The sequence below is a fragment of the Oncorhynchus gorbuscha genome, linkage group LG02, assembly GCF_021184085.1.
Source record: "Oncorhynchus gorbuscha isolate QuinsamMale2020 ecotype Even-year linkage group LG02, OgorEven_v1.0, whole genome shotgun sequence".
Classification (NCBI taxonomy): Eukaryota; Metazoa; Chordata; class Actinopteri; order Salmoniformes; family Salmonidae; genus Oncorhynchus; species Oncorhynchus gorbuscha.
The window spans coordinates 5264273-5336361 of NC_060174.1; the positions used below are offsets into that span (position 1 = coordinate 5264273).

A 72089-nucleotide genomic window follows, 5' to 3' on the forward strand; every position below is an offset into this window, starting at 1 on the left:
CAGTGGCTTGGAAAAACTCCTTATAGGGCAGGAGAAGAACCAGGCCAGCCCTCGTCTGTCTGTGCCAAGTGGAGATTTAAAGAGTACATTAGCCCAAAGGCCTGCATATTGGCGATATTGATCTGGTATTGATGTCGACCCTTGAGCTGGGAGTACATGTGGCCCTTAAGGCCAGATAGTAAACCCAGACGTTCAAATGTTCATAGACGACCAGCAGGGTCAAATAATAACCATACAGATTAGAGTGTGTCAAAGTTTAACGCCTCAGAAAGCTGTACAGATGCATCTTTCAGTATTCTTGTAATAAAACGTCAGCTTGTGAATATTTCCTGAAATCTTTCCCGGACTAGCTATCTTGGTTTTCTGATTACTTGATATTTTATATTAGTCAATGTCAGTTGTCTTTTCACAACCAGGCATTCTGAAATCCAACGGGTCCGAGAAGGAGCACGGCCGGATGAATCACGGCAGGGATCCACAGCAGCAGGCAGGACAGCAAAACTAGATCAGCAGCACGGCCAGGTGAACTGAGAACAGCTAGGAATCGTCAGGCCAGGTAGTGCTGAGGCATGGTCCGAGGGCTCGTGTCCTCCGGGAGGGGAGATAGAGAGAGCGAAGAGGTACTTGAGAGAGCATGCCTCAGAACACACAGTACAACTTCCCTGTTCTGACTTCTCCTAGCTGCTTTTCTTAAAGTATCATTTTGTTGAGCCACATCTTACGTTTTTTTACATTGTCTATGAGGAAGTGTTATTGGTTACTACGGTAACGTTCAAGCATCTTTTTTATAACATACATATATTTAACCTGCATTCTCCAGTTCTACCAATATTTATTTACCTTTATTTAACCAGGCAAGTCAGTTAAGAACAAAATTATTATTTTCAATAACAGCCTAGAAACAGTGGGTTAACTGCCTTGTTCAGGGGCAGAACGACAGATTTGTACCTTGTCAGCTCGGGGGATTTGAACCTGCAACCTTCCAGTTACTAGTCCAACACTCTAACCACTAGGCTACCTGCTGGTTACTAGTCCAACACTCTAACCACTAGGCTACCTGCTGGTTACTAGTCCAACACTCTGGTTACTAGTCCAACACTCTAACCACTAGGCTACCTGCTGGTTACTAGTCCAACACTCTGGTTACTAGTCCAACACTCTAACCACTAGGCTACTTGCTGGTTACTAGTCCAACACTCTAACCACTAGGCTACCTGCTGGTTACTAGTCCAACACTCTAACCACTAGGCTACCTGCTGGTTACTAGTCCAACACTCTAACCACTAGGCTACCTGCTGGTTACTAGTCCAACACTCTAACCACTAGGCTACCTGCTGGTTACTAGTCCAACACTCTAAACACTAAGCAACCTTCTGGTTACTAGTCCAACACTCTAAACACTAGGCTACCTGTCCAACACTCTGGTTACTAGTCCAACACTCTAACCACTAGGCAACCTTCTGGTTACTAGTCCAACACTCTAAACACTAGGCTACCTGCTGGTTACTAGTCCAACACTCTAACCACTAAGCAACCTTCCGGTTACTAGTCCAACACTCTAACCACTAGGCTACCTGCTGGTTACTAGTCCAACACTCTAACCACTAAGCAACCTTCCGGTTACTAGTCCAACACTCTAACCACTAGGCTACCTGCTGGTTACTAGTCCAACACTCTAACCACTAGGCTACCTGCTGGTTACTAGTCCAACACTCTAACCACTAGGCTACCTGCTGGTTACTAGTCCAACACTCTAACCACTAGGCTACCTGCTGGTTACTAGTCCAACACTCTAACCACTAGGCTACCTGCTGGTTACTAGTCCAACACTCTAACCACTAGGCAACCTTCCGGTTACTAGTCCAACACTCTAACCACTAGGCTACCTGCTGGTTACTAGTCCAACACTCTAACCACTAGGCAACCTTCTGGTTACTAGTCCAACACTCTAACCACTAGGCTACCTGCTGGTTACTAGTCCAACACTCTAACCACTAAGCAACCTTCCGGTTACTAGTCCAACACTCTAAACACTAGGCTACCCTGCCACCCCTGTGTACCTAGTTAGTTAGTTATCTATCCCTGCTGTCTAACCCGACCAGAATATGACCAGAATGAAGCTTCTCTCACATTCCAATGTTGAAGAACGTTAGGTGATATACATATATTGGACGCTAGATGGCAGTAACTCGTGATACGTGAGCTATTCAAGACCGTACATGGCAGACTTTTGACTAGTTGGGCCAATCACGTGAAAGTAGCTCTCCATTTTCAATGTATGATACTGACATTATTAATGAAACCAATTAAACCAATGTTGAAGTATAAAACATTTTATTTTCTGAAATGACACTCAGTGTTGCATGCCAAATATAATCATATGTAAGCTACTGTGAAAGTTATTCATGAAATTAAAATAACTTGTGGAATAAAACAGGCACAAAACAATGTCTGAATGGGATTTTAACTTTCAGACGCACACACACTAACTTGCTCATCCAATGGGTTTTGAGTAGGTGATGAGAGGGGACTCGAGGAATCAAGGGAAATCGCAATTGAGATTCTCCCACTCTGTCCGGGCCATATCCACACGTCACTTCACATACAGTATGTGCATAAATGAAACTCAAATTTATACAAATATTCCATTGCTCTAAATTGAATATTTTCCCAGGAGTAAATGACGGGTTGGTTGCTTAGCAATGAAATCAATGCATGCACAACTGTGGGTCAAAACAGACAAGGTTGGCTTAGATGGTTAACAACATGTAAACTATAGTTGCACAATGAGGACTTGTTGTCTCTCAAATACATCGTTACAGTTGTTGGTTAGCCCGCTAGCTAGCAAATATTAGTCAAATTAGCATAGATGTAACATCACCTCAAAACAAGACATGGTATCAAGAACAAGATCAAAACGAGCCACTTACATGGCAGTTTATTTTCATTGTTGCCAGCTATCTGGCCATCACAACACACGTCCTTCTGCCTCTTAGAAGGGGGTGCGTGTTTTGTGTGTGTGTGTGTGTGTGTGTGTGTGTGTGTGTGTGTGTGTGTGTGTGTGTGTGTGTGTGTGTGTGTGTGTGTGTGTGTGTGTGTGTGTGTGTGTGTGTGTGTGTGTGTGTGTGTGTGTGTGTGTGTGTGTGACGTTGTCAGTTAACCAGTCTATGTGAGCATAAAGAAAGCAAGGAATGTGACAAGAGAGAGAGCTATAGAAAAACAGAGATCTAGATATAGAATAACTAGAATGGGAATTCCCATTCAAGTCAACTGTTAACGCTATGGATCAGTATGTATATAGGCTACTACCTCACAATACGGCTGGACAATCTGTACATGATACGTCACAATAATACTGAGCTAAATCGTAACACCTAAATTCAAAGCAGACGTGGCTTAACAAGCTCATTCACGGTGATTGTTCCAATGCCGGTGCGTTTGTTTAATTTGTTTGTGAAGAGGCCCGAGGTGCTCGTCAGATTCAGTGCAAACGTCTGCAGGTGTAAACAAACAACACATCTAGAACTCTAGAGGAGGGATGGCTGCCTCTTCAGACAGACGCCGGTTGGCCGAGTGCCAGTCTGTTTGGGCTGTCATGACAACTCCTTGTCACTCACTTTTGTCCTGACAAACTCCTTGATCTAAAACACACACAAAAAAAAATTGTTTAGCTTGACAACGACAGCAATAGAGTTGTCAGGAGCTCGAACAGATCTGGGACCAGGATAAGGCTCTGCTGTCCTACACTGGCGGATGGGGCAGATTGTCCATCGTGTGGCCGTGATTCAACTCGTCCTCCGTCGTCACTTGTCCCGGAGCAGGTAAAACAACATGGCCTTCAGGTAATGTCCACAGGCGCAGGTCGCAGACACCAACCAATGGGAGCGGAAGCTGGGGTCCGTGTTCACCACACACTTTGTGATATCAGCCTATGACAGGAGAGAGAGAGAGAGAGGGTGAATGTCAGCCTATGACAGGAGAGAGAGAGAGGGTGAATGTCAGCCTATGACAGGAGAGAGAGAGAGAGAGAGACACAGAGAGAGAGAGAGAGAGAGAGAGAGAGACAGAGAGAGAGAGAGAGAGAGAGAGAGAGAGAGAGAGAGAGAGAGAGAGAGAGGGTGAATGTCAGCCTATGACAGAGAGAGAGAGAGAGAGAGAGAGAGAGAGAGAGAGAGAGAGAGAGAGAGAGAGAGAGAGAGAGAGAGAGAGAGAGAGAGAGAGAGAGAGAGAGAGAGAGAGAGAGAGGGTGAATGTCAGCCTATGACTGGAGAGAGAGAGAGAGAGGGTGAATGTCAGCCTATGACAGGAGAGAGAGAGAGAGGGTGAATGTCAGCCTATGAGAGGAGAGAGAGAGAGAGGGTGAATGTCAGCCTATGACAGGAGAGAGAGAGAGAGGGTGAATGTCAGCCTATGAGAGGAGAGAGAGAGAGAGGGTGAATGTCAGCCTATGACAGGAGAGAGAGAGGGTGAATGTCAGCCTATGAGAGGAGAGAGAGAGGGTGAATATCAGCCTATGAGAGGAGAGAGAGAGGGTGAATGTCAGCCTATGACAGGAGAGAGAGAGGGTGAATATCAGCCTATGAGAGGAGAGAGAGAGGGTGAATGTCAGCCTATGAGAGGAGTGAGAGTGGGTGAATGTCAGCCTATGAGAGGAGAGAGAGTGGGTGAATGTCAGCCTATGACAGGAGAGAGAGTGGGTGAATGTCAGCCTATGAGAGGAGAGAGAGTGGGTGAATGTCAGCCTATGAGAGGAGAGAGAGTGGGTGAATGTCAGCCTATGAGAGGAGAGAGAGAGTGGGTGAATGTCAGCCTATGAGAGGAGAGAGAGAGGGTGAATGTCAGCCTATGAGAGGAGAGAGACAGCATCACTCAGACACGGCACGTCCCAATTCTTCAACCTTCTCCCAAAGTGTGCAACTGCATACTTCCAATCATGGATAATACCAATGGAGGATACTCCCTCCAGCCAATGATTACAGTAATCAATACTTTTAAATCCATGAGGGGACATGTGTGCAAGGAGGGTGGAGAGTCACAGACATGGGACCTCTGAGCAGAAGGCTGGGCACTTCACAGGTCACAGGTCTGACTTCACAGGTCAAAGTTTCACAGGCAGTTGAGAGATGCCTTATATACCAGTCAATTTCCTTTACACAGGGAGGGATTATTTAACAGTCCGTCTATAACCAATGAATTCCAGATAAATGACCTGTCACGACTTCTGCCGAAGTCGTTGCCTCTCCTTGTTCGGGCGGTGCTCGGCGTTCGACGTCACCGGTCTTCTAGCCATCATTGATCCTTTTTTCATTTTCCATTGGTTTTGTCTTGTCTTCCCACACACCTGTTTTCTATTCCATTCATTACCTGTTGTGTATTTTACCCTCTGTTTCCCCTCATGTCTTTGTCAGAGATTGCTTTGTTGTCAGTGTAGTGTGATTGTTTGTATAGGTGCGCGTCGGGTCTTCGTACCCATGTTTTGTTTGTTTGTACATTTATTGTTATGGATCATACTCTTGAACTTTATTAAAAGACTTCATATTTAAACTCCATTTGACTCTCCTGCGCCTGACTTCCCTGCCATCTATTACAGCTATGCGTGACATGACCTGCATTTATTAACAGGACGATATTATATTACAGAAATGTGTTTGAGACATGCCGCTCTTCTCAAATAAATATTATCTGGACTAGAGGTTCAAAAAAAAAAACATGTTTACATTGACCACATCCAGAAAAAAAGTAGAAGGAAATATGGAGAACGTGTAAGTACACAAGGACCAATCAAACAAAACACTGTAATCTTAACAACGCATATTTCAAAATAACACTTGTGACAATTTAGTCAAAAGGTTTTGACTGGCAATAATAAATAAAAACAACATGATAAGGAGAAGAAGAAGAAGGAGAAGAAGGAGAAGGAGAAGGAGAAGGAGACAGGAGACGGAGAAGGAGAAGGAGAAGGAGAAGGAGAAGGAGAAGGAGAAGGAGGAGAAGAAGGAGAAGGAGAAGGAGGAGAAGAAGGAGAAGAAGGAGACGGAGAAGGAGAAGAAGGAGAAGAAGAAGGAGGAGAAGGAGAAGGAGAAGGAGAAGGAGGAGACGGAGACGGAGAAGGAGGAGGAGAAGGAGAAGCAGAAGAAGGAGAAGGAGAAGAAGGAGAAGGAGAAGGAGAAGGATGAGAAGGAGGAGGAGAAGGATGAGAAGGAGGAGAAGAAGAAGGAGAAGGAGAATGAGAAGGAGAAGGAGAAGCAGAGGAAAAGGAGGAGAAGGAGAAGGAGAAGGAGAAGGAGAAGGAGAAGCAGAGAAAAAGGAGACGGAGACGGAGAAGGAGAAGGAGACGGAGAAGGAGGAGAAGGAGAAGGAGGAGAAGAAGAAGGAGAAGAAGAAGAAGGAGAAGGAGACGGAGAAGGAGAAGAAGAAGGAGAGAAGAAGGAGAAGGAGAAGGAGAAGGAGAAGAAGAAGGAGAGTCCTTAATAAGACAGAAGAAGAATACATTGAGACTGAATAAGTAGGCTACATCAACACACAGTTCTACTATCTGATAACAGCAGCCGTTTCCTTCTCAATGTTGTGGTACGGGTTTTTATCAGCAGCGTTTACTGACCCTTTTAGGGTTTTTTAGTAAATCGGTCAGTGCCTAAGCATTTCTGTGAAATGTACAGTAGGGCAACTGCACGTTACATAACCAAGACAACTAAGACTAGAATTGGGATAAATTTGCACGTAATTATACAAGGTTGTAGTTGGTTACATAACACATTGTGTTCCATATTAATCTGATAAAACAGGTCAAGATGTCTTGAGAAACCAGAGGACTTTAAATACTACGTAGATATGGGACCTTGAGGGATATATACTACGTAGATCTGGGACCTTGAGGACTATATTGTTATGCAGGTGAGTGAGGACCCAAAAGCGACTTAACAGAAACTGAGTTTATTAATGTCCAAACAGGAAAACATAAATTCTCAATCTTTACAGGAGATGTCCAAACAGGGAAAACATAAATCCTCTAGTTGTAGAGGAGAATTGCAGGACTAGCGGCAACAGACTGCAGGTCCCTTCGGGTAGGCGCGGGCCGTAGCGGACAGAGACACCTGCTCACACGCAGCATCTGATGAAGAGGCAGAACACGACAGGACGGAACAAGGGCAAAGCAAACAAGAATCCGACAAGGACAGAAGCAGAAACAGAGAGAGAAATAGAGACCTAATCAGTGGGCAAAAGAGTTGGCCAGGTGTGAGAGAGTAAATGAGGTCGTTAGGAGAATGAGGAACAGCTGGGAGCAGGAACGGAACGATAGAGAGAGAGAGAGAGAGAGAGAGAGATAGAGAGAGAGAAAGAAACCTAATACGACCAGCAGGGGGAAACGAAGAGAAGAGAAAGCACAGGGACAAGACATGACAATACATGACATATATACTATGTAGATCTGGGACCTTGAGGGATATATACTATGTAGATCTGGGACCCTGAGGGATATATACTACGTAGATCTGGGACCTTTAGGACTATATACTACGTAGATCTGGGACCCTAAGGGATATATACTATGTAGATCTGGGACCTTGAGGGATATATACTACGTAGATCTGGGACCTTGAGGGATATATACTACGTAGAGGGTTTGAGGGATATATACTACGTAGATCTGGGACCTTGAGGGATATATACTACGTAGATCTGGGACCTTGAGGGATATATACTACGTAGATCTGGGTTTGAGGGATATATACTACGTAGATCTGGGACCCTGAGGGATATATACTACGTAGAGGGTTTGAGGACTATATACTACGTAGATCTGGGACCCTGAGGGATATATACTACGTAGATCTGGGACCTTTAGGACTATATACTACGTAGATCTGGGACCCTAAGGGATATATACTATGTAGATCTGGGACCTTGAGGGATATATACTACGTAGATCTGGGACCTTGAGGGATATATACTACGTAGATCTGGGACCCTGATGGATATATACTACGTAGATCTGGGACCCTGAGGGATATATACTACGTAGATCTGGGACCTTGAGGGATATATACTAAGTAGATCTGGGACCCTGAGGGATATATACTACGTAGATCTGGGACCTTGAGGGATATATACTACGTAGATCTGGGACCTTGAGGGATATATACTACGTAGATCTGGGACCCTGATGGATATATACTACGTAGTGGGTTTGAGAAGTTAGCAAGGTACCTTTGGTCAACTCCAAGTCCAACTCGGGATAAGCGGTCATACAATAGTGGCTCGCCTTTTAGCCAGTTACATTTCAATGGCAACGAATCCTTCAGAACTAACGTGGTCCAGGGCAGGCTAACTCAGGGCTAACTCTGTTTATCCTGTATCCAGAACTAACCTGGTCCAGGGCAGGCTAACTCAGGAAGGTTTATCCTGTATCCTAACTCAGGGCTAACTCAGGGCTAACTCTGTTTATCCTGCATTCAGAACTAACCTGCTCCAGGACAGGCTAACTCAGGGCTAACTCTGTTTATCCTGTATCTAGAACTAACCTGATATGGCGCAGGTTAACTCAGGGCTAACTCTGTTTATCCTGTATCCAGAACTAACCTGGTCCAGGGCAGGCTAACTCAGGGCTAACTCTGTTTATCCTGTATCCAGAACTAACCTGGTCCAGGGCAGGCTAACTCAGGGCTAACTCTGTTTATCCTGTATCCAGAACTAACCTGGTCCAGGGCAGGCTAACTCAGGGCTAACTCTGTTTATCCTGTATCCAGAACTAACCTGGTCCAGGGCAGGCTAACTCAGGGCTAACTCTGTTTATCCTGTATCCAGAACTAACCTGGTCCAGGGTAGGCTAACTCAGGGCTAACTCTGCTTATCCTGCATTCAGAACTAACCTGGTCCAGGGCAGGCTAACTCAGGGCTAACTCTACTTATCCAGAATGAAATGTCTGAGCTACAAGTTGAGGGCCAATGAAATCAGATCCCCTCCCCCTTGCATTTTCATTATCCACTTAATTTGCACAGTAAAACGTTTGTATGATGTTATCAAATCAAATGTATTTATATAGCCCTTCTTACCTCAGTTGACACTGTATATCTCAGTGTTGTACAGAAACCCAGCCTAAACCCCCAAACAGGAAGCAATGCAGGTGTTGAAGCACGTTGGCTAGGAAAAACTCCCTAGAAAGGCTAGAACCTAGGAAGAAACCTTGAGAGGAAACAGGTTCTGAGGGGTGGGCCAGTCCTCTACTGGCTGTTATAAAAATATTTTATCGATAGAAGTGGGGGGGGAAGGTGTTGTGTGCAGTGATAAGCACATCAAAGAAACAGGGATATCTAGTCAGTTGAACAACTGAATGCATCTTCCGCATTTAACCCAACCCCTCTGAATCAGAGAGGTGTGCAGGACTGCCTTGATCAATATCCACGGCACCTGTGGAACGCAGGGTTAACTGCCTTGTTCAGGGGCAGAACGCCAGATTTTTTTTTACCTTGTCAGCTCAGGGATTCAAACCAGCAACCTTTCGGTTATTGGCCCAACTCTCTAACCACTAGGCTACCTACCGGCATTAACAGTTACCCAACGGCATTAATGAAACTTAATAAAATAAAGACGACCCTTCTAAGAGCCTATTTCACACCATCGTCTGGTGAATTTGCAAGATCACTTTTCTTTCATTTGGATTTCTGCACAAATGTAAATGTGGCGCTGTCTTGTCCCATAATATTGATGTTTCAGCATCGCCTCATTGAATAGTTTTGGGGGTCGACTAGCACTCGTAGTTACAAGCCTGCTAGAGTTAGCCGACAGGCGGAAGAGCAATATCCACGGTCGTAGCAACAGATGAAGCCTAAACTGGAATGTGAAGCTAACCTGAAGCTAGTTCATTTCAGAAAAGCCTGGGTTCATCTAGCTACGTACATAGTATACCCTTCTGGTTTCAACTGGAACCTGCAGAGATGAGGAATGGGATTAGGTCACATAGACCTCGTTCATTATCTGGCATGTTTAACCTCCAATGGGCCATTCCAAGGTTTGTGTCCCAAATGAAACCCTATGGGTCCTGATCGAATGTAGTGCACTACATAGGGAATATGGTGCCGTTTTGGACAAAACCCCCAGCCCTGCCGTAGAGGGATTCTTGGTTGATTTTTAAGCTTTGCCAACAGAGCAGGACTCCCAGATCTAGGCCACGGCTCTTTGCCAGGCCTCCTCTCTCCTCTCTGCTCTGAGTATCAGTTGAGCACCACCCTTTTTCCTCTTTACAGATTTATATCAGATGTTCTCTAGAGCAAGACTATATCGAGACATTTTTTGGAGTTTCTTAAAAGTAGTGGCTCAATTAAATTCAACTTCATTTCTGGATGTTTATTTTTTAATTTTTTATATATCTATGACAGACACCTTATACTTTGAGGTGAAATCTGCCAGTTTGCAAAAACAGTGGCATGTCTCTATGTACAGAGCAGGGAGGTTTGTTTTTGCACAGTCTTGATTGTGTTGTGTTCAGGCTCTTGTTTGCCTCAGTTTCATTTAGCTATTCTCTCAGTGAACACGTTCAGGACACGTTCAGGACACGTTCAGGACACGTTCAGGACACGTTCAGGACACGTTCAGGACAGACCTGATAGGTGGGTACAGCATTGGGAAACACATACAGCTGTCAGCATTCAAAAATAGTTCTATGAGTGCAGACACAGGCATTCTTACTTCTTTCTTACTGTCAACTATGACTGTCTTTGTACTGAGTCTGTCATCTATTATCAACTATACTAAACGAACCGGGGACTTAGTCAATCACTGAACCACAGGCCGGTTACATGAGTGGTCAAAGCTGAGCAACGCAACTTCTCTTTCTGTTTCCTAACTTGTTCTTGCCCTTATACATACTATATGTTCTGAGTAGTATCCATACAGTACTACTGACAGGGTTCTGAGTAGTATCCATACAGTACTACTGACAGGGTTCTGAGTAGTATCCATACAGTACTACTGACAGGGTTCTGAGTAGTATCCATAGTATCCATACAGTACTACTGACAGGGTTCTGAGTAGTATCCATACAGTACTACTGACAGGGTTCTGAGTAGTATCCATACAGTACTACTGACAGGGTTCTGAGTAGTATCCATACAGTACTACTGACAGGGTTCTGAGTAGTATCCATACAGTACTACTGACAGGGTTCTGAGTAGTATCCATACAGTACTACTGACAGGGTTCTGACTAGTATCCATAGTATCCATGTAGTACTACTGACAGGGTTCTGAGTAGTATCCATACAGTACTACTGACAGGGTTCTGAGTAGTATCCATAGTATCCATACAGTACTACTGACAGGGTTCTGAGTAGTATCCATAGTATCCATACAGTACTACTGACAGGGTTCTGACTAGTATCCATAGTATCCATGTAGTACTACTGACAGGGTTCTGAGTAGTATCCATACAGTACTACTGACAGGGTTCTGACTAGTATCCATAGTATCCATGTAGTACTACTGACAGGGTTCTGAGTAGTATCCATACAGTACTACTGACAGGGTTCTGACTAGTATCCATAGTATCCATACAGTACTACTGACAGGGTTCTGAGTAGTATCCATACAGTACTACTGACAGGGTTCTGAGTAGTATACATACAGTACTACTGACAGGGTTCTGACTAGTATCGATACAGTACTACTGACAGGGTTCTGAGTAGTATCCATACAGTACTACTGACAGGGTTCTGAGTAGTATCCATAGTATCCATGTAGTACTACTGACAGGGCCTGCTGTAGACCCACATTATATGAAAAGGTAAACATTCCCACAAGGCAGTGCGGTCTGAGCCGCCTTCCCTGCTGCAGAGACATAAACCACAGAGACAGTGAAACCCATATAAACACACCCAATATCAAGTCAGCCACACTGAGGGTGCCAGTGGTAGGCTTGATTACCAAGGACGACAAGACGGCCTACCGGGAGGCGGCGAGGTGATTTGATTTGATTTGACCCATATTTTTCTATCTGACTGCGGTTGACTGATGGGCTTTTCATTCGAGCAATCCGATGTCTATGGGTGAGTATATAACCCTAACAGGGCAGGGGACCTCTAACGTTCTATCGATGATATTTCTACGTGTTTCTACGGCAGTGAGGACGAGTGTTCCTTTTTACCCAGCCTCCTCTCCTCTTCATCCAGGAGACCAGGCTCTTGCGGACAAACTCCCCCATGCAGTCTACGATGGTGTGGACCATGGCTGGGTGACCATGCCTCACGCAGTCCACCGCCAGGGCACCGGCTACCGCATACAGGGACACCACCTTCCCCCACGTTATACCTGAGGAGAGATGCAGACGACAGACTCAGACACTATTTTAATTTTACCTTTATTTAACCAGGCAAGTCAGTTAAGAACACATTCTTATTTTCAATGACGGCCTGGGAACAGTGGGTTAACTGCCTGCAGAACGACAGATTTGTACCTTGTCAGCTCGGGGGTGTGAACTCGCAACCTTCCGGTTACTAGTCCAACGCTCTAACCACTAGGCTACGCTGCCGCTACGCTAGAACCTCCTGAAGCAAACACATAAACACAGAGTACGACTAACAGACACTCTCTCTTCCAATACTGACTACAAGGAATCTACAGACATGCTCATATAGTTATCGCGCTTCCAACACATTTCTATAAATGTTTAAAAACATTTTTTTTTAAAGGTACACCTTTTAATTGACCATTTCCTTTAAGCTTCTTACACAACGGATAATGTAAAATGATTAATGCTTAATACTGGGACTATATAGCAATGACGTGAGATAATGGCTTGGGTTCATACATGATCATGCTGCCTGATGGATGTATGACAGAGCATTATCACTAAGCAATGCATTTCTGAGCTGTCTGTCTGTCTGTCTGTCTGTCTGTCTGTCTGTCTGTCTGTCTGTCTGTCTGTCTGTCTGTCTGCCTGTCTGTCTGTCTGTCTGTCTGTCTGTCTGTCTGTCTGTCTGTCTGTCTGTCTGTCTGTCTGTCTGTCTGAGCTATCTGTCTGCCTGCCTGCCTGTCTGTCTGTCTGTCTGTCTGTCTGTCTGTCTGTCTGTCTGTCTGTCTGTCTGTCTGTCTGTCTGTCTGTCTGTCTGTCTGTCTGTCTGTCTGTCTGTCTGTCTGTCTGTCTGTCTGTCTGTCTGTCTGTCTGAGCTATCTGTCTGCCTGTCTGTCTGAGCTCCCTCCCTGTCTGCCTGTCTGTCTGAGCTCCCTGTCTGTCTGCGCTCCCTCCCTGTCTGCCTGTCTGTCTGAGCTCCCTGTCTGTCTGTCTGTCTGTCTGTCTGAGCTCCCTGTCTGTCTGCGCTCCCTCCCTCCCTCCCTGTCTGTCTGAGCTCCCTGTCTGTCTGCGCTCCCTCCCTCCCTCCCTGTCTGTCTGAGCTCTTTCCCTGTCTGCCTGTCTGTCTGAGCTCCCTGTCTGTCTGCGCTCCCTCCCTGTCTGTCTGTCTGTCTGTCTGTCTGTCTGTCTGTCTGTCTGTCTGTCTGTCTGTCTGTCTGTCTGTCTGTCTGTCTGTCTGTCTGTCTGAGTCTGTCTGTCTGTCTGTCTGTCTGTCTGTCTGTCTGTCTGTCTGTCTGTCTGTCTGTCTGTCTGTCTGTCTGTCTGTCTGTCTGTCTGTCTGTCTGTCTGTCTGAGCTCCCTCCCTGTCTGCCTGTCTGTCTGAGCTCCCTGTCTGTCTGCGCTCCCTCCCTGTCTGTCTGTCTGTCTGTCTGAGCTCCCTGTCTGTCTGAGCTCCCTGTCTGTCTGTCTGTCTGTCTGTCTGTCTGTCTGTCTGTCTGTCTGTCTGTCTGTCTGTCTGTCTGTCTGTCTGTCTGTCTGTCTGTCTGTCTGAGCTCCCTGTCTGTCTGAGCTCCCTGTCTGTCTGCCTGTCTGTCTGAGCTCCCTCCCTGTCTGCCTGTCTGTCTGAGCTCCCTGTCTGTCTGCGCTCCCTCCCTGTCTGCCTGTCTGTCTGAGCTCCCTGTCTGTCTGTCTGTCTGTCTGAGCTCCCTGTCTGTCTGCGCTCCCTCCCTCCCTCCCTGTCTGTCTGAGCTCCCTGTCTGTCTGTCTGTCTGTCTGTCTGTCTGTCTGTCTGTCTGTCTGTCTGTCTGTCTGTCTGTCTGTCTGTCTGTCTGTCTGTCTGTCTGTCTGTCTGTCTGTCTGAGCTCCCTGTCTGTCTGCGCTCCCTCCCTCCCTACCTGTCTGTCTGAGCTCCTTCCCTGTCTGCCTGTCTGTCTGAGCTCCCTGTCTGAGCTCCCTGTCTGTCTGTCTGTCTGTCTGTCTGTCTGTCTGTCTGTCTGTCTGTCTGTCTGTCTGTCTGTCTGTCTGTCTGTCTGTCTGTCTGTCTGTCTGTCTGTCTGTCTGAGCTCCCTGTCTGTCTGCCTGCCTGTCTGTCTGTCTGTCTGTCTGTCTGTCTGTCTGTCTGTCTGTCTGTCTGTCTGTCTGTCTGTCTGTCTGTCTGTCTGTCTGTCTGTCTGTCTGAGCTCCCTCCCTGTCTGCCTGTCTGTCTGAGCTCCCTGTCTGTCTGAGCTCCCTGTCTGTCTGCGCTCCCTCCCTGTCTGCCTGTCTGTCTGAGCTCCCTGTCTGTCTGCCTGTCTGTCTGAGCTCCCTGTCTGTCTCTGTTTGAGCTCCCTGTCTGTCTGCCTGTCTGTCTGAGCTCCCTGTCTGTCTCTGTTTGAGCTCCCTGTCTGTCTGAGAGACCGGAGTGTGTTTGAAGAGCTGACTGCATCTATGCCAGGAACTCCTTCAGTGAAGGGGGGCAGAGAGAGAGAGAAGAGGAGAAAGAGAGGAGGTAGAGAGAGAGTGAAAGACACAGAGTGAGAGGTAAGAGAGACAGAGAGAGAGAAGGGGGAGAGAGAGAGGGAGAGGCAGAAAGAGAGGGGGGAGAGAGGGAGAGAGGGAGGCAGAAAGAGAGAGGGGGAGAGAGAGAGAGAGAGAGAGAGAGAGAGAGAGAGAGAGAGAGAGAGAGAGAGAGAGAGAGAGAGAGAGAAGAGAGAGAGAGGGGGGAGCAAGAGAGAGAGAGACAGAGAGAGAGAGAGAGAGGGGAGAGAGAGAGAGAGAGAGAGAGAGAGAGAGAGAGAGAGAGAGAGAGAGAGAGAGAGAGAGAGAGAGAGAGAGGGACAGAGAGAGAGAGAGAGAGAGAGACAGAGAGAGACAGAGAGAGAGAGAGAGAGAGAGAGAGAGAGAGAGAGAGAGAGAGAGAGAGAGACAGAGACAGAGAGAGAGAGAGAGAGAGAGACACAGAGAGAGACAGAGAGAGACAGAGAGAGAGAGAGAGTTATGCAACTCGAAGCAGCAGCCAGACATTCAGCAGACATGCCTAACTGCCCGTGAAAAAGACCCCACCAATACACCAGAAACAGCCAGGCCATCTCTAAAAAGGCTTACATTATTACTTACTAGCTCAGACATTTATCAAACTTGAAGCATTTGTTTTTAGTAAGGATTGTATCTTGTACGCTACCATTTATGGTAAGGTGTTCTGGCTATGAGGACTGAATAGTTCCAGGCACAGTCTAATTCCTTTGTCCAAATAAGCAAATTTTATTCTAAGTAACATAAAATGATTTCTCACATTTTTATCATCCAAACAAATAGTTCTAGGGATTTTGTTCTGAAAATGTAATATAATCAACTGAAAATGTAATGGACTCTGTGTGTTATATAAGGTTTATGTCCAACGTCAAGGATTCAACAGTCTGACAGAATGGGACAATGTCAACACGACTATACTACACTTAGTATATAGCTATAGATACCATAGACACTGTAGTCTCTTGTGATAGTTACAATCTATGTTGATCTCAAAACAAAAGAAAGACATTACAACAAAGACCCCTGTCTAAGAGTGTGAGGTTTCTCCTGTCTTACACCTGGTCAAATAACTCTCTCCGGGGTAAGTACTGTATGTAAATCAAATCAAATCAAATTTATTTATATAGCCCTTCGTACATCAGCTGATATCTCAAAGTGCTGTACAGAAACCCAGCCTAAAACCGGACTACAGCTGGGATACAGGCCAAACGGACCTCTTTGGGGGTTCTGGTCAAAAGTACTGCATTGTATAGGGAATATGATGCCATTTGGGACAGCCATACATTATCTCTGTTACCCTGTGGTTTTAGTAAAGACTAGTCTACTGTGAGTGACAACAGGACTAGGACAACTCAACTCGGTCAACTCAACTAGGTCAACAGCAGGACTAGGTCAACAGCAGGACTAGGTCAACCGCAGGATGAGGTCAACAACAGGACTAGGTCAACAACAGGACTAGGTCAACAGCAGGACTAGGTCAACAGCAGGACTAGGTCAACAACAGGACTAGGTCAACAGCAGGACTAGGTCAACAACAGGACTAGGTCAACAACAGGACTAGGTCAACAACAGGACTAGGTCAACAGCAGGACTAGGTCAACAACAGGACTAGGTCAACAGCAGAGTAACAACATGACTAGGTCAACAACAGGACTAGGTCAATAGCAAGACTAGGTCAACAACAGGACTAGGTCAACAACAGGACTAGGTAAACAGGAAGACTAGGTCACCAACAAGACTAGGTCAACAGCAGAGTAACAGGACTAGGTCAACAACAGGAATAGGTCAACAAAAGGAATAGGTCAACAACAGGACTAGGTCAACAGCAGGACTAGGTCAACAGCAGGACTAGGTAAACAAAAGGACTAGGTCAACGACAGAGTGACAACAGGACTAGGTCAACGACAGGACTAGGTCAACAACAGGACTTGGTCAACAACAGCACTAGGTCAACAACAGGACTATGTCAACAACAGGACTAGGTCAACAGCAGGACTAGGTCAACAGCAGAGTAACAACAGGACTAGTTCAACAACAGGACTAGGTCAACAACAGGACTAGGTCAACAGCAGAGTAACAACAGGACTAGGTCAACAACAGGACTAGGTCAACAACAGGACTAGGTCAACAGCAGAGTCACAACAGGACTAGGTCAACAACAGGACTAGGTCAACAACAGGACTATGTCAACAGCAGAGTAACAACAGGACTAGGTCAACAGCAGGACTAGGTCAACAACAGGACTATGTCAACAGCAGGACTAGGTCAACAGCAGGACTAGGTCAACTGCAGGATGAGGTCAACAGCAGGACTAGGTCAACAACAGGACTAGGTCAACAGCAGGACTAGGTCAACAGCAGGACTAGGTCAACAACAGGACTAGGTCAACAGCAGGACTAGGTCAACAGCAGGACTAGGTCAACAACAGGACTAGGTCAACAACAGGACTAGGTCAACCGCAGGACTAGGTCAACAACAGGACTAGGTCAACAACAGGACTAGGTCAACAACAGGACTAGGTCAACAGCAGGACTAGGTCAACAACAGGACTAGGTCAACAACAGGACTAGGTCAACAGCAGGACTAGGTCAACAACAGGACTAGGTCAACAACAGGACTAGGTCAACAGCAGAGTAACAACAGGACTAGGTCAACAACAGGACTAGGTCAACAACAGGACTAGGTCAACAGCAGAGTCACAACAGGACTAGGTCAACAACAGGACTAGGTCAACAGCAGGACTAGGTCAACAGCAGAGTCACAACAGGACTAGGTCAACAACAGAGTAACAACATGACTAGGTCAACAGCAGGACTAGGTCAACAACAGGACTAGGTCAACAACAGGACTAGGTCAACAACAGGACTAGGTCAACAGCAGAGTAACAACAGGACTAGGTCAACAACAGGACTAGGTCAACAACAGGACTAGGTCAACGGCAGAGTCACAACAGGACTAGGTCAACAACAGGACTAGGTCAACAGCAGGACTAGGTCAACAGCAGAGTCACAACAGGACTAGGTCAACAACAGGACTAGGTCAACAACAGGACTAGGTCAACAACAGGACTATATCAACAGCAGAGTAACAACAGGACTAGGTCAACGGCAGGACTAGGTCAACAACAGGACTATGTCAACAACAGGACTAGGTCAACAACAGGACTATGTCAACAACAGGACTAGGTCAACAGCAGGACTAGGTCAACAACAGGACTCGGTCAACAACAGGACTATGTCAACAACAGGACTAGGTCAACAGCAGGACTAGGTCAACAACAAGACTATGTCAACAACAGTACTAGGTCAACAGCAGGACTAGGTCAACAACAAGACTAGGTCAACAACAGGACTATGTCAAAAACAGGACTAGGTCAACAGCAGGACTAGGTCAACAACAGGACTTGGTCAACAACAGGACTAGGTCAAAAACAGGACTAGGTCTACAACAGGACTAGGTCAACAACAGGACTAGGTCAACAACAGAGTGACAACAGGACTAGGTCAACAACAGGACTAGGTCAACAACAGGACTTGGTCAACAACAGCACTAGGTCAACAACAGGACTATGTCAACAACAGGACTAGGTCAACAGCAGAGTAACAACATGACTAGGTCAACGACAGGACTAGGTCAACAACAGGACTATGTCAACAACAGGACGAGGTCAACAGCAGAGTAACAACAGGACTAGTTCAACAACAGGACTAGGTCAACAACAGGACTAGGTCAACAACAGGACTAGGTCAACAGCAGGACTAGGTCAACAGCAGAGTCACAACAGGACTAGGTCAACAACAGGACTAGGTCAACAACAGGACTAGGTCAACAACAGGACTATGTCATGTCAACAGCAGAGTAACAACAGGACTAGGTCAACAGCAGGACTAGGTCAACAACAGGACTATGTCAACAACAGGACTAGGTCAACAACAGGACTAGGTCAACAACAGGACTATGTCAACAACAGGACGAGGTCAACAGCAGAGTAACAATAGGACTAGTTCAACAACAGGACTAGGTCAACAACAGGACTAGGTCAACAACAGGACTAGGTCAACAGCAGAGTAACAACAGGACTAGGTCAACAACAGGACTAGGTCAACAGCAGAGTCACAACAGGACTAGGTCAACAACAGGACTATGTCAAGAACAGGACTAGGTCAACAACAGGACTAGGTCAACAACAGGACTAGGTCAACAGCAGGACTTGGTCAACAACAGGACTCGGTCAACAACAGGACTATGTCAACAACAGGACTAGGTCAACAGCAGGACTAGGTCAACAACAAGACTAGGTCAACAACAGGACTATGTCAAAAACAGGACTAGGTCAACAGCAGGACTCGGTCAACAACAGGACTAGGTCAACAACAGGACTAGGTCAACAACAGGACTAGGTCAACAGCAGAGTAACAACAGGACTTGGTCAACAACAGGACTAGGTCAACAACAGGACTAGGTCAACAACAGGACTAGGTTAACAAAAGGACTAGGTCAACAACAGGACTAGGTCAACAGCAGAGTAACAACATGACTAGGTCAACAACAGGACTAGGTCAATAGCAAGACTAGGTCAACAACAGGACTAGGTCAACAACAGGACTAGGTAAACAGGAAGACTAGGTCACCAACAAGACTAGGTCAACAGCAGAGTAACAGGACTAGGTCAACAACAGGAATAGGTCAACAAAAGGAATAGGTCAACAACAGGACTAGGTCAACAGCAGGACTAGGTCAACAGCAGGACTAGGTAAACAAAAGGACTAGGTCAACGACAGAGTGACAACAGGACTAGGTCAACGACAGGACTAGGTCAACAACAGGACTTGGTCAACAACAGCACTAGGTCAACAACAGGACTATGTCAACAACAGGACTAGGTCAACAGCAGGACTAGGTCAACAGCAGAGTAACAACAGGACTAGTTCAACAACAGGACTAGGTCAACAACAGGACTAGGTCAACAACAGGACTAGGTCAACAGCAGAGTAACAACAGGACTAGGTCAACAACAGGACTAGGTCAACAACAGGACTAGGTCAACAGCAGAGTCACAACAGGACTAGGTCAACAACAGGACTAGGTCAACAACAGGACTATGTCAACAGCAGAGTAACAACAGGACTAGGTCAACAGCAGGACTAGGTCAACAACAGGACTATGTCAACAGCAGGACTAGGTCAACAGCAGGACTAGGTCAACTGCAGGATGAGGTCAACAGCAGGACTAGGTCAACAACAGGACTAGGTCAACAGCAGGACTAGGTCAACAGCAGGACTAGGTCAACAACAGGACTATGTCAACAGCAGGACTAGGTCAACAGCAGGACTAGGTCAACAACAGGACTAGGTCAACAACAGGACTAGGTCAACAGCAGGACTAGGTCAACCGCAGGACTAGGTCAACAACAGGACTAGGTCAACAACAGGACTAGGTCAACAACAGGACTAGGTCAACAGCAGGACTAGGTCAACAACAGGACTAGGTCAACAACAGGACTAGGTCAACAGCAGGACTAGGTCAACAACAGGACTAGGTCAACAACAGGACTAGGTCAACAGCAGAGTAACAACAGGACTAGGTCAACAACAGGACTAGGTCAACAACAGGACTAGGTCAACAGCAGAGTCACAACAGGACTAGGTCAACAGCAGGACTAGGTCAACAGCAGGACTAGGTCAACAGCAGAGTCACAACAGGACTAGGTCAACAACAGAGTAACAACATGACTAGGTCAACAGCAGGACTAGGTCAACAACAGGACTAGGTCAACAACAGGACTAGGTCAACAACAGGACTAGGTCAACAGCAGAGTAACAACAGGACTAGGTCAACAACAGGACTAGGTCAACAACAGGACTAGGTCAACAGCAGAGTCACAACAGGACTAGGTCAACAACAGGACTAGGTCAACAGCAGGACTAGGTCAACAGCAGAGTCACAACAGGACTAGGTCAACAACAGGACTAGGTCAACAACAGGACTAGGTCAACAACAGGACTATATCAACAGCAGAGTAACAACAGGACTAGGTCAACGGCAGGACTAGGTCAACAACAGGACTATGTCAACAACAGGACTAGGTCAACAACAGGACTATGTCAACAACAGGACTAGGTCAACAGCAGGACTAGGTCAACAACAGGACTCGGTCAACAACAGGACTATGTCAACAACAGGACTAGGTCAACAGCAGGACTAGGTCAACAACAAGACTATGTCAACAACAGTACTAGGTCAACAGCAGGACTAGGTCAACAACAAGACTAGGTCAACAACAGGACTATGTCAAAAACAGGACTAGGTCAACAGCAGGACTAGGTCAACAACAGGACTTGGTCAACAACAGGACTAGGTCAAAAACAGGACTAGGTCTACAACAGGACTAGGTCAACAACAGGACTAGGTCAACAACAGAGTGACAACAGGACTAGGTCAACAACAGGACTAGGTCAACAACAGGACTTGGTCAACAACAGCACTAGGTCAACAACAGGACTATGTCAACAACAGGACTAGGTCAACAGCAGAGTAACAACAGGACTAGGTCAACAACAGGACTAGGTCAACAACAGGACTATGTCAACAACAGGACGAGGTCAACAGCAGAGTAACAACAGGACTAGTTCAACAACAGGACTAGGTCAACAACAGGACTAGGTCAACAACAGGACTAGGTCAACAGCAGGACTAGGTCAACAGCAGAGTCACAACAGGACTAGGTCAACAACAGGACTAGGTCAACAACAGGACTAGGTCAACAACAGGACTATGTCATGTCAACAGCAGAGTAACAACAGGACTAGGTCAACAGCAGGACTAGGTCAACAACAGGACTATGTCAACAACAGGACTAGGTCAACAACAGGACTAGGTCAACAACAGGACTATGTCAACAACAGGACGAGGTCAACAGCAGAGTAACAATAGGACTAGTTCAACAACAGGACTAGGTCAACAACAGGACTAGGTCAACAACAGGACTAGGTCAACAGCAGAGTAACAACAGGACTAGGTCAACAACAGGACTAGGTCAACAGCAGAGTCACAACAGGACTAGGTCAACAACAGGACTATGTCAAGAACAGGACTAGGTCAACAACAGGACTAGGTCAACAACAGGACTAGGTCAACAGCAGGACTTGGTCAACAACAGGACTCGGTCAACAACAGGACTATGTCAACAACAGGACTAGGTCAACAGCAGGACTAGGTCAACAACAAGACTAGGTCAACAACAGGACTATGTCAAAAACAGGACTAGGTCAACAGCAGGACTCGGTCAACAACAGGACTAGGTCAACAACAGGACTAGGTCAACAACAGGACTAGGTCAACAGCAGAGTAACAACAGGACTTGGTCAACAACAGGACTAGGTCAACAACAGGACTAGGTCAACAACAGGACTAGGTTAACAAAAGGACTAGGTCAACAACAGGACTAGGTCAACAGCAGAGTAACAACAGGAGAAATCCCTAAGAAAGGCTCTGCAGCTTCTCTTGCTACTAACAGGATGCCCAGTACACAGATATGATCTCATTTCACCATCCTGTTGTCGCCACTTACTGTACGTCTGTCTGCTTAAAACCACAGTTATGGTTCTAAGTAGAATACTTTAGCCATTTCAAACAGTAAATTCAGTTAAGATCATGGCCTGGGTTGCATCCCAAACGGCTCCTCGTTCCCTATAGGCTGGTCTAAAGTAGTGCACTATAAAGGGAATAGGGGGCAATTTGGAACAAAAAACTGATGTTTGCCCTTGAGTTGCCACTCCTTAAAGGGATATTTTTACATTTTGGCAACTATGCCCCTTTATTATACTTACCATTTTTAAGCCCTTTTTTTCTAATACGCTAGCTGTTCTGGTAGACTTTAGTAAGTTAGTTAGTTAGTTAGTTAGTTAGTTAGTTAGTTAGTTAGTTAGTTAGTTAGTTAGTTAGTTAGTTAGTTAGTTAGTTAGTTAGTTAGTTAGTTAGTAATGGCTCCAGAAACTACCGTCAACGTCCTGCAAACTGCACACAGCCATGAGTTCATCGGACTCTTGGTAAGTCGGAAGGGGGGAAAAAGTGCTTAATTGCCCAAATGTCAAATTATCCCTTTAATTGCCTTTTGTTGCAGAGTTACTGTTACTGTAGCAGGGTGGAGATTGTAGGGAATTACTCTGGAGAAGGCTGATTAAATTGTGGAGTAAACTCCCTGGGCTAGGTGGGGCCTAACAGAACAGTCTGTCATTTGTAATTACCTCTGGCATGTGCATTTTCTAACCCAATATGGGCCAGCCTAGAGTTGGCTCCTGGACGAATGAGTGTTCAGGCTTCTAGAGACGCTTTGTACAGAGTCTCAATCTGTCCTCTATAGGCTCATGGCTGAGTCTCAATCTCTCCTCTACAGGCTCATGGCTGAGTCTCAATCTGTCCTCTATAGGCTCATGGCTGAGTCTCAATCTCTCCTCTACAGGCTCATGGATGAGTCTCAATCTGTCCTCTATAGGCTCATGGCTGAGTCTCAATCTGTCCTCTACAGGCTCATGACTGAGTCTCAATCTGTCCTCTATAGGCTCATGGCTGCGTCTCAATCTGTCCTCTACAGGCTCATGGCTTAGTCTCAATCTCTCCTCTACAGGCTCATGGCTTAGTCTCAATCTGTCCTCTACAGGCTCATGGCTGAGTCTCAATCTGTCCTCTACAGGCTCATATGGCTGAGTCTCAATCTGTCCTCTACAGGCTCATGGCTGAGGTCCTCTATAGGCTCATGGCTGAGTCTCAATCTGTCCTCTATAGGCTCATGGCTGAGTCTCAATCTGTCCTCTCATGGCTGAGGCTCATGGCTGAGTCTCAATCTGTCTCAGGCTCATGGCTGAGTCCTCTACAGGCTCATGGCTGAGTCTCAATCTGTCCTCTACAGGCTCATGGCTGAGTCTCAATCTCTCCTCTACAGGCTCATGGCTGAGTCTCAATCTGTCCTCTACAGGCTCAGGCTCTCAATCTCTCCTCTACAGGCTCATGGCTGAGTCTCAATCTGTCCTCTACAGGCTCATGGCTGAGTCTCAATCTGTCCTCTATAGGCTCATGGCTGAGTCTCAATCTGTCCTCTACAGGCTCATGGCTGAGTCTCAATCTGTCTTCTACAGGCTCATGGCTGAGTCTCAATCTGTCCTCTACAGGCTCATGGAGTCTCAATCTGTCCTCTGTCTCAATCTCTCCTCTACAGGCTCAGTCTCAATCTGTCCTCTACAGGCTCATGGCTTAGTCTCAATCTCTCCTCTACAGGCTCATGGCTGAGTCTCATTCTGTCCTCTACAGGCTCATGGCTGAGTCTCAATCTGTCCTCTACAGGCTCATGGCTGAGTCTCAATCTGTCCTCTACAGGCTCATGGCTGAGTCTCAATCTGTCCTCTATAGGCTCATGGCTGAGCCTCAATATGTCCTCTACAGGCTCATGGCTGAGTCTCAATCTCTCCTCTACAGGCTCATGGCTGAGTCTCAATCTGTCCTCTACAGGCTCATGGCTGAGTCTCAATATGTCCTCTACAGGCTCATGGCTGACTCTCAATCTGTCCTCTACAGGCTCATGGCTGAGTCTCAATCTGTCCTCTACAGGCTCATGGCTGAGTCTCAATCTCTCCTCTACAGGCTCATGGCTGAGTCTCAATCTGTCCTCTACAGGCTCATGGCTGAGTCTCCATCTGTCCTCTACAGGCTCATTACTGAGTCTCAATCTGTCCTCTACAGGCTCCAGGTTGCTCAGAGTCTGTTTACGTGGTAAAATCCCCTGAAGCTTTAATGAAGTGGTCTATTTCTCCGTTCTCCCACAGAGGTATGCTTTGTCCCCTGTCAGTAAATCGTTTTAAAGAGAAGAGAAGAAGAGAAGGTGAAAGAAAGGTAACACACCACACCGAGAGCTGGTCTTCCTTGAAGTGAATGAAGCAAAGTGCTCCCGAAGTTGAAATATCTTCATTGTGTTTGATAATGAACCCACTAGTTCCTCTTTTTCTAAACAAAGCACACCGCTAAAAGACCCCCCAACATCCTCTGTGTTTCCTTACTTCCCTTTTTTCATAAATATCTGTGCTAATATTTAGCACGATACAAGAACTCTGCACCGACATTGCCACCGGCACTCCAGATACGTTATAATCGGAGTAATGTCGTCCAAACATTAAAATATATGTCACGGTACTACGCCGAACCGAGCCAAGCCAAATCAAGTTGAGCTGGCCTGGTTATGAATCCACCATATCGTAGATAGTAGATGGAAACATACTGCTCACATCCGAGTAAACGCAGTTCATGTAAAATGGGCAATTGTTTGTTTGCCCCAAGCTTGTTGTCAGAGAGGGTTAGTCCTACTGGTGTGGTAATGAATAGTTATTGACCTACCGGTGGAGAAGATCTCTGCAGCCACAGCCAGGAAGGCGTCAGACACCACGCTCTCAGACGCAACGGTGATGTTCAGCTGACGAGCTACGTTACGGTAGATGTTGGGCCGCAGGTACTCCAACTCATCACCTAGGGAACAACAGAACAGGTAGTGAGCCAATCGGGAACTCCAACTCATCACCTAGGGAACCACAGAACAGGTAGTGAGCCAATCGGGAACTCCAACTCATCACCTAAGGAACCACAGAACAGGTAGTGAGCCAATCGGGAACTCCAACTCATCACCTAGGGAACCACAGAACAGGTAGTGAGCCAATCGGGAACTCCAACTCATCACCTAGGGAACCACAGAACAGGTAGTGAGCCAATCGGGAACTCCAACTCATCACCTAGGGAACCACAGAACAGGTAGTGAGCCAATCGGGAACTCCAACTCATCACCTAGGGAACCACAGAACAGGTAGTGAGCCAATCGGGAACTCCAACTCATCACCTAGGGAATCACAGAACAGGTGGTGAGCCAATCGGGTAATATAACTCATCACCTAGGGAACCACAGAACAGGTAGTGAGCCAATCAAGTAATATAACTCATCACCTAGGGAACAACAGAACAGGTAGTGAGCCAATCGGGAAAGTTAGGAGATATCTAATCAATGGAAGATGGAATTAAAAGTTCAAGGAGAAGGATAGGCAACAATGACCAAAAGCCAACAGGTCGTCTGCTTTATATTCTAAATGGAGTTGTTGTTGTTGTGTGTAACTGCAGGATGAGAAAGCTCATATTCTCCAGCCTAATGTTAGCTAGCATGACTAGCTTCTCTCGTGTTGATGCAGTCAAGATAGGTACTACGTAATCATATTTGATGATAAATAACCTAGCTATGTGTCACGACTCCGACCGAAGGACACTCCCCTTCCCGTTCGGGTGGCGCTCGGCGGTCGTCGCCGGCCTACTAGCTGCCACTGAAGGTGGCTCCCCTTCCCGTTCGGGTGGCGCTCGGCGGTCGTCGCCGGCCTACTAGCTGCCACTGAAGGTGGCTCCCCTTCCCGTTCGGGTGGCGCTCGGCGGTCGTCGCCGGCCTACTAGCTGCCACTGATTATTTCCTCCCCCTCCTGATGTGTTTACTGAGTGCACCGGTTTTGAGTTGGGTATAATTAGTGAGGCTTTATTAGTCAGCCGGCCCGCCTGGTTCCTTGTGCGGGATTCATTATTGTGTCCGTCTGTTTGGTGCACTTGTGTGCACGTCTATGGGTTTTGTGTTTTCCCATTTTGTGGTTTTTCCTGGACAGTTTAAGTCCCCCTGTTTGGGGGCATTTGTGTGTTCATTACGCCCTGTGTTTTCGTGGGGTTGGCTTATGTTCACCGTTTCTCTGTGCATTAAAATAGCACTACCCTGAACTCTCTGCTTCCTGCGCCTGACTCCTCACCCACTACACTCAGACCGTTACACTATGGCAGCTAATAGTCAGCGTGGTCACTTTTGCCTCTCTCTCCCTCCTCTCCAGCATTATAATCTCTGGCTAATAAAGTACACAAACGGATCAGACCGGGTCTGGATCAGACCAGGTCTATATGGAACGGGTTCAATCAAATCAAATGTATTTATAAAGCCTTTCTTACATCAGCTGATATCTCAAAGTGCTGTACAGAAACCCAGTCTAAAACCCCAAACAGCGAGCAATGCAGGTGTAGAAACGGTGGCTAGGAAAAACTCCCTAGAAAGGCCAAAACCTAGGAAGAAACCTAGAGAGGAACCAGGCTGTGAGGGGTGGCCAGTCCTCTTCTGGCTGTGCCGGGTGGAGATTATAACAGAACATGGCCAAGATGTTCAAATGTTCAAAGATGACCAGCAGGGTAAAATAATGATGGGTTAAGTTGTTCATTCAGAACGGGTCTCAGATCAGGTCCGGTATGAAAGCCCCAGGTCCATTTCAGAGCGGGTCCACATTGTTTTGACCCGTGAAGACCTCTAGTAGTGAGCCAGTGAGGTGGTTTCCCAGTCTGGTCTGAGGTGTGTTTGTGCTGTAAAAGCCTCAAAGAATGAGGAATCAGAATGCTATTTTAATAGGATCTCTTTCTATAGACCACTCCTATGGTAATTCGTCAACCATATGAAGTTGACAAGACCGTACAAACAGATCTCGACCCCACGCTAGTGACTTCCCTGTTCACTAGTGCTGTAGGTACTAGTTCAGGCACCAACTCTTTCAGTAAGTTATCTTCCTTAACACTAGTATCATTTCTGCTATTAGCTGCAGCAGGTCAGCTGCACCTGATCCAGGGGCTCTGGTCAAAAGTAGTGCACTAAATAGGGAATAGTGCTCTGGTCAAAAGTAGTGCACTAAATAGGGAATAGGGTGCCAATAGGGCTCTGGTCAAAAGTAGTGCACTAAATAGGGAATAGTGCTCTGGTCAAAAGTAGTGCACTAAATAGGGAATAGGGTGCCAATAGGGCTCTGGTCAAAAGTAGTGCACTAAATAGGGAATAGGGCTCTGATCAAAAGTAGTGTACTAAATAGGGAATAGGGTGCCAATAGGGCTCTGGTCAAAAGTAGTGCACTAAATAGGGAATAGGGCTCTAGTCAAAAGTAGTGCACTAAATAGGGAATAGGGTGCCAATAGGGCTCTGGTCAAAAGTAGTGCACTAAATAGGGAATATGGCTCTGATCAAAAGTAGTGTACTAAATAGGGAATAGGGTGCCAATAGGGCTCTGGTCAAAAGTAGTGCACTAAATAGGGAATAGGGCTCTGGTCAAAAGTAGTGCACTATATAGGGAATAGGGTGCCATTTGGACATGGATTCAGACACAATTATAATATCTGCTCCATGTTAAGAAGGTATTTATTTAGAGGAAGTTCCTGCTGCTAAGTAACAGTGGTCTAGATTTTTTTTTTTTATGTTACCTTTATTTAACAAGGCAAGTCAGTTAAGAACAAATTCTTATTTTCAATGATGGCCTGGGAACAGTGGGTTAACTGCCTGTTCAGGGGCAGAACAACATATTTGTACCTTGTCAGCTCGGGGGTTTGAACTGTGCAACCTTCCGGTTACTAGTCCAACGGTCTAACCACTAGGCTGCCCTGATCATGTGATGTAAGCTACTGTGTGTGGGCTTCAGACAAGGAATTCAGTGTGTCTATATCTTTCAGAAGAGTGTACACTTCTCTTCATCAACGCGGATACAGATAATATAGGTGGGGGCATAATAGGCTACAGAGGGTAGGTGTTGTACAAAATCACCGGGTAGCCTATCCACAAACACCACCGGGTAGCCTAGGTAACGTCCACAAACACCATCACCGGGTCCACAAGCCTAGGTAACGTCCACAAACACCATCACCGGGTAGCCTAGGTAACGTCCACAAACGCCATCACCGGGTAGCCATCACCGGGGTAACGTCCACAAACGCCATCACCGGGTAGCCTAGGTAACGTCCACAAACGCCATCACCGGGTAGCCTAGGGTCCACAAACGCCATCACCGGGTAGCCTAGGTAACGTCCACAAACGCCATCACCGGGTAGCCTAGGTAACGTCCACAAACGCCAAACGCCATCACCGGGTAGCCTAGGTAACGTCCACAAACGCCATCACCGGGTAGCCTAGGTAAGTGGACAAACGCCATCACCGGGTAGCCTAGGTAACGTCCACAAACGCCATCAGTTAGAGGTCCGGAGAGGAGTTTGAACAGAGAGGCAACTTCCAACACCAAGTTAATCCGACCACGTATGCTTGGCTACTAGCCTGTAGAAAGCCTGTAAAATAGCTGGATCTATAAACAGAGCCTATTAATACAAACAACTATGTTTAAAGTGAAATATATATATATATATAAATATATAATATTTGCTGTATTTTTAATGAATCCGGGAAACGACTGAATAATCTAAAGCTAATTTGGCCTGTTTACTAACAAGGGATTTTCAGCATCACTAGCAGTAGCTTCACTACTGCTACAGTACTCTACCTGTATTGATCTACAGTACTCTACCTGTATTGATCTACAGTACTCTACCTGTATTGATCTACAGTACTCTACCTGTATTGATCTACAGTACTCTACCTGTATTGATCTACAGTACTCTACCTGTATTGATCTACAGTACTCTACCTGTATTGATCTACAGTACTCTACCCTACAGTATTGATCTACAGTACTCTACCTGTATTGATCTACAGTACTCTACCTGTATTGATCTACAGTACTCTACCTGTATTGATCTACAGTACTCTACCTGTATTGATCTACAGTACTCTACCTGTATTGATCTACAGTACTCTACCTGTATTGATCTACAGTACTCTACCTGTATTGATCTACAGTACTCTACCTGTATTGATCTACAGTACTCTACCTGTATTGATCTACAGTACTCTACCTGTATTGATCTACAGTACTCTACCTGTATTGATCTACAGTACTCTACCTGTATTGATCTACAGTACTCTACCTGTATTGATCTACAGTACTCTACCTGTATTGATCTACAGTACTCTACCTGTATTGATCTACAGTACTCTACCTGTATTGATCTACAGTACTCTACCTGTATTGATCTACAGTACTCTACCTGTATTGATCTACAGTACTCTACCTGTATTGATCTACAGTACTCTACCTGTATTGATCTACAGTACTCTACCTGTATTGATCTACAGTACTCTACCTGTATTGATCTACAGTACTCTACCTGTATTGATCTACAGTACTCTACCTGTATTGATCTACAGTACTCTACCTGTATTGATCTACAGTACTCTACCTGTATTGATCTACAGTACTCTACCTGTATTGATCTACAGTACTCTACCTGTATTGATCTACAGTACTCTACCTGTATTGATCTACAGTACTCTACCTGTATTGATCTACAGTACTCTACCTGTATTGATCTACAGTACTACCTGTATTGATCTACAGTACTCTACCTGTATTGATCTACAGTACTCTACCTGTATTGATCTACAGTACTCTACCTGTATTGATTGTACTCTACCTGTATTGATCTACAGTACTCTACCTGTATTGATCTACAGTACTCTACCTGTATTGATCTACAGTACTCTACCTGTATTGATCTACAGTACTCTACCTGTATTGATCTACAGTACTCTACCTGTATTGATCTACAGTACACCTGTATTGATCTACAGTACTACCTGTATTGATCTACAGTACTCTACCTGTATTGATCTACAGTACTCTACCTGTATTGATCTACAGTACTCTACCTGTATTGATCTACAGTACTCTACCTGTATTGATCTACTAGTACTCTACCTGTATTGATCTACAGTACTCTCCTGTATTGATCTACAGTACTCTACCTGTATTGATCTACAGTACTCTACCTGTATTGATCTACAGTACTCTACCTGTATTGATCTACAGTACTCTACCTGTATTGATCTACAGTACTCTACCTGTATTGATCTACAGTACTCTACCTGTATTGATCTACAGTACTCTACCTGTATTGATCTACAGTACTCTACCTGTATTGATCTACAGTACTCTACCTGTATTGATCTACAGTACTCTACCTGTATTGATCTACAGTACTCTACCTGTATTGATCTACAGTACTACCTGTATTGATCTACAGTACTCTACCTGTATTGATCTACAGTACTCTACCTGTATTGACAGTACTCTACCTGTATTGATCTACAGTACTCTACCTGTATTGATCTACAGTACTCTACCTGTATTGATCTACTACTGCTACAGTACTCTACCTGTATTGATCTACAGTACTCTACCTGTATTGATCTACAGTACTCTACCTGTATTGATCTACAGTACTCTACCTGTATTGATCTACAGTACTCTACCTGTATTGATTGATCTACAGTACTCTACCCTGTACTCTACCTGTATTGATCTACAGTACTCTACCTGTATTGATCTACAGTACTACTCTACCTGTATTGATCTACAGTACTCTACCTGTATTGATCTACAGTACTCTACCTGTATTGATCTACAGTACTCTACCTGTATTGATCTACTAGTATTGATCTACAGTACCTGTATTGATCTACAGTACTCTACCTGTATTGATCTACAGTACTCTACCTGTATTGATCTACAGTACTCTACCTGTATTGATCTACAGTACTCTACCTGTATTGATCTACAGTACTCTACCTGTATTGATCTACTACTGCTACAGTACTCTACCTGTATTGATCTACAGTACTCTACCTGTATTGATCTACAGTACTCTACCTGTATTGATCTACAGTACTCTACCTGTATTGATCTACAGTACTCTACCTGTATTGATCTACAGTACTCTACCTGTATTGATCTACAGTACTACCTACAGTACTCTACCTGTATTGATCTACAGTACTCTACCTGTATTGATCTACAGTACTCTACCTGTATTGATCTACTACTCTACCTGATCTACAGTACTCTACCTGTATTGATCTACAGTACTCTACCTGTATTGATCTACAGTACTCTACCTGTATTGATCTACTACTCTACAGTACTCTACCTGTATTGATCTACAGTACTCTACCTGTATTGATCTACAGTACTCTACCTGTATTGATCTACAGTACTCTCCCTGTATTGATCTACAGTACTCTACCTGTATTGATCTACAGTACTCTACCTGTATTGATCTACAGTACTCTACCTGTATTGATCTACAGTACTACCTGTATTGATCTACTGTACAGTACTCTACCTGTATTGATCTACAGTACTCTACCTGTATTGATCTACAGTACTCTACCTGTATTGATCTACAGTACTCTACCTGTATTGATCTACAGTACTCTACCTGTATTGATCTACAGTACCTGTATTGATCTACTACTGATCTACAGTACTCTACCTGTATTGATCTACAGTACTCTACCTGTATTGATCTACAGTACTCTACCTGTATTGATGTATCTGATCTACAGTACTCTCTACCTGTATTGATCTACAGTACTCTGATTGATCTACAGTACTCTACCTGTATTGATCTACAGTACTCTACCTGTATTGATCTACAGTATCCTGTATTGATCTACTACTGCTACAGTACTCTACCTGTATTGATCTACAGTACTCTACCTGTATTGATCTACAGTACTCTACCTGTATTGATCTCTACTCTACCTGTATTGATCTACAGTACTCTACCTGTATTGATCTACAGTACTCTACCTGTGTATTGACTACTCTACAGTACTCTACCTGTATTGAGTACTCTACCTGTATGATCTAGTACTCTACCTGTATTGATCTACAGTACTCTACCTGTATTGATCTACAGTACTCTACCTGTATTGACTACTACAGTACTCTACCTGTATTGATCTACAGTACTCTACCTGTATTGATCTACAGTACTCTACCTGTATTGATCTACAGTACTCTACCTGTATTGATCTACAGTACTCTACCTGTATTGATCTACAGTACTCTACCTGTATTGATCTACAGTACTCTACCTGTATTGATCTACAGTACTCTACCTGTATTGATCTGTATTGATCTACTATTGATCTACAGTACTCTACCTGTATTGATCTACAGTACTCTACCTGTATTGATCTACAGTACTCTCCCTGTATTGATCTACAGTACAGTCTACCTGTATTGATCTACAGTACTCTACCTGTATTGATCTACAGTACTCTACCTGTATTGATCTACAGTACTCTACCTGTATTGATCTACAGTACTACTCTACCTGTATTGATCTACAGTACTCTACCTGTATTGATCTACAGTACTCTACCTGTATTGATCTACTACTGCTACAGTACTCTACCTGTATTGATCTACAGTACTCTACCTGTATTGATCTACAGTACTCTACCTGTATTGATCTACTACTGCTACAGTACTCTACCTGTATTGATCTACAGTACTCTACCTGTATTGATCTACAGTACTCTACCTGTATTGATCTACAGTACTCTACCTGTATTGATCTACAGTACTCTACCTGTATTGATCTACAGTACTCTACCTGTATTGATCTACAGTACTCTACCTGTATTGATCTACAGTACTCTACCTGTATTGATCTACAGTACTCTACCTGTATTGATCTACAGTACTCTACCTGTATTGATCTACAGTACTCTACCTGTATTGATCTACAGTACTCTACCTGTATTGATCTACAGTACTCTACCTGTATTGATCTACAGTACTCTACCTGTATTGATCTACAGTACTCTACCTGTATTGATCTACAGTACTCTACCTGTATTGATCTACAGTACTCTACCTGTATTGATCTACAGTACTCTACCTGTATTGATCTACAGTACTCTACCTGATCTACAGTACTCTACCTGTATTGATCTACAGTACTCTACCTGTATTGATCTACAGTACTCTACCTGTATTGATCTACTACAGTACTCTACCTGTATTGTACAGTACTCTACCTGTATTGATCTACAGTACTCTACCTGTATTGATCTACAGTACTCTACCTGTATTGATCTACAGTACTCTACCTGTATTGATCTACAGTACTCTACCTGTATTGATCTACAGTACTCTACCTGTATTGATCTACAGTACTCTACCTGTATTGATCTACAGTACTCTACCTGTATTGATCTACTCTACCTGTATTGATCTACAGTACTCTACCTGTATTGACTACAGTACTCTACCTGTATTGATCAGTACTCTACCTGTATTGATCTACAGTACTCTACCTGTATTGATCTACAGTACTCTACCTGTATTGATCTACAGTACTCTACCTGTATTGATCTACAGTACTCTACCTGTATTGATCTACAGTACTCTACCTGTATTGATCTACAGTACTCTACCTGTATTGATCTACAGTACTCTACCTGTATTGATCTACAGTATCTACCTGTATTGATCTACTACATTGATCTACAGTACTCTACCTGTATTGATCTACAGTACTCTACCTGTATTGATCTACCTGTATTGATCTACAGTACTCTACCTGTATTGATCTACAGTACTCTACCTGTATTGATCTACAGTACTCTCCTGTATTGATCTACAGTACTCTACCTGTATTGATCTACAGTACTCTACCTGTATTGATCTACAGTACTCTACCTGTATTGATCTACAGTACTCTACCTGTATTGATCTACAGTACTCTACCTGTATTGATCTACAGTACTCTACCTGTATTGATCTACAGTACTCTACCTGTATTGATCTACAGTACTCTACCTGTATTGATCTACAGTACTCTACCTGTATTGATCTACAGTACTCTACCTGTATTGATTACAGTACTCTACCTGTATTGATCTACTATTACAGTACTCTACCTGTATTGATCTACAGTACTCTACCTGTATTGATCTACAGTACTCTACCTGTATTGATCTACAGTACTCTACCTGTATTGATCTACAGTACTCTACCTGTATTGATCTAGTACTCTACCTGTATTGATCTACAGTACTCTACCTGTATTGATCTACAGTACTCTACCTGTATTGATCTACAGTACTCTACCTGTATTGATCTACAGTACTCTACCTGTATTGATCTACAGTACTCTACCTGTATTGATCTACAGTACTCTACCTGTATTGATCTACAGTACTCTACCTGTATTGATCTACAGTACTCTACCTGTATTGATCTACTACAGTACAGTACTCTACCTGTATTGATCTACAGTACTCTACCTGTATTGATCTACAGTACTCTACCTGTATTATCTACAGTACTCTACCTGTATTGATCTACAGTACTCTACCTGTATTGATCTACAGTACTCTACCTGTATTGATCTACAGTACTCTACCTGTATTGATCTACAGTACTCTACCTGTATTGATCTACAGTACTCTACCTGTATTGATCTACAGTACTCTACCTGTATTGATCTACAGTACTCTACCTGTATTGATCTACAGTACTCTACCTGTATTGATCTACAGTACTCTACCTGTATTGATCTACAGTACTCTACCTGTATTGATCTACAGTACTCTACCTGTATTGATCTACAGTACTCTACCTGTATTGATCTACAGTACTCTACCTGTATTGATCTACAGTACTACCTGTATTGATCTACAGTACTCTACCTGTATTGATCTACAGTACTCTACCTGTATTGATCTACAGTACTCTACCTGTATTGATCTACAGTACTCTACCTGTATTGATCTACAGTACTCTACCTGTATTGATCTACAGTACTCTACCTGTATTGATCTACTACTGCTACAGTACTCTACCTGTATTGATCTACAGTACTCTACCTGTATTGATCTACAGTACTCTACCTGTATTGATCTACTACTGCTACAGTACTCTACCTGTATTGATCTACAGTACTCTACCTGTATTGATCTACAGTACTCTACCTGTATTGATCTACAGTACTCTACCTGTATTGATCTACAGTACTCTACCTGTATTGATCTACAGTACTCTACCTGTATTGATCTACAGTACTCTACCTGTATTGATCTACAGTACTCTACCTGTATTGATCTACAGTACTCTCCCTGTATTGATCTACAGTACTCTACCTGTATTGATCTCTACCTGTAGTACTCTACCTGTATTGATCTACAGTCTACCTGTATTGATCTACAGTACTCTACCTGTATTGATCTACAGTACTCTACCTGTATTGATCTACAGTACTCTACCTGTATTGATCTACAGTACTCTACCTGTATTGATCTACAGTACTCTACCTGTATTGATCTACAGTACTCTACCTGTATTGATCTACAGTCTACCTGTATTGACCTGTATCTACAGTACTCTACCTGTATTGATCTACAGTACTCTACCTGTATTGATCTACTACCTGTATTGCTACAGTACTCTACCTGTATTGATCTACAGTACTCTACCTGTATTGATCTACAGTACTCTACCTGTATTGATCTACAGTACTCTACCTGTATTGATCTACAGTACTCTACCTGTATTGATCTACAGTACTCTACCTGTATTGATCTACAGTACTCTACCTGTATTGATCTACTACTCTACCTGTATTGATCTACTACTGCTACAGTACTCTACCTGTATTGATCTTGTACTCTACATTGACTCTACCTGTATTGATCTACAGTATACCTGTATTGATACAGTACTCTACCTGTATTGAGTACTCTACCTGTATTGATCTACAGTACTCTACCTGTATTGATCTACTACTGTACAGTACTCTACCTGTATTGATCTACAGTACTCTACCTGTATTGATCTACAGTACTCTACCTGTATTGATCTACAGTACTCTACAGTATTACTCTACCTGTATTGATCTACAGTACTCTACCTGTATTGATCTACAGTACTCTACCTGTATTGATCTACAGTACTCTACATTGTACAGTACTCTACCTGTATTGATCTACAGTACACCTGTATTGATCTACCTACCTGTATTGATCTACAGTACTCTACCTGTATTGATCTACAGTACTCTACCTGTATTGATACAGTACTCTACCTGTATTGATCTACAGTACTCTACCTGTATTGATCTACAGTACTCTACCTGTATTGATCTACAGTACTCTACCTGTATTGATCTACAGTACTCTACCTGTATTGATCTACAGTACTCTACCTGTATTGATCTACAGTACTCTACCTGTATTCTACAGTACTCTACCTGTATTGATCTACAGTACTCTACCTGTATTGATCTACAGTACTCTACCTGTATTGATCTACAGTACTCTACCTGTATTGATCTACAGTACTACCTGTATTGATCTACAGTACTCTACAGTATTGACCTGTATTGATCTACAGTACTCTACCTGTATTGATCTACAGTACTCTACCTGTATTGATCTACAGTACTCTACCTGTATTGATCTACAGTACCTACCTGTATTGATCTACAGTACTCTACCTGTATTGATCTACACTGTTACAGTACTCTACCTGTATTGATTGACCTGTATTGATCTACAGTACTCTACCTGTATTGATCTACAGTACTCTACCTGTATTGATCTACTACTGTATTGATCTCTACAGTACTCTACCTGTATTGATCTACAGTACTCTACCTGTATTGATCTACAGTACTCTACCTGTATTGATCTACAGTACTCTACCTGTATTGATCTACAGTACTCTACCTGTATTGATCTACAGTACTCTACCTGTATTGATCTACAGTACTCTACCTGTATTGATCTACCTGTATTAGTACTCTACCTGTATTGATCTACAGTACTCTACCTGTATTGATCTACAGTACTCTACCTGTATTGATCTACAGTACTCTACCTGTATTGATCAGTACTCTACCTGTATTGATTACAGTACTCTACCTGTATTGATCTACTACTGCTACAGTACTCTACATTGTACTCTACCTGTATTGATCTACAGTACTCTACCTGTATTGATCTACAGTACTCTACCTGTATTGATCTACAGTACTCTCCCTGTATTGATCTACAGTACTCTACCTGTATTGATCTACAGTACTCTACCTGTATTGATCTACAGTACCTCTACCTACCTGTATTGATCTACAGTACTCTACCTGTATTGATCTACAGTACTCTACCTGTATTGATCTACAGTACTCTACCTGTATTGATCTACAGTACTCTACCTGTATTGATCTACAGTACTCTACCTGTATTGATCTACAGTACTCTACCTGTATTGATCTACTGTATTAAACAACAGATGTACTCACATTGGATGTGTTGAATAGGATTCAACAGCCTAATACATACTTGTAGAGTAGGTTTACCCCGTTATCAATGTACCTGGTAATGGAATGTAGTTTTTCATGTAAAGACATTATGAGTGGAATGGAATTATGTTTTATATTGAAACAAATATGTTTACTTTACAAAGTACATTAATAGGCTAAACATTTTTCTAAGAGTATGTATTAGGCTGTTTGAGAGAAGGTGTTTTTTGGCTTCAGACAAACGCTAATATTTCACTTAAACATCTTTTTTTGTATTGATTTCCAGGAGATCTGATAATAACACAAGTCATGCCACCAAACATTATTACTGTGCATCATAACAACATGACTGTAAATTGCAGGCTATTTTGGTTTTCAAAATGGTGCATCTCTTTAACAGTTTAAACTACAGACACTAGACCAACTGTAAAAAGGTCTTACAATTAAACAACTTGTTTATACTGTATAATGGTTTAATTGTGCAAACATTTTCATAAAAGGATACGTAACTTCCCCCAGAATAGATTTTCTGAATACCGCGTCAGGCCGAACAATGCCATTTAGCTGTTTATTTGTTGATTCGGTCAAGCAGAAGAATACCGCGTCGGGCCGAACAATGCCATTTTGCTGTTTATTTGTTAATTCGGTCAAGCAGAAGAAGCAGCTACTCTTCCTGGGATCCACCCCCCAAAAAAAAGCACATGACAAGTAACAAAAGAGCTAGTTTGCGCTGTTCTGGGAAGGGAGTAGTACACAGCGTTTTACGAGATCTTCAGTTTCTTGGATATTTCTCTCATGGAATAGCCTTCATTTCTCAGAACAAGAATAGACTGACGAGTTTCAGAAGAAAGTGCTTTGTTTCTGGCCATTTCGAGCCTGTAATTGAACCCATAAATGCTGATGCTCCAGATACTCAACTAGTCTAAAGAAAGGCCAGTTTTAGTGCTTCTTTAATCAGGACAACAGTTTTCAGCTGTGCTAACATAATTGCAAAAGGGTTTTCTAATGATCAATTAGCCTTTTAAAATGATCAACTAGGATTAGCTAACACATTGTGGCATTGGAACACAGGATTGATGGTTGCTGATATGGGATTTTGGGTAGCGGGGAGGGTTTGTTGGAAGGACTCTTTTTTTCCTTAGTAATACATGATTAGGTAGGAGGGTTTCGTTTTTCTTAATGTTTGTTTCTTTATTCATTCAGTCTGTATACTGTGATTGACTAGGTTTTTCATAGGCAACTGAATAACATACTGTAGCATAAGGATGGCTGGTGGGTCAAGAGCCCAGCTTAACAAGCTGTTGGACCGGTTCAATCCGCCATTTTGAAAAGCGGAATAGCGGGCTGGTAACGAGGATGCGGCGATGGAGGATATAGAGAGAAGGTTGGCGAAGTAACAGATTGACGGAATAATGACGGAAGTAGAAGTGCCGGTTGATTCTGCCGGCGCGTTGATTTCTTGTTGAAGTGCGATTTGTTAATAATGATAACTAATTGAGGAGATCCATTTGAGGTCAAAAGATATAGAGGATGCATTAGGAAAGGTAGAGTCAGTCAGAGTAACCACGAGTGGTTTTTCACTGATTTTACGCGCCTCGGAAGAACAGAAGGACAAATCTTTGTTGCTCCATAAATTGGCGACATCTGAAGTGGAGAGCATTTAATTTTCGGAGCAGGGCACCAATTATAAAGGTGTGAAATCAGGAGTATCGCTAGGACATTGACGTTTCAAGTCTTAAGAAGAGGATTCCAGCCGTGGTGGGAGCACGTTTACCGTACCACGTAGTGGATGGACAGAAGGATTAGACTTGTTTATACTGTATTATTGACTGTATGTTTGTTTTACTCCATGTGTAACTCTGTGTCGTTGTATCTGTCGAACTGCTTTGCTTTATCTTGGCCAGGTCGCAATTGTAAATGAGAACTTGTTCTCAACTTGCCTACCTGGTTAAATAAAGGTGAAAAAATAAAAATAATAAATAAATAAAAAGGATGAAAGCCTGTCTGTTTTACTGATGTTTGATGAAGAGTTTGATGAAGAGTATCTGCCTACACATGTAAAGATTGGACACGTAAGAGCCTTCGTAAATAAATCGTTACAGTGAAAAAAATTGCAAAAATGATGGCCATGTCTCAAGTCTGTGTCAACGGAATCCGTGTTAGTTTAAGAATCTGATGTCTCAAATCAACGGAATCAGTGTTAGTTTAAGAATCTGATGTCTCAAATCAACGGAATCAGTATTAGTTTAAGAATCTGATGTCTCAAATCAACGGAATCAGTGTTAGTTTAAGAATCTGATGTCTCAAATCAACGAAATCAGTGTTAGTTTAAGAATCTGATGTCTCAAATCAACGGAATCAGTTTGTCTGATGTCTCAAATCAACGGAATCAGTGTTAGTTTAAGAATCTGATGTCTCAAATCAACGGAATCAGTGTTAGTTTAAGAATCTGATGTCTCAAATCAACGGAATCAGTGTTAGTTTAAGAATCTGATGTCTCAAATCAACGGAATCAGTGTTAGTTTAAGAATCTGATGTCTCAAATCAACGGAATCAGTGTTAGTTTAAGAATCTGATGTCTCAAATCAACGGAATCAGTGTTAGTTTAAGAATCTGATGTCTCAAATCAACGGAATCAGTGTTAGTTTAAGAATCTGATGTCTCAAATCAACGGAATCAGTGTTAGTTTAAGAATCTGATGTCTCAAATCAACGGAATCAGTGTTAGTTTAAGAATCTGATGTCTCAAGTCTGTGTCAACGGAATCAGTGTTAGTTTAAGAATCTGATGTCTCAAGTCTGTGTCAACAGAATCAGTATTAGTTTAAGAATCTGATGTCTCAAGACTGTGTCAACGGAATCAGTATTAGTTTAAGAATCTGATGTCTCAAGTCTGTGTCAACGGAATCAGTGTTAGTTTAAGAATCTGATGTCTCAAATCAACGGAATCAGTGTTAGTTTAAGAATCTGATGTCTCAAATCAACGGAATCAGTGTTAGTTTAAGAATCTGATGTCTCAAGTCTGTGTCAACAGAATCAGTATTAGTTTAAGAATCTGATGTCTCAAGTCTGTGTCAACAGAATCAGTATTAGTTTAAGAATCTGATGTCTCAAGTCTGTGTCAACAGAATCAGTATTAGTTTAAGAATCTGATGTCTCAAGTCTGTGTCAACAGAATCAGTATTAGTTTAAGAATCTGATGTCTCAAATCAACGGAATCCGTGTTAGTTTAAGAATCTGATGTCTCAAGTCTGTGTCAACAGAATCAGTATTAGTTTAAGAATCTGATGTCTCAAGTCTGTGTCAACAGAATCAGTATTAGTTTAAGAATCTGATGTCTCAAGTCTGTGTCAACAGAATCAGTATTAGTTTAAGAATCTGATGTCTCAAATCAACGGAATCAGTGTTAGTTTAAGAGTCTGATGTCTCAAGTCTGTGTCAACGGACACCACCGCTAACTACCGCTAACTAGCTAGCCGTTTCACATCCGTTACACCAGCACCACTGCTAACTAGCTAGCCATTTCACATCCATTACACCAGCACCACCGCTAACTAGCTAGCCGTTTCACATCCGTTACACCAGCACCACCGCTAACTAGCTAGCCATTTCACATCCGTTACACCAGCACCACCGCTAACTAGCTAGCCATTTCACATCCGTTACACCAGCACCACTGCTAACTAGCTAGCCATTTCACATCCGTTACACCAGCACCACCGCTAACTAGCTAGCCGTTTCACATCCGTTACACCAGCACCACCGCTAACTAGCTAGCCATTTCACATCCGTTACACCAGCACCACCGCTAACTAGCTAGCCGTTTTGAGGAAGATATGGTAGTGAATGAACCGCAGCTGGTTCATAATGTCGCTCCACAGTTGAGTAAAGAAGGTGGATATTGTGGCGTTTATTGTTAAGTAAACAAACAAATTCAAAACCGTCTTCCCCAACAGGGTTTTATTGTCACATACACCACACAGGTGCAGTGAAATGTGTTGGAGGTGAGAGATTTCAGTGCAGTAGGTCTACAGGAAGTCTTGAGAGAAGGGATTGCATTCCATCCTCCCAGGCAGACATCCTGGTGTAGGATTGTTTAGGGCCAAAGTAGTGGGATGGTTTTTGGGGGATAGTGTGTAAACGTGCAGGGATAAATTGTGGTGTAATTTAAAAACTTAAGGTGGTGCAATTTATTATTATTTTTTACCAAAATGTGCAATCTGCACTCCGACCTGCGAAAAGCAGCAATACGCAACAAAGCTCCTTGTCTGCTGGAAAGCCAAAGCTCCCAGTCTGCTGGAAAGCCAAAGCTCCTAGTCTGCTGGAAAGCCAAAGCTCCCAGTCTGCTGGAAAGCCAAAGCTCCTAGTCTGCTGGAAAGCCAAAGCTCCTAGTCTGCTGGAAAGCCAAAGCTCCTAGTCTGCTGGAAAGCCAAAGCTCCCAGTCTGCTGGAAAGCCAAAGCTCCTAGTCTGCTGGAAAGCCAAAGCTCCTAGTCTGCTGGAAAGCCAAAGCTCCCAGTCTGCTGGAAAGCCAAAGCTCCTTGTCTGCTGGAAAGCCAAAGCTCCCAGTCTGCTGGAAAACCAAAGTTCCTAGTCTGCTGGACAGCCAAAGCTCCCAGTCTGCTGGAAAGCCAAAGCTCCTAGTCTGCTGGAAAGCCAAAGCTCCCAGTCTGCTGGAAAGCCAAAGCTCCTAGTCTGCTGGAAAGCCAAAGCTCCTAGTCTGCTGGAAAGCCAAAGCTCCCAGTCTGCTGGAAAGCCAAAGCTCCTTGTCTGCTGGAAAGCCAAAGCTCCCAGTCTGCTGGAAAGCCAAAGCTCCTAGTCTGCTGGAAAGCCAAAGCTCCCAGTCTGCTGGAAAGCCAAAGCTCCTAGTCTGCTGGAAAGCCACAAGAAGAAGAAGTAACTTCAGGACATCGTCATCAGAGATTGGAATATTGTACCAGTGTTGAATGTCCAAATTGAAATAGCTAGGTACGGTAAGAATTACTTAAGGTCGGTTGCTGGGCAGTGAAGTAATGACTGATATTAGCCAAGTTAACTAGCTAGGCCCGGTTTACCAAAACCCATCTTAATGCTACGTTCATCGTTACCTCTCTGATCTGTTTCCCAAAACCATTGTTTATGAAGTTGGTCTTGTTATTGAACAACTGTCTCAGTAACTAGTATAACAGCTAAGTCCCAAGGCGGTATTTTGGCCTTCTGCGTCACACAGGAGATCTCTGCTAAACACATAATCAAGAAGTTTATACGTTTATCTGTCTTTCTGTGACTGCCCATAACTTCAGAACGAATGTGAGTCACTACAAATACAAAGCTGCCCATTTCTTTGCAAGGATATAAAGACACTTCAAATGGAAACTGAGATGACTGTATTAACATTTACAGTATAGACATACATTACCAGTCAACAGTTTGGACACACCTACTCATTCAAGGTTTTTAATTTAAAAAATATATATATTTTCTACATTGTAGAATAATAGTGAAGACATCAAAACTATGAAATAACACATATGGAATCATGTAATAACCAAAAAAGTGTTAAACAAATCAAAATATAATTTACATTTTAGATTCTTCAAAGTAGCCACCCTTTGTCTTGATGACAGCTTTGCACACTCTTGGAATTATCTCAACCAGCTTCATCAGGAATGCTTTTCCAACAGTCTTGAAGGAGTTCCCAGATATGCTGAGCACTTGTTGGCTACATTTCCTTCACTTTGCAGTCCAACTCATCCCAAAACATCTCAATTGGGTTGAGGGAGGCCAGGTCATCTGATACAGCACTCCATCACTCTCCTTCTTGGTCAAATAGCCCTTACACAGCCTGGAGGTGTGTTGAGTCATTGTCCTGTTGAAAAACAAATTATAATTCCACTAAGCGCAAAACAGATGGGATGGCGTATCGCTGCAGAATGCTGTGGCAGCCATGCTGGTTAAGTGTGCCTTGAATTCTAAATAAATCACAGACAGTGTCAACAGCAAAGCACCATCACTCCTCCTTCTCTATACTTCACGGTGGGAACCACACATGTGGAGATAATCTGTTTACCTAATCTGCATCTCACAAAGACACGGCAGTAGGAACCAAAAATTTTTGACTTTTGGCTCATCAGACCAAAAGGACAGATTTCCACCAGTCTAATGTCCATTGCTTATGTTTCTTTGGCCAAAGCAAATCTCTTCTTCTAATTGGTGTCCTTTAGTAGTGGTTTCTTTGTAGAAATTCGACCATGAAGGCCTGATTCACGCCGTCTCCTCTGAACAGTTGATGTTGAGATGTCTGTAACTTGAAATGTGAAGCATTTATTTGGGCTGTAATCTCAGGTGCAGTTAACTCTAATAACTCTGGGTCTTCCTTTCCTGTGGCGGTCTTCATGAGAGCCAGTTAACTCTAATAACTCTGGGTCTTCCTTTCCTGTGGCGGTCTTCATGAGAGCCAGTTAACTCTAATAACTCTGGGTCTTCCTTTCCTGTGGCAGTTTTCATGAGAGCCAGTTTCATCACAGAGCTTGAAGGTTTTTGCGACTGCAATTGAAGAAACTTTCAAAGTTCTTTTCATTTTCTGACTGACCTTCATGTCTTAAAGTAATGATGGACTGTCGTTTCTCTTTGCTAATTTGAGCTGTTCTTGCCATAATATGGATTTGGTATTTTACCAAATAAGGCTATCTTCTCTATACCAACCCTACCTTGTCACAACACAACTGGTTGGCTCAAATACATTAAGAAGGAAATAAATTCAACAAATTTGCTTTTAGCAAGGCACACCTGTTAATTTAAACACATTCCAGGTAATTACCTCATGAAGCTGGTTGAGAGAATGCCAAGAGTGTGCAAAACTGTCCACAAGGCAAAGGGTGGCTACTTTGAATAATCTCAAATATAAAATATATTTTTGATTTGTTTAATAACACGTTTGTTGGTTACTACATAATTTTTCATAATTTTGATGTCGGAAATAGTAAAATAAGATATTTGTTCTTAACTGACTTGCCTTAAAAAAAATGACCTTACGCTACAGTACAACTCAGCGTCTCATTAGGATGAATATATCTACAATTCCTCATTACTGATTGGTCTGTTCATTGTTTGTACATAGTGTTAGTGTATGGTTGATTTACAGTTATGTCTCTGGTTGTGTGGATGGATGCAGACACAGCGATCTGCTTGTTGGGAACTGGGAGCACAGGGCTTTAGCGGTGGGACAGAGAATACGACAAGAGAGAGGGCTTTGTCCTGAACCCTATACTACCAATCACGTATAATGAGTTAGCGAGGTAACTTTGGTCAACTCGGGATAACCGGTAACATGAAAGTGGCTCACCTTTTAGCCAGGTAAATTTCTATGGCAATGCATCTTTCAGAACTAGCCTGCCCCAGGGCAGTAAACCAAAATGGCGTAGCAGTGAAGACATGTTTTGTTTTGTCTCGTGTACTTTTGTATTTTCCATATTTTTTGTATATATATATTTCAATTTTATTTTCAATCTCTTTTCGATATTTAATTTGATTATACCTTCCGGTAACCTGCCTCACCCAATGTGATACGGAATCGCTATTATTTTTAATTTTAGAACACATTCAAGAACCTCAAGAACCTCCAGAAGCTAACCAGCTAATTAGCTACAAGCTATTTAGTCATTGTTAGCCACTGCTAGCGGCTTTTACCTTCTGCACAGATACCAGCCCTGTTTTTAGCCTGGATAATACTCGCCAGTCTACCAGCACGGACTGTCTCTCCACAACAACGTTGGATTCCTGCCGTCATCCCTGGACCACTACTTCTGATCTTACATTTACATTTAAGTCATTTAGCAGACGCTCTTATCCAGAGCGACTTACAAATTCTTCACGCAGCTACTCAGTGCTGACTCCATTTATCCTGAATGAAGTGACTGAGCTGCGAGTTGAGGACCAATGTAATCAGATTCAATCTGTCTCACAAAGAGTGTGTCATCTTCCCCTTCATTTGTGGAAGACGACTGATTAAATATTTTATTAGTCATAGGTTTTTGTGTGTGTGTGTGTGTGTGTAAAAAAAATCATGTTAAAATACCTGTCACACTAAACATTTAGTAAGGACAGCATTTGGTTTCCAAACTATACGTTCGTCACGTGATTGTTTTTTGAAATGTGCGTAAAGGCAAACTAACAGCCGCATCCAACCATAGACATACAGTGTATTGGGAAAGTATTCAGACCCCTTGACCTTTTCCACATTTTGTTACTTTACAGCCTGATTCTAAAATGTATTAAATGTATTATGTTTTCCCTCATCAATCTATGCACAATACCCCATAATGACATCACAATACCCCATAATGACATCACAATACCCCATAATGACATCACAATACCCCATAATGACATCACAATACCCCATAATGACAAACCATATTTACGTATTCAGAACCTTTGCTATGAGAATCGAAATTGAACTCAGGTGCATCCTGTTTCCATTGATCATCCTTGAGATGTTTCCACAACTTGATTGGAGTCCACCTGTGGTACATTGAATTGATTAGACATGATTTGTAAAGGCACACACCTGTCTATAAGGTCCCACAGTTGACAGTGCATGTCAGAGAAAAAACCAAGCCATGAGGCCGAAGGAATTTTCTGTAGAGCTCAGAGACAGGATTGTGTCAAGGCACAGATCTGGGGAAGGGTAGTGGCCTCCATCATTCTTAAGTGGTACAAGTTTGGAACCACCAAGACTCTTCCTAGAGCTTGCTGCCCAGCCAAACTGAGCAATCGAATGAGAAGGGCCTTGGTCAGGGAGGTGACCAAGAATTCGATGGTCACTCTGACAGAGCTCCAGAGTTCCTCTGTGGAGATGGGAGAATCTTACAGAAGGACAACCATCTCAATCAGGCCTTTATGGTATAGTGAACAGATGGAAGCCACTCCTCAGTGAAAGGCACATGACAGCCCGCTTGGAGTTTGCCAAAAGGGAGATGGGAGTACTCAGAGAGAGTAAAGAGAGTAAAGGGAGAGAGTAAAGTACTCAGACCATGAGAAACAAGATTCTCTGGTCTGAAGAAAGCAAGATTGAACTCTTTAGCCTAAATGACAAGCATTCTAGAGAAGAATGGGAGAAGCTCCCCAAATACAGGTTTGCCAAGCTTGTAGTGTCACACCCAAGAAGACTCGAGGCTGTAATCACTGCCAAATGTGCTTCAACAAAGTACTGAGTAAAGGGTCTCAATGTGATATTTCTGTTGTGCAATTTTCATAAAACCTGTTTTGCTTTGTCATTATGAGGTAATGTGTGATTTTTATTTAACTAGGCAAGTCAGTTAAGAACAAATTCTTATTTTCAATGACGACCTAGGAACAGTGGGTTAACTGCCTCATTCTGACAGATTTGTACTTTGTCAGCTCAAAGTTTGAACTTGCAACCTTCCGGTTACTAGTCCAACACTCTAACCACTAGGCTACCCTGCCGCACCAGAATGACAAGAAAACATATTTTGAATACATTTTAGAATAAGGCTGTAATGTATTACAAACTGTGGAAAAGGTCATGGGGTCTGAATACACTGTAGGTGCCAGTTCCCACTCAAGTTAAGACTGGCCTGAGATTAATAGTCAAATTACATTATAGGTTTGCACCCCTTCTACATATTATACTCTATAGCCAGAACACAACAAGCTGTTCCACAGGTAGGAGTGGGTAAATGTGGTTGTGCCTTGATCATTTTTATTTAACTAGGCAAGTCAGTTCAGAAATGTTTATTTTATTTACAATGACAGCCTAGGAACAGCAAGCCTTGTTCAGAATGACAGATTTTTACCTTGTCAACTCGGGGATTCGAACTAGCAACCTTTTGGTTATTGACCCAACGCTCTAACCACTAGGCTACTTGCCTCCCCATAAGCACACCGAAGAAGGCATTAACAATAAGTAATAAAATAAAGACGACCCTTCTAAAAGCCTATTTCACAACATCGTCTGGTGAATTTGCAAGATCACTTTTCTTTCATTTTGGTTTCTGCACAAATGTGGCACTGACTTGTTTCAGTAATGTTTCAATTAAGAGTTCGACATGTTCGGCATTCGACATGTGTGACATGCAGTTACATGCCTGCTGTAAGCGGTCGGGCGAGCAATATCCACCGTCGTAGTACGGATGAAGCATGACTTTGAAGCTAACTGAAGCTGGCTAGCTTTATAACAGCTCGAGTCGGTTTGCAAATAGTCTGGGTAGCCATTTGATTAGGTGTTCTGGAGTCTTATGGCTTGAGGGTAGAAGCTGTTTAGAAGCTTCTTACATCTAGACTTGGCACTCCGGTACCGCTTGCCGTGCGGTAGCAGAGAGAAGAGTTTATGACTAGGGTGGCTGGAGTCTTTGACAGTTTTTAGGTCCTTCCTCTGACACCGCCTGGTATAGAGGTCCTGGATGGCAGGAAGCTTGGCCCCAGTGATGTACTGGGCCGTTCGCACAACCCTCTGTAGTGCCTTTCGGTCAGAGGCCGAGCAGTTTCCATTTCAGGTGGTGATGCAACCAGTCAGGATTTTTTATTTTTTATAAATGTTTTATTTATTTCACCTTTATTTAACCAGGTAGGCTAGTTGAGAACACCTTTATTTAACCAGGTAGGCTAGTTGAGAGCAACTTTATTTAACCAGGTAAGCTAGTTGAGAACAAGTCCTCAGTTACAACTGTGACCTGGCCAAGATAAAGCAAAGCAGTGCGACACAAACATCAACACAGAGTTACACATGGGATAAACAAGTGTACAGTCAATAACACAATAGAAAAAAAGAAAGTCTATATTACAGTGTGTGCAAATGGCGTGAGGAGGTAGGCAATAAATAGGTCAAGTAATTACAATTTAGCAGATTTACACTGGAATGGTAGATATGCAGATGATGATGTGCAAGTAGAAATACTGGTGTGCAGAAAGTAAATAAAAACAATATGGGGATGAGGTAGGTAGATTGGATGGCTATTTACAGATGGGCTATGTACAGCTGCAGCGATCGGTTAGCTGCTCGGATAGCTGATGTTTAAAGTTAGTGAGGGAAATATGAGTCTCCAGCTTCAGAGATTTTTGCAATTCGTTCCAGTCATTGGCATCAGAGAACTGGAAGGAAAGGTGGCCAAAGGAAGTTTTGGCTTTGGGGATGACCAGTGAGATATACCTGCTGGAGCTCGTGCTACGGGTGGGTGTTGCCATCGTGACCAGTGAGCTGATATAAGGCAGAGCTTTACCTAGCATAGACTTATAGATGACCTGGAGCCAGCGGGTCTGGCGACGAATATGGGCCAACTACAAAGGGCCAGCCGATTAGAGCATACAGGTCGCAGTGGTGGTTGGTATATGGGGCTTTGGTGATAAAAAGGATGGCACAAAAAAAGTAAAGTGACATCACAGAAGACAAGGATCCCTAGGATAGTCAGTAAATAAAAAAGTGTTTATTTACTTTTACCCCTTTTTCTTGGTATCCTATTGTTAGTACTATCTTGTCTCATCGCTACAACTCCCGTACGGACTCGGGAGAGACAAAGTTCGATAGCCATGCTCCATCCGAAACACAACCCAACAAAGCCGCACTGCTTCTTAACACAACGCGCATCCAACACGGAAGCCAGCTGCACCACTGTGTCGGAGGGAACATCGTGCACCTGGCAACCTGGTTAGCGTACACTGCGCCCAGCCTGGGTCTGGGCGCGAACCCAGAGTCTCTGGTGGCACAGCTAGCGCTGCGATGCAGTGCCCTAGACCACCCAGGAGGCACAGGATAGTCAGTTTTACTAGGGTATGTTTGGCGGCGTGAGTGAAGGAAGCTTTGTTGCGAAATAGAAAGACGATTCTAGATTTAATTTTGGATTGGAGATGCTTAATTTTGAGTCTGGAAGGAGAGTTTACAGTCTAACCAGACACCTAGGTATTTGTAGTTGTCCACATATTCTAAGTCCGAACCATCCAGAGGAGTGATGCTAGTCGTGCAGGCGTGTGCGGGCTGCGAACGGTTGAAAAGCATGCATTTAGTTTTACAAGCGTTTAAGAGCAGTTGGAGGCCACCATAGATACTGCCAGAGGTCCGGACAACAGGCCCTCCTTTTTGACACACTGAACACTGTCTGAGAAGTAGTTGGGGAACCAGGCGAGGCAGTCATTTGAGAAACCAAGGCTGTTGAGTCTGCCGATAAGAATGTGGTGATTGACAGAGTCGAAAGCCTTGGCCAGGTCGTTGAAGACGGCTGCACAGTACAATCTTTTTTCGATGGTAGTCATGATATCGTTTAGTACCTTGAGCGTGGCTGAGATGCACCCCCGTCGCCAGCTCGGAAACTGGATAGCGGAGAAGGAAGGTGGGAATCTAAATGGTCAGTGATCTGTTTATTAACTTGGCTTTCGAAGACTTTTGAAAGGCAGGGCAGGGTGGATATAGGTCTATAGCCGTTTGGATCTAGAGTGTCACCCCCTTTGAAGAGGGGGATGACCACGGCAGCTTTCCAATCTTTAGGGATCTCGGACGATACGAAAGAGAGGTTGAACAGACTTTAGAAAGAGAGGGTCCAGATTGTCTAGGATGCTCCCGTGGTGCAGCTGTTGAACCTTTCAACACTCGATGATGTTGATCATTAGGTTTAGCTGTGTAGTGCTAGGGCAAAAGCAGAAATACTGTTCTATCTAGACTAATCACATTCCCCACCTCACCTCTCCCTGGCTACTGTATGTAGACATGACTAAACTCTGTCAACACATTGACTACACTTCAGTCAATGTTTGTTACCTAAAAACCTGGTCCCTTTCTTTGCCGACCACAGGTTAGATATGAGAGATTTGCTTGTTTAAAAAATAAATACAACTAAGTGTTGCTACATTTTGCAAGCAAAGTCTTGTGATATATATATATATATGTATATATATATATATATATATATATATATATATATATATATATATATATATATATATATATGTTTTTCCAGGTGAATTTCTAGGAGGACTCTAGTCGTCGGATTGCAATTTGTTTAAATCAGGTGTGTTAGCTGGGTCTGGGGAAAACGTGTGCCCCCGAAGGCTGGAGTATCACGATGGGGGTTAGCAGATAAACAGACTCGATGCACATGCCCTGCTTGCCCAGTTGGTATTCGGTCATGAATACTACAAGTTTACATAGTAACGGATCACCCCCCCACACTGCTGCTCATTCCGTTCACCATCTATGGAGGTCTACGTCACCGTCCTTCTAGGCATCACTGAACTGGATCATTACCACCGACCCCGGACTGTTTTGTCTCATTACGCACACCTGGTTCCCATTCCCCCTGATTGGTATGTGTAAACAGTTGTAGTCGGAGGTTTACATACACTTTAGCCAAATACATTTACACTCAGTTTTTCACAATTCCTGACATTTTATCCTAGTAAACAATTCCCTGTTTTAGGTCAGCAAGGATTACCACTTTATTTTAAGAATGTGAAATGTCAGAATAATAGTAGAGAGAATGATTTATTTCTGCTTTTATTTCTTTCATCACATTCACAGTGGGTCAGAAGTTTACAGACACTCAAAAAATATTTGGTAGCATTGCCTTTAAATGGTTTAACTTGGGTCAAATGTTTTGGGTGGCCTTGCCTTTAAATTTTAGATTTTGAGTGAAACATTTCAGGTAGCCTTCCACAAGCTTCCCACAATAAGTTGAGTGAATTTTGGCCCATTCCTCCTGACAGAGCTGGTGTAACTGAGTCAGGTTTGTAGGCCTCCTTGCTCGCACAAGCTTTTTCAGTTCTGCCCACAGATTTTCTATAGGATTGAGGTCAGGGCTTTGTGATGGCCACTCCAATACCTTGACTTTGTTGTCCTTAAGCCATTTTGCCACAACTTTGGAAGTATGCTTGGGGTCATTGTCAAATTTGGAAGACCGATTTGCAACCAAGCTTTAACTTCCTGACTGATGTCTTGAGATGTTGCTTCAATATATCCACGTAATTTTCTACCTCATGATGCCATCTATTGTCACGCCCTGACCTTAGTTATCTTTGTTTTCTTTATTATTTTGCTTAGGTCTGGGTGTGACGAGGGTGGCATGTGTGTTTTTGTCTTATCTAGGTTTTTTTGTACATCTATGGGGTTTTGATTTGTCTTGGTAAATGTATGTTTATGGTGGCCTGAATTGGTTCCCAATCAGAGGCAGCTGTTTATCGTTGTCTCTGATTGGGGATCCTATTTAGGTTGCCATTTTCCATTTTGGTTTTGTGGGTTATTGTCTATGTGTAGTCAGCACTCGTGTTTTATAACTTCATGTTTGTTTTGTTATTTTGTTTAGTGTTCTTCGTTAAATAAAGAAGTATGTATTCATATCACTTTGGTCTCAATAATACGATGAACATCTATTTTGTGAAGTACACCAGTCCCACCTGCAGCAAAGCACCCCCACAACATGATGCAGCCACCCCCGTGCTTCACGGTTGGGATGGTGTTCTTCGGCTTGCAAGCCTCCCCCTTTTTCCTCCAAACATAACGATGGTCATTATGGCCAAACAGTTCTATTTTAGTTTCATCAGACCAGAGGACATTTCTCCAAAAAGTACGATCTTCGTCCCCATGTGCAGTTGCAAACTTTTTATGGCGGTTTTGGAGCAGTGGCTTCTTCCTTGCTTTGCGACCTTTCAGGTTATGTTGATATAGGACTCGTTTTACTGTGGCTATAGATACTTTTGTACCTGTTTCTCCTGCATCTTCACAAGGTCCTTTTCTGTTGTTCTGGGATTGATTTGCACTTCTCGCACCAAAGTACGTTCATCTATAGGAGACAGAATGCGTCTCCTTCCTGAGCGTTATGACGGCTGCATGGTCCCATGGTGTTTATACTTGCGTACTATTGTTTGTACAGATGAACGTGGTACTTCAGGTGTTTGGAAATTGTACCCAAGGATGAACCAGACTTGTGGAGGTCTACATTTTTTTTCTGAGGTCTTGGCTGATTTCTTTAGATTTTCCCATGATGTCAAGCAAAGAGGCACTGAGTTTGAAGGTAGGCCTTGAAATACAGGTACACCTCCAATTGACTCAAGTGATGCCAATTAGCCTATCAGAAGCTTCTAAAGCCATGACATAATTTTCTGGAATGTTCCAAGCTGTTTAAAGACACAGTCAATTTAGCATATGTAAACTTCTGACCCACTGGAATTGTGATACAGTGAATTATAAGTGAACTAATCTGTCTGTAAACAGTTGTTGTAACAATTACTTGTGTCATGCACAAAGTAGATGTCCTAACCGACTTGCCAAAAATACAGTTTCTTAACAAGAAATTTGTGGAGTGGTTGAAAAATGAGTTTTAATGACTGCAACCTAAGTGTTGGTAAACTTCCCACTTCACCTGTCTATGTTCCCTTTGTTCTCCAACGTCCTTGTTGATTACTGTTCCCAACGTCCTTGTTGATTACTGTTCCCATCGTCCTTGTTGATTACTGTTCTCCATCGTCCTTGTTGATTACTGTTCCCATCGTCCTTGTTGATTACTGTCCCCATCGTCCTTGTTGATTACTGTTCCCCAACGTCCTTGTTGATTACTGTTCCCCAACGTCCTTGTTGATTACTGTTCCCATCGTCCTTGTTGATTACTGTTCTCCATCGTCCTTGTTGATTACTGTTCCCATCGTCCTTGTTGATTACTGTCCCCATCGTCCTTGTTGATTACTGTTCCCCAACGTCCTTGTTGATTACTGTTCCCCATCGTCCTTGTTGATTACTGTTCCCATCGTCCTTGTTGATTACTGTTCCCATCGTCCTTGTTGATTACTGTTCCCATCGTCCTTGTTGATTACTGTTCTCCATCGTCCTTGTTGATTACTGTTCCCCAACGTCCTTGTTGATTACTGTTCTCCATCGTCCTTGTTGATTACTGTTCCCATCGTCCTTGTTGATTACTGTTCTCCATCGTCCTTGTTGATTACTGTTCCCATCGTCCTTGTTGATTACTGTTCCCATCGTCCTTGTTGATTACTGTTCCCATCGTCCTTGTTGATTACTGTTCCCAACGTCCTTGTTGATTACTGTTCCCATCGTCCTTGTTGATTACTGTTCCCATCGTCCTTGTTGATTACTGTTCTCCATCGTCCTTGTTGATTACTGTTCTCCATCGTCCTTGTTGATTACTGTTCCCATCGTCCTTGTTGATTACTGTTCTCCATCGTCCTTGTTGATTACTGTTCTCCATCGTCCTTGTTGATTACTGTTCCCATCGTCCTTGTTGATTACTGTTCTCCATCGTCCTTGTTGATTACTGTTCTCCATCGTCCTTGTTGATTACTGTTCTCCATCGTCCTTGTTGATGAATGTTCCCATCGTCCTTGTTGATTACTGTTCCCATCGTCCTTGTTGATTACTGTTCCCATCGTCCTTGTTGATTACTGTTCTCCATCGTCCTTGTTGATTACTGTTCTCCATCGTCCTTGTTGATTACTGTTCTCCATCGTCCTTGTTGATTACTGTTCTCCATCGTCCTTGTTGATTACTGTTCTCCATCGTCCTTGTTGATTACTGTTCCCATCGTCCTTGTTGATTACTGTTCTCCATCGTCCTTGTTGATTACTGTTCCCATCGTCCTTGTTGATTACTGTTCCCATCGTCCTTGTTGAATACTGTTCCCATCGTCCTTGTTGATTACTGTTCCCATTGTCCTTGTTGATTACTGTTCTCCATCGTCCTTGTTGATTACTGTTCTCCATCGTCCTTGTTGATTACTGTTCCCATCGTCCTTGTTGATTACTGTTCCCATCGTCCTTGTTGATTACTGTTCCCATCGTCCTTGTTGATTACTGTTCCCAACGTCCTTGTTGATTACTGTTCCCATCGTCCTTGTTGATTACTGTTCCCATCGTCCTTGTTGATTACTGTTCTCCATCGTCCTTGTTGATTACTGTTCCCATCGTCCTTGTTGATTACTGTTCCCATCGTCCTTGTTGATTACTGTTCCCATCGTCCTTGTTGATTACTGTTCCCATCGTCCTTGTTGATTACTGTTCTCCATCGTCCTTGTTGATTACTGTTCCCATCGTCCTTGTTGATTACTGTTCCCATCGTCCTTGTTGATTACTGTTCCCATCGTCCTTGTTGATTACTGTTCTCCATCGTCCTTGTTGATTACTGTTCTCCATCGCCCTTGTTGATTACTGTCCATCGCCCTTGTTGATTACTGTTCCCATCGTCCTTGTTGATTACTGTTCCCATCGTCCTTGTTGATTACTGTTCCCATCGTCCTTGTTGATTACTGTTCCCATCGTCCTTGTTGATTACTGTTCTCCATCGTCCTTGTTGATTACTGTTCTCCATCGTCCTTGTTGATTACTGTTCCCATCGTCCTTGTTGATTACTGTTCTCCATCGTCCTTGTTGATTACTGTTCTCCATCGTCCTTGTTGATTACTGTTCCCATCGTCCTTGTTGATTACTGTTCCCCAACGTCCTTGTTGATTACTGTTCTCCATCGTCCTTGTTGATTACTGTTCCCCATCGTCCTTGTTGATTACTGTTCCCAACGTCCGTTGGTCTTGTTAGGACCTGTGCTCTGTTGTGTCGGCATGTTACCGTGTTAGAGTGCACTTGTTATTACAGGTCTCGTCCCGCGTATTTATTAGAGCTTTACACCTTGCTCTTTGTTTGGTTTACAACCCTTGTGATATATATATATATATATATATATATACACATGTTTGTTTTGGTTTACAACCCTTGTGTTTTATATATATATATATATATATATATATATATATATATATATATATATATATACATGTTTGTTTTGGTTTACAACCCTTGTGTTATATATATATATACACACATGTTTGTTTTGGTTTACAACCCTTGTGTTATATATATAATATATATATATATATATATATATATGTTTGTTTTGGGCTTCGTCCCCGTCATGATCATATTTTGGGTAGAGCATTTTCTTTTTAAGTATTTCGTATTCTTGCGCCTGTCTCCTATCATTATACAATGTGACATGGCTAGACTACAGTAACTACCAATCTAACAATTGTTAGCTGACATGGCTATTCGAGTGACTGTCAGTGACAGACATAACAAGAGGAAAACTAAGGATGCACACATCTTGAAATTACTCCCAACAATAAATTGACCCCCCCACCGAATTCCTAAAAAGAAAATCTAAATAAAATGTTTTGTGACTGGGCCCCTTAAGCATTCGTGGGTCCTATGCAACCCGAGTATATTACTTATGCCTGGAATTGACTACACAACTGCCAGAAAGTCAAGATAAATCAGGCTAAGATGCTGCAAACATCAATCTACAGCCATCTTCGTGCAAAACAACATTGCATGAACACTTATATAAATGATTTTGTGATGGGACACCAAATTATATTAGTGATATAGCCCAAGAGCAGCTAATACCTATGATCAAGGTAAGAATAGACATAGCTATACGATTCTGACTTCTGTTTGATGAAACTGTTGAAACTAGCCGATCTGAGCTCACGTCTGTTAGATAGTTCATCTGCCGTGAATTTAATTGTGAATGCACCTGATATTAAACAAAATACAAATGCAATTTTAACCTTTATTTAACAATGCAAGACAACCTACTTATTGTGTTCAAGTAATTGCATGAAGAACAATATTGTCAAGGTACAATGAGTTAGCTAGCCAACTAGCATAGCTGTTTCAATCATGTACAATATCCGTCTTAAATTGCATTTTGAAAATGGTTTCGATATGAGAACAAAACCAAATTGAGTGTCACTGTGGTCTGGACATGACGTTAACTAAACGCATGAACCAAACTAGCTCCTGATATCTGGGGGATGAGTGGCTGGGTTTCAGCTTTGCACCATAGGTTGGGTACCCAGAACATAAACATTTCCAATGAGGACATGCTGCATGTCTCACCTTGAATTAGACACAATTAAGATTACAGATAATTACAGTCTCTTTTTTTTCTGTTTCTCCTTCAACCAAAATGTAATATTAGCCTGTTAACCCCCCCATGTAATTTTGTTATATAAATATTTTTTGCTGTAAAAGATAGCAGAAAAATGATTTTTTTTTAAAATTACATCAACAACACATTTCTCGGGAAATTCGAAACGGAAGACAATTTCAGTGGATGTTCTTAAATGTCTTCTCAAAGAATCACTCCGGAAAAATGCTACATTTCTATACATCCTTACAGCAAGAGAACTAGTGGCACCGTATTAGTTCCGTTATATGGAGTATTAACGGAGAAAACTCACGTCAAGAGGGTGCTACGAAATTAATGTCAAAACGTAGTTGTCAAAATGTAGTTGGATTAATCCAAATCAAATTGATGCTTTCATCTTTTTCACGTCCAGCACCTTGGCAATGAAGCCACAGTATTGGCGATCCATCTACGTTGAGAGGGGCCGTTTCTACGGGGATTTAAAGACTCAGAAATACAACAATGAAAACAAGAACATATTGTCTTCTGCGGATATTGAAATTCAGTCTGTTATAGCTGGTAAATATATATTTAAACAAACCAATGTTGTTGTTTTAAAATCTGCATCCAGTCTGTTATAGCTTTGTAAATATATATTTAAACAAACCAATGTTGTCACTCATGTTTTAACTCGCGAATCTGCATCCATTAGTTACTATATAGCTGGTCATTTGATGTTTTAAGTTAGTACCATTCTGTCGCCGAGCAAAGACCACTTATTGATCATGACTGTGATTCCATTCCATCCACTCTGAACATACTACATTCTCAGTAAATCGTTTTAACTTTTGAGAGACATGGGGTTTGGACAATTGTTTTTCTGACGGAATTTTCTACTGAATGGACATATGTGTATAAAACCTTTAATTAAATCATAATGTTATGGATGCACATCTTATGACATACATTACTGGCTGAAAAACTATCGTTTCGTTTATAATATTTGGACATTGTAGACAATCTATTACCAAGTGCTTTCTAACATGGTCTAAAATAGGATGTACAGCCCTTATAGGTACGCAGCCTGTCATTCAGACAGACACAGTAGCCCACCAATATACACAAACTGCGTTCTTACCTAACCACATGAGGACAGAGGAGATCTCTCCAAGCGTCCCACCTGATGCCGACAGCTGATGCTCGGCCTTCGACCACCCAATCCCGGTCCTGTTCAGCCTGGAATGGATGAAATCCCTGCATAGCGCCTTCGCCTGTGACACCAGCTCCTTGTCTGTGGGGGATCGGTCAAATACTTCCATCACTTCTGCCGCGAATACTGAGGAGCGACGCAACATCTCCATACCCCAGTCCCCCAGCAGCAGTTAATCACAAACAACCCGCCTGCCTGGCGCTGGCACTAATCCGCCTGCGCCTCCACCTCGATCGCCGTTTATGGTCCTCTCTGTCACCAGAAAGCTACTTCCCTACCTCCTCCCTCGGGTTGGGGGCGTTTCGAAAAGCAGGGATTATTCAATGTCTCTTCACGGGCGTAGAATTACATTGGTTTGTTCACGGTCACGGTGCACACCGGCTCCCTTGCAATGCCAAACTCATATTCCTTGAGTTGGAGGCTGATTTAAAAAATAAAATGAATTAACCTTTACTTAACTAGCCAAGTCAGTTCACAACAAATTCGTATTTACAACGACAGCCTACCCCGGACGACGCTGGGCCAATTGTGCGCCGCCCTATGGGACTCCCAATCACGTCTGGATGTGATACAGCCTGGATTCGAACCAGGGACTGAGATGCAGTGCCTTAGACCACTGGCGCCAGGGAGCCCAATTTGACCAACCCTGATTATACATTGACCTACATTATCACTACACAGAAACTTCTATTGGTAGTCTGATACATCTGATTGTAATACACAATGAATTGGTTTATAGCCTGAAACAAAATCGTGTAAATGTTTTAGAGAGCAGGTAGGTATATGGTTCCTGCAGGTATACAACTAGTTTTATATTGGATATTCAGTTATCTCAACTTATAACTCCAATTAAAATAGTATATTCTGAATCAGAAGAGGGTGGAGAACGATCCAAAATGAAATCAAATGTATTTATAAAGCCTTTCTTACATCAGCTGATATCTCAAAGTGCTGAACAGAAACCCAGCCTAAAACCCCAAACAGCAAGCAATGCAGGTGTAGAAGCACGGTGGCTAGGAAAAACTACCTAGAAAGGCCAGAACCTAGGAAGAAACCTAGAGAGGAACCAGGCTATGTGGGGTGGCCAGTCCTCTTCTGGCTGTGCCGGGTGGAGATTATAACAGAACATGGCCAAGATGTTCAAATGTTCAAAGATGACCAGCAGGGTCAAATAATGATGGGTTAAGTTGTTCATTCAGAACGGGTCTCAGATCAGGTCCGGGTATGAAAGCCCCAGGTCCATTTCAGAACGGGTCCACATTGTTTTAATGACAACTTTTTTTTTGTCTTGAATATAATTTAAACATATATACAGTACTGGTCAAAAGTTTAGACAAACCTTCTCTTTGTGATTTTTTTGCTATTTTCTATATTCCAATTGTTGAATTGGAGTAGTAAACAGGATGCAGAATTGCCATTTGAATGAAAGGAAATAGAATATAATTGAGTGAAATTCAAGTTCCTCTTCTATACTTAGGTGTAGTCTAAATAAATACACATCTGGTACATAAAGGGCAAAGGGGGATACCTGGTCAGTTGTACAACTGAAATATGTCTTCCGCATTTAACCCAACCCCTCTGAATCAGAGGGACGGGGACGGGGACGGGGACGGTGCCATAATCGACGCCCAGGGAACAGTGGGTTAACTGTCATGTTCAGAACGACAGATTTTTACCTTGTCAGCTCTGGGAGTCGATCTGGCAACCTTTCAGTTACTGGCCCAATATATATATATTGTGTGTGTGTCTCTGTGTGTGTCTGTGTGTGTGTCTGTGTGTGTGTCTCTCTGTGTGTGTGTGTCTGTCTCTGTGTGTGTGTGTGTCTCTGTGTGCGTGTGTCTGTGTGTGTCTCTCTGTGTGTGTGTGTCTGTCTCTGTGTGTGTGTGTGTCTCTGTGTGCGTGTTTGTGTGTCTCTGTGTGTCTGTGTGTGTGTCTGTGTGTGTGTGTGTGTCTGTGTGTGTGTCTCTCTGTGTGTGTGTGTCTGTCTCTGTGTGTGTGTGTGTCTCTGTGTGCGTGTGTCTGTGTGTGTCTCTCTGTGTGTGTGTGTCTGTCTCTGTGTGTGTGTGTGTCTCTGTGTGCGTGTGTGTGTGTCTCTGTGTGTGTGTGTCTGTGTGTGTGTGTGTGTGTGTGTGTGTGTGTGTGTCTGTGTGTGTGTCTCTCTGTGTGTGTGTGTCTGTCTCTGTGTGTGTGTGTGTGTGTGTCTCTGTGTGCGTGTGTCTGTGTGTGTGTCTCTCTGTATGTGTGTCTGTGTGTGTGTCTCTCTGTGTGTGTGTGTCTGTCTCTGTGTGTGTGTGTGTCTCTGTGTGCGTGTGTCTGTGTGTGTCTCTCTGTGTGTGTGTGTCTGTCTCTGTGTGTGTGTGTCTCTGTGTGCGTGTGTGTGTGTCTCTGTGTGCGTGTGTCTGTGTGTGTGTCTGTGTGTGTGTGTGTGTGTCTGTGTGTGTGTCTCTCTGTGTGTGTGTGTCTGTCTCTGTGTGTGTGTGTGTCTCTGTGTGCGTGTGTCTGTGTGTGTGTCTCTCTGTGTGTGTGTCTGTGTGTGTGTCTCTCTGTGTGTGTGTGTCTGTCTCTGTGTGTGTGTGTCTCTGTGTGCGTGTGTCTGTGTGTGTCTCTCTGTGTGTGTGTGTCTGTCTCTGTGTGTGTGTGTCTCTGTGTGCGTGTGTGTCTCTGTGTGCGTGTGTCTGTGTGTGTGTCTCTCTGTGTGTGTCTGTGTGTGTGTGTCTGTCCTCTGTGTGCGTGTGTGTGTGTCTCTGTGTGCGTGTGTCTGTGTGTGTGTCTCTCTGTGTGTGTGTGTGTCTGTCTCTGTGTGTGTGTGTGTGTCTCTGTGTGCGTGTGTCTGTGTGTGTGTCTGTGTCTCTCTGCGTGTGTGTGTGTCTGTCTCTGTGTGTGTGTGTGTCTCTGTGTGCGTGTGTCTGTGTGTGTCTCTCTGTGTGTGTGTGTCTGTGTGTGTATGTCTGTGTGTGTGTGTCTGTCTCTGTGTGTGTGTGTGTGTGTGTGTGTGTGTGTGTGTGTGTGTGTGTGTGTGTGTGTGTGTGTGTGTGTGTGTGTGTGTGTGTGTGTGTGTGTGTGTGTGTGTGTGTGTGTGTGTGTGTGTGTGTGTGTGTGTGTGTGTGTCTCTGTGTGTCTCTGTGTGTCTCTCTGTGTGTCTCTGTGTGTGTCTCTGTGTGTGTCTCTGAGTGCCTCTGTGTGTCTCTGTGTGTCTCTGTGTGTCTCTGTGTGTCTCTGTGTGTGTCTCTCTGTGTGTCTCTGTGTGTCTCTGTGTGTCTCTCTGTGTGTCTCTGTGTGTGTCTCTGTGTGTGTCTCTGTGTGTGTCTCTGAGTGCCTCTGTGTGTCTCTGTGTGTCTCTGTGTGTCTCTGTGTGTCTCTGTGTGTGTGGTACCAGTCAAACGTTTGGACACCTACTCTTTCATCAAATATATTTAGACATTCTTCGACGTAGCCTTCTGCCTTGATGACAGCTTTGCACCCTCTTGGCATGTCAAACGTTTGGACACCTACTCTTTCATCAAATATATTTAGACATTCTTCGACGTAGCCTTCTGCCTTGATGACAGCTTTGCACCCTCTTGGCATGTCAAACGTTTGGACACCTACTCTTTCATCAAATATATTTAGACATTCTTCGACGTAGCCTTCTGCCTTGATGACAGCTTTGCACCCTCTTGGCATGTCAAACGTTTGGACACCTACTCTTTCATCAAATATATTTAGACATTCTTCGACGTAGCCTTCTGCCTTGATGACAGCTTTGCTCCCTCTTGGCATGTTTAACACTTCTGGGGTTACTACATGATTCCATGTGTGTTATTTAGTAGTTTTGATGTCTTCACTATTATTATACAATGTAGAAAATAGTTTTAAAATAAACACAAACCCTGGAATGAGTAGGTGTGTTCAAACGTTTGCCTGGCACTGTATATTTATTTGAACTTAAAACACAAACGCTAAATCAACAGTGGTTTCACAAATGATCTCTTAGTGAAAACTCATTACTGTGTCTTAGCTCATCATGCCAAGACAGGCCCTGTAATTATTGTACATCGACAGTTCAGACGAATTACCCTGGAACAACTGTAGATTTCAGTTCCCTTATTACACAACGGGCCCATCCCAAACGGCACCCTGTTCTCTAAACTGTGCACTACTTTCAAAAGGGCCCTAGTCAATCTTAGTGCACTATATAGGGAATAGGGTGTCATTTGGGACCTACCCATGTATCGCACTGATGATGATATTGTCCGTGGTTTTTATTTTGTATTTTTTACAAGTATCTTGGGTAATGTGTCCTATGGACCGGTTTCACAGACACTTAGAAGTCTCCATTTGAAAGTGTCTTGGACTAGACATATTCCGTGTCTGCAAAACGTGTCCTGTACAGTGTGTATAGCTTATTCACATGTGTACACTAACTACTGTCCAAGGGCATTACCCACATGTTGGGCTGACAATAAAAAGACAAACAAGATTAAAAATAACTTCAAAAATCTGTTTAAGAACATGATCAACACAACAGAATGTTGACAGCAGAATGTTGACATCGGAATGTTGACAGCAGAATGTTGACATCGGAATGTTGACATCGGAATGTTGACATCAGAATGTTGACATCGGAATGTTGACATCGGAATGTTGACAGCAGAATGTTGACATCAGAATGTTGACATCGGAATGTTGACATCGGAATGTTGACAGCAGAATGTTGACATCAGAATGTTGACATCAGAATGTTGACAGCAGATGGCTTGGGCACTGTTTCCCTGGTTCAAACCACAAATGCAACTTTAGGCTCTCCCTTCTCCTCCCCTGCTCTGGCTAAAAGGGAATGTTATCTTGAGAAAGTAAAGGAAGCTCTTTGGAGCTGCCATATAAAGATTACAGAGAGGCCTTGAGGACGTATCCTATGCCAACACACACAGCAACAGTTCTCCCTGGTGGTCCAACCAGGATTTAAAGTACTGTATTCTCTTTCTGTTCATTTTAGTTCATGACTTTGGTTGAATTAATTAAAACCATGTGGGTATGAAGACCACGGCCTTAAATAAGAGGAGTGTATAAGAATGTAGGAAGGAAAAGGCATCTTGCTCACAAAACTTGGTTCTGTATTGATCTAAATATTAATATCCTGAAGTTTCGGCCATTAACGAGTCACACAACCTTTTGAGAATACTCAAGAAATCTTATAAATGTATATATTTCATTTTTTACCCAATTGGTAGTTACAGTCTTGTCCCATCGCTGCAACTCCCGAACGAACTCGTGAGAGGCGAAGGTCGAGAGCCATGCGTCCTCCGAAACACGACCCTGTCAAGCTGGGCTGCTTCTTGACACACTGCTCGTTTAACCCGGAAGCCAGCAGCATCAATGTGTCGGAGGAAACACCGTACAACTGGCGACCGTGTCAGCGTGCATGCGCCGGCACATGATTCTCTAGAGCGCAATGGGAAGAGTACATCCCGGTCGGACAAACCCTCCCCTAACCCGGACAACGCTGGGCAAATTGTGCATTGCCTCATGGGTCTCCCAGTTGTGGCCAGCTGTCACACAGCCCGGGATCGAACCCGGATCTGTAGTGACACCTCAACCACTGCAGTGCCTAGACCGCTGCGCCACTCGGGAGGCCCCAAGAATTCAGTTTTTAAATTACTTACAATATCAGACAAAGATGCAGTTTACATTGAGGCTAGAATACGAAGTTGTACATGTGTTTACAGTGAATGAACCTATATGACAACAGTACGCCCACACCTTGATTCAACACGCTCTCTCAAACAGCCATTTGTGTTGAACAAGGAATTTTGTTTGGACATGCAAAGAGAATACCTTGTTATAGGATTCCCCAACTGGCTATTAATCATCTTCATATCCTGGTTTTGTTTGAGTCGTTCTGTGTAACTAGGCTGCTATGGGTCCTGAGTTGTCAGGGTTAGTAGCTGTGTAACTAGGCTGCTATGGGTCCTGAGTTGTCAGGGTAAGTAGCTGTGTAACTAGGCTGCTATGGGTCCTGAGTTGTCAGTAGCTGTGTAACTAGGCTGCTCTGGGTCCTGAGTTGTCAGGGTTAGTAGCTGTGTAACTAGGCTGCTATGGGTCCTGAGTTGTCAGGGTAAGTAGCTGTGTAACTAGGCTGCTATGGGTCCTGAGTTGTCAGGGTTAGTAGCTGTGTAACTAGGCTGCTCTGGGTCCTGAGTTGTCAGGGTTAGTAGCTGTGTAACTAGGCTGCTATGGGTCCTGAGTTGTCAGGGTTAGTAGCTGTGTAACTAGGCTGCTATGGGTCCTGAGTTGTCAGGGTAAGTAGCTGTGTAACTAGGCTGCTATGGGTCCTGAGTTGTCAGGGTTAGTAGCTGTGTAACTAGGCTGCTCTGGGTCCTGAGTTGTCAGGGTTAGTAGCTGTGTAACTAGGCTGCTCTGGGTCCTGAGTTGTCAGGGTTAGTAGCTGTGTAACTAGGCTGCTATGGGTCCTGAGTTGTCAGGGTTAGTAGCTGTGTAACTAGGCTGCTATGGGTCCTGAGTTGTCAGGGTTAGTAGCTGTGTAACTAGGCTGCTATGGGTCCTGAGTTGTCAGGGTTAGTAGCTGTGTAACTAGGCTGCTCTGGGTCCTGAGTTGTCAGGGTTAGTAGCTGTGTAACTAGGCTGCTATGGGTCCTGAGTTGTCAGGGTTAGTAGCTGTGTAACTATGCCGCTATGGGTCCTGAGTTGTCAGGGTTAGTAGCTGTGTAACTAGGCTGCTATGGGTCCTGAGTTGTCAGGGTTAGTAGCTGTGTAACTATGCCGCTATGGGTCCTGAGTTGTCAGGGTTAGTAGCTGTGTAACTATGCCGCTATGGGTCCTGAGTTGTCAGGGTTAGTAGCTGTGTAACTATGCCGCTATGGGTCCTGAGTTGTCAGGGTTAGTAGCTGTGTAACTATGGCTATGGGTCCTGAGTTGTCAGGGTTAGTAGCTGTGTAACTAGGCTGCTATGGGTCCTGAGTTGTCAGGGTTAGTAGCTGTGTAACTAGGCTGCTCTGGGTCCTGAGTTGTCAGGGTTAGTAGCTGTGTAACTAATGGGTCCTGAGTTGTCAGGGTTAGTAGCTGTGTAACTATGCCGCTATGGGTCCTGAGTTGTCAGGGTTAGTAGCTGTGTAACTAGGCTGCTATGGGTCCTGAGTTGTCAGGGTTAGTAGCTGTGTAACTAGGCTGCTATGGGTCCTGAGTTGTCAGGGTTAGTAGCTGTGTAACTATGCCGCTATGGGTCCTGAGTTGTCAGGGTTAGTAGCTGTGTAACTATGCCGCTATGGGTCCTGAGTTGTCAGGGTTAGTAGCTGTGTAACTAGGCTGCTCTGGGTCCTGAGTTGTCAGGGTTAGTAGCTGTGTAACTATGCCGCTATGGGTCCTGAGTTGTCAGGGTTAGTAGCTGTGTAACTATGCCGCTATGGGTCCTGAGTTGTCAGGGTTAGTAGCTGTGTAACTAGGCTGCTATGGGTCCTGAGTTGTCAGGGTAAGTAGCTGTGTAACTATGCCGCTATGGGTCCTGAGTTGTCAGGGTTAGTAGCTGTGTAACTATGCCGCTATGGGTCCTGAGTTGTCAGGGTTAGTAGCTGTGTAACTAGGCTGCTATGGGTCCTGAGTTGTCAGGGTTAGTAGCTGTGTAACTATGCCGCTATGGGTCCTGAGTTGTCAGGGTTAGTAGCTGTGTAACTAGGCTGCTATGGGTCCTGAGTTGTCAGGGTTAGTAGCTGTGTAACTATGCCGCTATGGGTCCTGAGTTGTCAGGGTTAGTAGCTGTGTAACTATGCCGCTATGGGTCCTGAGTTGTCAGGGTTAGTAGCTGTGTAACTATGCCGCTATGGGTCCTGAGTTGTCAGGGTTAGTAGCTGTGTAACTATGCCGCTATGGGTCCTGAGTTGTCAGGGTTAGTAGCTGTGTAACTAGGCTGCTCTGGGTCCTGAGTTGTCAGGGTTAGTAGCTGTGTAACTATGCCGCTATGGGTCCTGAGTTGTCAGGGTTAGTAGCTGTGTAACTATGCCGCTATGGGTCCTGAGTTGTCAGGGTTAGTAGCTGTGTAACTAGGCTGCTCTGGGTCCTGAGTTGTCAGGGTTAGTAGCTGTGTAACTATCAGACGCTATGGGTCCTGAGTTGTCAGGGTTAGTAGCTGTGTAACTATGCGCTATGGGTCCTGAGTTGTCAGGGTTAGTAGCTGTGTAACTAGGCTGCTATGGGTCCTGAGTTGTCAGGGTAAGTAGCTGTGTAACTATGCCGCTATGGGTCCTGAGTTGTCAGGGTTAGTAGCTGTGTAACTATGCCATTTGGGTCCTGAGTTGTCAGGGTTAGTAGCTGTGTAACTAGGCCGCTATGGGTCCTGAGTTGTCAGGGTTAGTAGCTGTGTAACTATGCCGCTTGGGTCCTGAGTTGTCAGGGTTAGTAGCTGTGTAACTAGGGCTATGGGTCCTGAGTTGTCAGGGTTAGTAGCTGTGTAACTAGGCTGCTATGGGTCCTGAGTTGTCAGGGTTAGTAGCTGTGTAACTAGGCTGCTATGGGTCCTGAGTTGTCAGGGTTAGTAGCTGTGTAACTAGGCTGCTCTGGGTCCTGAGTTGTCAGGGTTAGTAGCTGTGTAACTAGGCTGCTCTGGGTCCTGAGTTGTCAGGGTTAGTAGCTGTGTAACTAGGCTGCTATGGGTCCTGAGTTGTCAGGGTTAGTAGCTGTGTAACTAGGCTGCTATGGGTCCTGAGTTGTCAGGGTTAGTAGCTGTGTAACTAGGCTGCTATGGGTCCTGAGTTGTCAGGGTTAGTAGCTGTGTAACTAGGCTGCTATGGGTCCTGAGTTGTCAGGGTTAGTAGCTGTGTAACTAGGCTGCTATGGGTCCTGAGTTGTCAGGGTTAGTAGCTGTGTAACTAGGCTGCTATGGGTCCTGAGTTGTCAGGGTTAGTAGCTGTGTAACTAGGCTGCTATGGGTCCTGAGTTGTCAGGGTTAGTAGCTGTGTAACTAGGCTGCTATGGGTCCTGAGTTGTCAGGGTTAGTAGCTGTGTAACTAGGCTGCTATGGGTCCTGAGTTGTCAGGGTTAGTAGCTGTGTAACTAGGCTGCTATGGGTCCTGAGTTGTCAGGGTTAGTAGCTGTGTAACTATGCCGCTATGGGTCCTGAGTTGTCAGGGTTAGTAGCTGTGTAACTAGGCTGCTATGGGTCCTGAGTTGTCAGGGTTAGTAGCTGTGTAACTATGCCGCTATGGGTCCTGAGTTGTCAGGGTTAGTAGCTGTGTAACTAGGCTGCTCTGGGTCCTGAGTTGTCAGGGTTAGTAGCTGTGTAACTAGGCTGCTCTGGGTCCTGAGTTGTCAGGGTTAGTAGCTGTGTAACTAGGCTGCTATGGGTCCTGAGTTGTCAGGGTTAGTAGCTGTGTAACTAGGCTGCTATGGGTCCTGAGTTGTCAGGGTTAGTAGCTGTGTAACTAGGCTGCTCTGGGTCCTGAGTTGTCAGGGTAAGTAGCTGTGTAACTATGCCGCTATGGGTCCTGAGTTTGAATCTCTTGGTCTTGTCTCAAATGGCAGTCTATTCCCTATATAGTGTTCAACTTTTGACCAGAGCCGCTGGGACTAGGGTGCCCATTTGTACAGAGCCATTGTCTCTGCTTCCCTCAGGTTTTCACCCACAAGGAAGTTGGGAACAGCACCCTGCCCGGTTCATGATCATGGTGGTCCATAGCTCACCACTGCCATCTTCTGGTAAAGTGAGCCAGATGGAAAGGGAAGCAACTTCTGGTAAAGTGAGCCAGACGGTGAGGGAAGCATCTTCTGGTAAAGTGAGCCAGATGGACAGGGAAGCATCTTCTGGTAAAGTGAGCCAGATGGACAGGGAAGCATCTTCTGGTAAAGTGAGCCAGATGGACAGGGAAGCATCTTCTGGTAAAGTGAGCCAGATGGACAGGGAAGCATCTTCTTGTAAAGTGAGCCAGATGGACAGGGAAGCATCTTCTTGTAAAGTGAGCCAGATGGACAGGGAAGCATCTTCTGGTAAAGTGAGCCAGATGGACAGGGAAGCATCTTCTGGTAAAGTGAGCCAGATGGACAGGGAAGCATCTTCTGGTAAAGTGAGCCAGATGGACAGGGAAGCATCTTCTGGTAAAGTGAGCCAGATGGACAGGGAAGCATCTTCTTGTAAAGTGAGCCAGATTGACAGGGAAGCTAATTAAGATATTGTCTGTGTCTGAAATGGCACCCTATTCCCTATACTGTTCAGAAGTATTTCTGTTAACCTTTATTTAACAAGTCAGTTAAGAACAAATTCTTATTTTCAATGACGGCCTAGGAACATTTACATTTACATTTAAGTCATTTAGCAGACGCTCTTATCCAGAGTGACTTACATGTACAGTGGGTTAACTACCTGTTCAGGTGCAGAACAACAGATTTGTACCTTGTCAGCTCGGGGATTTGAACTTGCAACCTTCCGGTTACTAGTCCAATGCTCTAACCACTAGGCTACCCTGCCACCTCTACACTCGAACCACTAGGCTACCCTGCCGCCTCTACACTCTAACCACTAGGCTAACCTGCCGCCTCTACACTCTAACCACTCGGCTACTCTGTCGCCCCTACACTCTAACCACTAGGCTACCTGCCTCCTCTACACTCTAACCACTAGGCTACCCTGCCTCCTCTACACTCTAGCCACTAGGCTACCCTGTCACCCCTGCACTCTAACCACTAGGCTACCCTGCAGCCCCTACACTCTAACCACTAGGCTACTCTGCCGCCCCTACACTCTAACCACTAGGCTACCCTGTCACCCCTACACTCTAACCACTAGGCTACCCTGCCACCTCTACACTCTAACCACTAGGCTACCCTGCCTTCTCTACACTCTAACCATTAGGCTACCCTGCCTCCTCTACACTCTAACCACTAGGCTACCCTGCCACCTCTACACTCTAACCACTAGGCTACCCTGCCGCCTCTACACTCTAACCACTAGGCTACCCTACCACCTCTACACTCTAACCACTAGGCTACCCTGCCTCCTCTACACTCTAACCACTAGGCTACCCTGCCTCCTCTACACTCTAACCACTAGGCTACCCTGCCGCCGCTATATTGTATATAGGGTGACTTTCAGACGCAGACATTGGAAAAGAGTGACTGATAGAGGTGCAGGTTAAATACAGGTGCCATATTCCCAGCTCCTCTGGTAGGTTTAATCTATAGGTATTACTGTCCTCTGGTAGGTTTAATATATAGGTATTACTGTCCTCTGGTAGGTTTAATATATAGGTATTACTGTCCTCTGGTAGGTTTAATATATAGGTATTACTGTCCTCTGGTAGGTTTAATCTATAGGTATTACTGTCCTCTGGTAGGTTTAATCTATAGGTATTACTGTCCTCTGGTAGGTTTAATATATAGGTATTACTGTCCTCTGGTAGGTTTAATATACAGGTATTATTGTCCTCTGGTAGGTTTAATATACAGGTATTACTGTCCTCTGGTAGGTTTAATCTATAGGTATTACTGTCCTCTGGTAGGTTTAATATATAGGTATTACTGTCCTCTGGTAGGTTTAATCTATAGGTATTACTGTCCTCTGGTAGGTTTAATATATAGGTATTACTGTCCTCTGGTAGGTTTAATATATGGCTGTAATGGCTCCGCTATTAGAATACTGGTAATGACCAGTAGTAGTAGGAGACAGATGTACAGAACATTCTTTATTCCACACTCAAGACAGACAGGCACACACACACACAGCAATAGTAATGGGACTGATGGTAGTAGTGAATAATTTTGGTTTTGGCCCAAGAGTTGATTATTTGAATGAGCTGTGTAGTGCTAGTGTAAAAAACGAAACGTGTACCCAAGGGGGGCCCCGGGACCGAGTTTGGGAAAACCTGTAGAGGATTTAGAGAGGAGACTGAAAGAAAGAAAGACAGGCACACACACACAGTGATTGGAATTGGACTTTGATGATAAGGCCTCTCCCCCACTTGTTGTGAGGAGTGCAGGGGGGAGCTCCCGCTTGTTCTTTCTAACTGTGCCAACCATGGTGATCTTCCTCTTCAGGAGCTGCTGGCTGAGTTCATAAGAGGTGAAGAAATTATCACACGTGACATTGTGCCCCTCAATCCATCTGTCACATCAAGCACAACCAGTATCCCCTGGTTCTTATCCGGGCCTCCACTGGTCGGCTTCCCTGTGAAGACTTGCATCTTCCAAGCATAGCTGGATTGTGCGTCACAGGCCACCCATATCTTGATGCCATACGTTGCCAGCTTGCTGGACATATACTGTCGGAAAGGACAGCAAACTTTTGATAAAAGAGATTTAATGGAACCAGTTGCTCATCCACTGTTACTTCAGGCCCAGGGTTGTAGAGGTATGGCAGACTGTCACGCCCTGACCTTAGTTATCTTTGTTTTCTTTATTATTTTGGTTAGGGTGTGACGAGGGTGGCTTTGTTTAGTTTTTGTATTGTCTAGGGGTTTTTGTATCGTCTACAGGTTTTTGTAAGTCTAGGTGTTTATGTCTATGGTTGCCTAGATTGGTTCTCAATCAGAGGCAGCTGTTTATCATTGTCTCTGATTGGGGACTATATTTAGGCAGCCATATTCCTTGGGTAGTTTGTGGGTTGTTATTCGATGTTTAGTTGCCTGTTCTGCGCTAGTCATAATAGCTTCACGGTTCGTTTTGTTGTTTTGTTCTTTCATTAAAGAAGTATGTACGCTTAACACGCTGCGCCTTGTTCTCCTCATGATGACGACCGTGACACAGACGTACCAGCCACTTCTCCCAGACCTCTCTTACATCCACCAGTTTGTCTCTCACACGTCTTGCAGGTCTTGACTGACAGTTATCAAATCATAGCATTCTTGAGAAAGTGTGAAAGATTTTCAGTGACATGGAAAACCACCCTTCCACTCTCAGCATCCCAGCGACTACATGTAGCTTCGCCTCGGGAACAATACACACCCTCAAAGATTAGCAGCCCTATGAAGGCACGCAGGTCAATCTCATCCATCCTTTTCCAGTTGTCTCCATATTTACAGAAACGCTCCAAATTTGTCATCTCCAGGATATTTTTTTATGGCTGGTGTGATGAACATGTAGAATGTTGAGGCGGTGTCCTGGGCATGGGCAACTGCATGTCTTGTGGGCCCTGGGGTCATCCTTATGACATGTTGACTGCATGTCTTGTGGGCTCTGGGGTCATTCTTATGACATGTTGACTGCATATCTTGTGGGCCCTGGGGTCATGCTTATGACATTTTAACTGCATGTCTTGTGGGCCCTGGGGTCATGCTTATGACATGTTGACTGCATATCTTGTGGGCCCTGGGGTCATCCTTATGACATGTTGTGCTGCCATCCTACCCTGGTTGTCATATGGTGACAAGGACCATGTTCATTTGCTTTTCTTTGACAAAAATGTCTCTTTCAGCTTGGCGGATTTCTTCTTCATCTGAAGACGATGTATCGTGGCTCTGGGTTGTAATTCTTCCCCATCTTCTTCTTCATCTGAAGATGATGCATCGTGGCTCTGGGTTGTAATTCTTCCCCATCTTCTTCTTCATCTGAAGATGATGCATCGTGGCTCTGGGTTGTAATTCTTCCCCATCTTCTTCTTCTTCTGAAGATGATGCATCGTGGCTCTGGGTTTTATTCTTCCCCATCTTCTTCTTCTTCTGAAGATGATGCATCGTGGCTCTGGGTTGTAATTCTTCCCCATCTTCTTCTTCATCTGAAGATGATGCATCGTGGCTCTGGGTTGTAATTCTTCCCCATCTTCTTCTTCTGAAGATGATGCATCGTGGCTCTGGGTTGTAATTCTTCCCTCATCTTCCCCATCTTCTTCTTCTGAAGATGATGCATCGTGGCTCTGGGTTGTAATTCTTCCCCATCTTCTTCTTCTTCTGAAGATGATGCATCGTGGCTCTGGGTTGTAATTCTTCCCCATCTTCTTCTTCATCTGAAGATGATGCATCGTGGCTCTGGGTTGTATTCTTTCCCATCTTCTTCTTCTTCTGAAGATGATGCATCGTGGCTCTGGGTTGTAATTCTTCCCCATCTTCTTCTTCTTCTGAAGATGATGCATCGTGGCTCTGGGTTGTAATTCTTCCCCATCTTCTTCTTCTGAAGATGATGCATCGTGGCTCTGGGTTGTATTCTTCCCCATCTTCTTCTTCA

At 43.8% G+C, this 72089-nt stretch overlaps 1 protein-coding gene across 2 annotated transcripts; it reads right to left on the reverse strand.

Annotated features, from left to right (window-relative positions):
• Positions 1-2317: 2317 nt before the first annotated feature.
• On the reverse strand, positions 2318-58216 carry LOC123996548 (bcl-2-related ovarian killer protein homolog A-like). Of its 2 annotated transcripts, XR_006832007.1 has the most exons (5): positions 57882-58216; positions 25178-25306; positions 12140-12303; positions 3746-3929; positions 2318-3641 (listed from the first exon to the last, which is right to left on the reverse strand). XR_006832007.1 is itself a non-coding variant. In XM_046299972.1 (4 exons), exons 1-4 carry the CDS (start codon positions 58102-58104, stop codon positions 3804-3806), a joined length of 642 nt encoding a protein of 213 aa, XP_046155928.1. In that variant the 5' UTR covers positions 58105-58215; the 3' UTR covers positions 2318-3803. The 2 variants fall into 2 exon arrangements, 1 of the variants encoding a protein (XP_046155928.1); XM_046299972.1 differs by having other exon boundaries at positions 2318-3929; positions 57882-58215.
• Positions 58217-72089: the final 13873 nt, after the last annotated feature.

Coding starts and splice junctions, on each gene's coding strand:
- LOC123996548 (XM_046299972.1), bottom strand. CDS start 58,104: ATGGAGATGTTGCGTCGCTCCTCAGTATTCGCGGCAGAAGTGATGGAA. Junction 12,304..25,177: donor TGCAGAGATCTTCTCCACCG/GTAGGTCAATAA, acceptor ATCTCTCCTCAG/GTATAACGTGGGGGAAGGTG. Junction 3,930..12,139: donor TGAAGAGGAGAGGAGGCTGG/GTAAAAAGGAAC, acceptor CTCCTGTCATAG/GCTGATATCACAAAGTGTGT.